Source organism: Hypomesus transpacificus, unplaced genomic scaffold (assembly GCF_021917145.1).
Source record: "Hypomesus transpacificus isolate Combined female unplaced genomic scaffold, fHypTra1 scaffold_194, whole genome shotgun sequence".
Classification (NCBI taxonomy): Eukaryota; Metazoa; Chordata; class Actinopteri; order Osmeriformes; family Osmeridae; genus Hypomesus; species Hypomesus transpacificus.
The window spans coordinates 171,530-240,926 of NW_025813739.1; the positions used below are offsets into that span (position 1 = coordinate 171,530).

Sequence of the window (69,397 nt, forward strand, 5' to 3'; positions counted from 1 at the left end):
TGCCGTTGAAAAACAAAAATAAAAAATCCTCATTCTGGCCTCCTCCAAGCAATCAAGCAATTAGTCTCACTGCTCCATTGCATTTAAAGTAACCTGAATAATCACAGGCGCTAATATATAGTCAAGCCATTGTTTGGGAAAACAAACATGATTTTAATCACGCATCAATTGTACCATGAAATCAGACTCAATAATTGCTTCAGAGTGTATTCCATTGAGCTCATGAAGTACTTTGGGGCGATGTGCTTCCCGCCCCAGCTCTGTTCATCATCGCTCGCCCGCTCGTTGGGAGTCGAGATGCAGTAGGGTGAAAACAGACATCAAAGGTTGTGGGCCCCGTTAGGCCCTATCTGACTGTGTGTTCTGCTTTGTGTCAGGGCTGCACCATCCAGGCAACGTCTATATCTCCCAGCACTAAGAGCTAACCTGCAGAAAGAAGATAAAGAAATGGCTTCAATTTCTCCCATCTGAAAAAAAATAAAAAGTGTGGTTGTTAGAGCAATGAATCCAGACCCATTTCCCTGGGACCTTTGATCTGGGATTACACACGGTGTGAGGGAGAGGAGGGGCGGAGGAGGAGGGAGAGAGAGAAAGAGAGAGAGACAGAGAGAGAGAGAGAGAGAGAGAGAGAGAGAGAGAGAGAGAGAGAGAGAGAGAGAGAGAGAGAGAGAGAGAGAGAGAGAGAGAGAGAGAGAGAAAGAGAGACAGAGAGACAGAGAGACAGAGAGACAGAGAGACAGAGAGACAGAGGGAGAGAAAGAGAAAGAGAAAGAGAGAGAGAGAGAGACAGAGAGACAGAGAGGAAGAGGATGGAGACGAAGAGGGAGAGAGAGAAAGGGCATGAGGAGAAGAGGGGAGAGAGAGAAAGAGGGGGAGAAAGGCAGGAGGAAAAGAGTAAGGAAGATGAGAAGCGAAAGAGAGAGATGAGGAGAGAGAGAAAGAGAAAGAGGAGATGTTTGTCCTGGTGAAGCTTATGGAGTTCTCTGAGATAGTCACAGCAGTGAGAGGAACAACTGCTGTCTCCATTATAAAACCTCCAGGCCAACTCTCATCTCACTGGATTATTAGATGGTTGCCAGTTTCAATTGGCATGCAGTGTGTCCAAAATCCCCCTGATTGGGAACTACTGATGCAAATAATGATTTTGTATTACATTTTCACAAAACCCCCTAAATTATAGTCAGTTTGGCTGGTACTTTCGACAGCCTCTCCCTCCTCTCGTCAGAATGAAATAGCGCTGTTAGCAGCCATTTTTCCATCGTGTTTGTCTTCTTGTACTGCCTAAGCCACAACTGTGAAATGCAATTTCACTAAGTTTCAGTGATGAATCCCACATAGCATCTGCCATCCATTGTCCCCCCCCCCCCCTCTCTGTCAGGAGGAACAGTGATGAGACAGCGACAGAGAGCTGCCTTCTGCCTGCGACTTTACCTCAGGATGAGACAGCGACAGAGAGCTGCCTTCTGCCTGCGACTTTACCTCAGGATGAGACAGCGACAGAGAGCTGCCTTCTGCCTGCGACTTTACCTCAGGATGAGACAGCGACAGAGAGCTGCCTTCTGCCTGCGACTTTACCTCAGGAGACGATGCCTCAGCAGAGAGAGAGAGAGAGACACAGAGAGAGAGACACAGAGAGAAAGAGAGAGAGACACAGAGAGAGAGAGACACAGAGAGAGAGAGACACTGAGAGAGAGAGACAGAGAGAGAGAGAGAGAGAGAGAGAGAGAGAGAGAGAGAGAGAGAGAGAGAGAGAGACAGAGTTTAAACAGCCTAGCAGCAGGACTCCAGCACACCTCTGGAGCTGAGTAGATGGACGCCTTCTCCCTGGCCCAGAGGCACTTGTGAATTACCGAAATTACAGTTTGGAGAAAGCTACCGTTCGCTTCTTCTGTTCAAATGCTTTTTCTCGTGCATTTTTCTCTCCTGTGCCGTGACAAACTAATGCTTCCTGAAAGTGAACACTCAAACTGCAAAGTTTGTGTATACATTCATCAGCAAACAGACATGCTCTCTGTCCTCCCTCATTTCTCCCCACCACCCTTGTGTGCTCTCTCCCTTCATCTCTCTCTCCCCCTCTCTCTTCAAGTCTTGCTCCCTCTGTCTCTCTTTCCATCTTTCACTCCCTCTCTATCCATCTCTCTCTTCATCTCTCTCCCTCTCTCTCCCTCTCTCTCCCTCCACGCCCCCATTTCCCGCTCTCCTTCCTGTCCGTGGATGCATGTTGTGCTCTCAACGTTATAAATGGCTTCTCTGGCAGAGCTTACATTAGATTAGTTTCTTTGAGATTCATTCCAGCCCTAACTCTGGTCTCAGCACTCTCGCAGCTTGTTTCCTTGATGAATACCCGTAGCCCTGTCAACAGCCATTTGCTAGAACCCTTTTCATAAACTGTTCCTCAGAGGGCTTAAAAAACACCCTCCTCTCTCTCTCCCCCCCCTTTCTCCCCCTCTCTCTCTCTCTCCCTCCTCTCTCTCCCCCCTCTCTACCCCTCACTCTCTCCCTTCCCTTTTTCTCTCTCTCTCTCTCCCTTCCACTTTCTCTCTCTCTCTCTCTCTCTCTCTCTCTCTCTCAGTATCCCAGTGTAAGCCCCTCTACCCTGACAAGGTCACACAAGCACCCCTGGCTGAAACAGAATAGGAACACACTCACTCATCAAGAACACAAAAGCCCGACCGTTCACCAGTCAATTTCCATATCACACACACCTCCGCATTTGATGTGTGATTCCATGTTTGATCTTAGGGGATGTGAGAGCAGCGACGTGGCAGGGGAAAGGGGCTGTGGAGTGACTTTAATGCCTGTTGCTTCATGCAGAGAGCAGTATCGATCGCCGGCCATCACATACCCTCAGGCTCCCAAAAGCTACCCTAGCTCCACTGAGATGGCACAATCTACCTCCCACACAGAGCCATATCCAAGTCTGACTAAATGTAAATGTGAGTCGTTGTGTAATAGTGTGAATAGTCGTCTTTCTCCCAGGATGTGATGAACACACAGATCTGTCCCCCCTTCTTGTTCAAACGACCTGGTTCATAGCTCCTTCCTGGCCGTGAAAAAAAATGATATCTGGTCTGTTAAAATTGAAAATATCTCACATATAACGTCTTACATTGTGCTCACACTGTGCAACGATGAAAGTAGATTGTATTGTGGTTTTGGAAATACTAAATAGCTGTCTTCTGTGAGGACGGAAAAGGTTGAATCAATCAAAATCACTCAGTTTCACGTGTCTGAGGAATAAAAGAGACCATGATGCAGTTTAATATCATGTCGAACAGCATGTCATATTTGATAGGATGCAATGAGCCATCGCACAATGAGGCTTCTCTTCATGTTGAAATGACGGTTGCTAACACAAAGAGAAGGATGGTGCTTGTAGTTCTTCGACTGTTCGTGAATGACACCTTTTATCTCCTGAATGATATGCACAGTGGTTCAGACTGTCAGTGATGTACAGAAATGAATCATCTGTCAAAACCGTGATCAATGCGTGCAGCAGTAGAGATCAACTTGCGATGTGCAGCGGTGGCAGAAATAGCGTGATCACACGAGTCAGAATGCCAAAGATAGTTGTGTTTCTTGTCTTTTTAATTTGTCCTTTTTTGTCCCTCGGAGCGCCTGTGTACAGTAGCTCTGCTTCTCCGTGCGATGCCCCCCACGATGAGCTAACAAGGTGAGGGAGACTTGGAAATGGAGACGTTCATCAGGAGATGTGGAAAATAAAGATTGCGCCAACATTGGCAGGTTGCTCAGTGTGTCATTTCTTATCCCTCAGTGAGTAGCCATGCTTAACACATCACCATTCAGTATCAGTGTGTAGCGTGTGCTCGTGTGTGTGTGTGTCCAGATGAGTGTTTGACCTGGCGGTTGGGGTGCTCTCCTTCTCAGTGATAAGCCAGCTATCGCCTCACTCCCAGTCGTTGAAATGCCACCTTCTTTTATATCAAGAACCTGACCTTTTCTCCTCCTACACCTCTCTTCTCTTTCCGGTTTTTTCTTTTCTCACTGTGACCTTAAATTCTGAGAACTTTTGTGAGGATGTGTATGACTACAGTTCGTTTTTCAGCTACTTTGTAAAAATCTCTCTTCCTCCCTCTAGGAATGCACATCCGTTAGGGTTTATGCTAGTTAACTCACAGGTTCATCGATTTTCCCTTGAAATGTTTTTGACAGTTCTTCAGCCCATGATAGATTTGTCAAAGGTTTCAGACATTGGCAATTAAGTGATTTCACATAAAAAAAAAAAAAAAAAACACTTCGATGTTTTCCAATCAGAGAACATGTTCTATCGCAGCCACAATTGGTTTCTTTTTGGTGTCACAATCATTCTTTGATTTAAACGGCTCAGATTAGAGGTCTCGTGTTTTTTGTGAGTTTAGAAGTGACGTGGGTGTTCTGGTCAGTGTAGCGTTGCTAGGAGATATTAACTGGTCTGTAGAAACATTTATCAACGATAAACTCCTAGTAACAAAACATTGCTCTTAACATCATTGAAGGCTGATAATTATTACTAAATGTATCTTCATCATTTAATATAATGTACTGTATAATGTGAGACCTAATTCAAGACTTTTATAAATGAATCAGTATTCGAAAAGTTATTCTCAAATGGTTCTTCTTCATCTGTTGCAACCTACAATGTTAAAAAAACATTTTGATCTTAGATTGGGGATATTCAGCCAATTATACCATGAAACACAAGCTCACACATAAAGCAAACAAACAATCAAGGCATCCTTATATTAGTGTAGGCAAAATACCTCAGATGAACCCTGGATAATCAGTCTGGTTCATGCTTGTTGTGACTGTGCTACAAATTAGCGGCTTAAAAACAACTACACCGTTTTACAATGGCTTCATCTTTCCTGCAAAATAAGAACACATTAAACCACAACGAAACCACAGATCCACAGAGTTTAAACATACACAATTATATTAAGTGAGAAGTTTTGCTCTAGGCTTCTCTCCACCGTACATAATCCTTCATTATCAACACAAATGATCCCAAACCCTATTAGTGGGTTGCGTGTAAGAATCCCTGATCGATACCACAGGAGATTGATGACAGACTCAGCAATTCATTTCTCCATCAGCCTATCCGTCTTTACACTGAGTCAAATGGCTGAGGACATATCACTATTATCTATGTGAGGTTCTTGTGACTTAATGGTTGGTACTTGTGTGTGTATATTATCTTTATATGATCTTTATGTTGAATCTTCCCATATCTATGTATCTATGTACTTGTGAATTTAGTTATAACTGTTTGATTTTATAATATGTACTCTAGTGATCCGTTTAAAATCAACACAATTTAGTGGTACATGCTCGACACATTGTGCACTGCGAGTTGATTCCCAATCAAATTGAATTGAAATGGATAGAGTATAGAACAGAGCACTGGTCAGCCAGCTCCAGGGGAAGTCTGAATTTTTTTTATAATCACCCAGCTCCATGAAGCGAATGTTTAATGACGCCATGCAATCAGCCAAGACAGAGTAACTAAGACAGGATAACCAGGGTAACCAGGGTAACCAGGGATCTCAGGTCGTTCTTTCTCCCACCTTCTGAAAGAGGTCTGATCCTGGCTGCGAAACTCAGAGCGGGTTATTAAAGAGCAGACAACATTGCTTTCAGAGAGTTGATTGTGATCAACTCTCAAGGTGATTGTCTTAAGGCCAAACTGTCTCGACAGAGACACACAGAGAGAAAGAGAGAGAGAGAGAGAGAGAGAGAGAGAGAGAGAGAGAGAGAGAGAGAGAGAGAGAGAGAGAGAGAAAGAGAAAGACAGAGAGAGAGATCTCTGACACAATCATATATCACTCTTCACCTGCTCTCGACCAATTGGCTCTGCTCTATGGCCAGCTGCTCTCCAGGACGTTGTTTGTGACACGTTGACATTGACATATGAAAGAACACAGCAGGAGTGCCCTTCGAACTGACACAGAGGCACGGCTTTGATTCTGCAGAAAGACACAATTGATCATTTTTAACTCCAACAACTCTTACTCTTCGAAAGGTGACACATCGATTGCATACTGCACATACCAAACAAGCTGCAAATCCCACTGCATTTTCTCTTGCCCCCCAGTAATAATGTTGTAATCACTCCATATTGACAGTGTTGGCTGTTTACGTAACATTATATTCTAGGTTGCTGTTAATAATTTCCAAAACGTTCATTTGAGAGAAGACAGAACGTGTTTCCCCCCATATAAAAAAGTTTTCAGGTCACTGATTGAAAAGTGAACTCGGTCAATGTATTCGTCGGTTTGTTAGGAATTCCGTATGTCGTGTTGTTGTGGCAACACGTCAGCCGTGGAATGCTGATGGTGGCTTCTGCTGGGAGTCTTGTGTTGCTACACCTAAGGTGGGCTGTTTTCGTCAACCCTGTCCAGTACCATAAACGGGTCACCACTCTGGAGGGGTGATCATGCTCCAGCTTGGTTAATGGTCCTTACTGACAGCACTTAATGAAAATTAATGGCCAGCTTTAAGACTCCACATACACGTGCACAGAAACCACTCTCTATTACTGGGTTTAGTGGTGTTCACCTTATTTACATGTACTGTTATCCCCAGTCGACACGCCACAGAAACGTATCGTTCGGAAACTAACAACAGGCATCAGGACACGGTGTTCCTCAAGGTTCCATCCCCCCTGTATGGGTTCTTCATATAAACCAACAGTACCCCAGCGAATAAACAGTTGGAATTAAAACATTGCATGCAAAATAATTATTTTATGTGACTGCAGAGACCATAAGGATATCCAGTACACTTCATTAGTTTGCCATTATCACATTTTGCGACGGGCGATCTGGCAGAGTGAGCACTATGATCAAATTTGCTTATTGCCGACAGACATAAACACACTGAGAAATGATACAATTAAGAGGTCTGTCGGGGTCATTTGGTTAATTCTGACTTAACTTGGCAAGAGTACTGCCAATAACCCTCATGCTTGGACAGAAATTGGTGCTTGGGGCGTGGCAATGTATCTAAGTCACATCAACAGTAAGAAAGAACAAGTTGCTACCCAGCTGAAAATAAGAAGAAAAAAAAAAGCATTTGTATTTCCATTTTTAGGCTTCTGACTTTTTTTTTTGGACTCTGTTGCAGCTTCTATTTATGTCTGAGTGTCTCTATACTCACACAGTCATGCTGGTTGGAACAGATATTATGTTTACAAAAGAACACGTTATCCCAGTCAACAGCCAAGCGTGGGAGTTGCCTTCTTACATCATCCCATTGTCTCACCATTGGCTAGATTAGTTTACAGGCCACCGATCCTCATTGTGTAAATAAAAGGCATTCCCCTCAAGTTCGTCGACAGGGAAGCTGTCCAAGAGGTCATCAAAGTGCCAGGGATACGCCCAGGAAGCAGCTCTCCTCCTCTGTTCCACCCAGTTTGCTCTTCTTGGTTTTTTTTCCTTTCCTCTCTTCCGCTTCTTGCTCTTCCCACACCCTACATCTATGTTGTTCACACACTTTGTCCCACATATTCAATCTGACACACCTCCGAACCTAACTCCCCCCTCACTTCTTCCCACTGCCACCACAACATTTTCTTTGCTTCCCATCATTTTCTCCCTCTCCCTCTCCCTCTCCCTCTCCCTCTCCCTCTCCCTCTCCCTCTCCCTCTCCCTCTCCCTCTCCCTCTCCCTCTCCGTCTCCGTCTCCGTCTCCGTCTCCGTCTCCGTCTCCGTCTCCGTCTCCCTCTCCCTCTCCCTCTCTCTCTCTGGTATAGTGTGGCAAGACTGCCACCCCTTGTCATGATAACATTACTTTCCTTCTTTCTCTTCTCCCGTCGCCTCCCTCCCTCCCTCCCTCCCTCGCTGTCTCTGGGGTGTGTATTAGGACGCACGCAGAGCACCATGGAGGAACACTGCCATCTACAGTCATCTGTTGTTCTGACGTTTGCATCTGCTCAAGAACAACAACATCGCCATCTGCTGACCTAAACAAGACTTATATTTGGTGACTACCTGTCAGAAAAACTGTTATGTCATCATATAATAGCCTACTGAATCGCGCGTGTTGCTGAAATTGTCAAATTAAAAGCAAAATACGTTGAATATTGCTTTCATTTGTTTGTTAGACACATTTAATAAGACGTTTAGGCCTACATCTGGCGATTCACTTGTGAGAAATATTATGGGAATTGATGTTGCTATGCTGTGCACTGTCTTATGTCATCAATATCACTAAAGCAGCCTCTGCCGCTACACATGTAGAGAAGAGAGGATATTGTCTGCACCCACACACCCACATATCGGCTCGGTGAATTATTTGCATTCGTGCCTCTCTTTTACTCACCTCCAGTGCCTGCGAAATGAAGTCAGACTATATAATCAAAATATATATCCCCCAATATTCAAATATGGTCAAAATGTCCCCCCTATATATTGATATAAAAATATGAATAAAATATAAATGTGCTACGCTACGACAGGCAACCACGCACGCTGTCCAAAATTATCATTACAAATGTAATCATATTCATAACTAAACGTATAAAGTTTTCGGGGTGACCGTCAGTATCCCCAGCAGATTTCGTCCCCCCCAATGTTGACTCCATGACTACGGCCTTGGTACAGATATACTGATATACATTAATACTGATGTCAAGTGCACATAATGTTAACAAAACAAAAATTCTAGACTCTCTGTTTTCTCTATGAAATATCAATGAAAAAAGTGCTTGGAAAAATATTAGATTTGTTTCTGTATGCCATCATGCTGCAGAAGATGTTCCATGTTTCACGGAGCAGTAAAACGATATAGTCTACACCACTAGAGGCCAGCACACTCCACAAAATGTAGGCTACCTGACTGCCTGAAGACAAGCATCTTTCATGCAATAAATAAAATGTCAAAATTGCTGTGGATTGGAAAGTGCTCTTGACTTGACAGATCTATGTTGCCACCAGCAAACAAAATAAGTAAAAGTGAGGTAAATCAATACATTTAATTATTTACTCCTGCATATATATACACCATGTGTAAATCACGTCATATCTCCTTCATCTATCATGTTGTAATTTCAAAATATATTGAAGGCAGAAATTGTAATAATTTATGGATGAAGAAGGCGATGAGAGTAGAATTAGGAAAGGCGCTGAGAGATGCATGCACCCTTTTAGAGGCTGGTCCTGATGATGTCATTGTGGTATAAGGGTAGCGCCATTTTGAACTAAATAAGTGCGGTAGCTGTATAGCTGTGCCTGCCTGGTTTGAAAGAAGAGTGGGTGGACTTCACGAGGGAGGGTGAATGAACCAGGGAAATAAGGGAGTGAGTGCAAAACAGCAGTGGTCCGCAACGATTCGGCCTCATAATCCATCGCAAACTAACCCGCCTCCATCATCATTCGAAACAGACCGCCGGTACAAGACCATCCCAGACCATAGAGTGAGGGATTGGGAACTGAGATTGTAATTGAGAATCCCTTTTTCGTCATGGCAGGTAATTCTGAAAACTCACGCCTTAAGAGAAACTCGGCTAGTGCTAACAAGCTATGCTAGCTATGTTATACAAAAGTTTCATAAATATTGTGTATCTGTATACCTAGAGATATATGGGTATGGGTGAAATCATCTTATACAGCAGACTTTCTGGTTATAACTCCCCAGTCAAACGAGCTAACTTTAAGTCAAATTGACTCACTACTAGCTCTAGAACTACTAGCGCTACTATTAGCAGCTAACGATTAATGCTATAGCTAGCAAGCTAACCGTTCACTTTTTAAATGTTTAGCTTTAAGAATCGTGGCTAAACGCACGACTTGACCTTCTGTTTTACAGACTTTGTGTAAGCAAAACTGCACAGTACTCAACCATCTCCGCTACTAACTTGGCAAGCTATTTATCGTAAATGTTAGACTACCAGACTAGCCGAGATACCCGGCCTGCTGTGTGCTTTGGTATGCATTTCAAGTCCAACTTATTTCAGCCAGCAGTGAATTTGATGTGTCGTTAGCATTTCGGCTGTAGGAGTAGCAAACGTGTTCACCAGTTGCCGGGTAGCTGTAGAGCTAGCTAGTTGGCCAACATGCCTGTGTTCTACCTGGCTATTTATGCCAGCTATCGTGTTAGCTAGCCACGCAAGGGGTAAACTGCAAGTTGCCAGCTAACAAACAAGCTAGCAAGCAATGTTAGCTTAGGGGTGGTGGTGCTCGGTCATGTAGCTTTAGCTAGCAAAAATGCTGTGTCAGACGCCGAGGCTAGCCACCAAACAGCATATGCTCGATATTGAATAGACGAGTTGTGTTCGAGGATCTGAAGTTCAGAAGCGTGGAAGTTAGGTGATGTGAGCGGGAGTCGGGTGATGAAAAAGATGGCCGTTGCACTTGCTGGTGCCACAGTCTGATGGCACAGACTGGCCTGTTCTACAGGGCTGCACCTTATTTTCCACCTGGAGCATCTTTCCTCAGGCCTCATGCATAGGTTGTGCTTGAACGTAATGGCTATCCATAATGCGTCACAAGCAGGATACGCAAATGGTCTAAGATGGCCAGCCGGCAAGTACAATCTTTCCCTTGAAACTAACCTGCATCCTCAGGTCTGTTAACCTATCAGTGCATCGAAATCGCGAGATGAGTCATTTTACAAGGGCGGACAGAATGCAGTCACATGAATATTACCTAGAAAGCTAGTTACACCCAGAGCGTGACGAGCTAAAACATAACAAATTTGGCCCTCCATTCATCTTTACGAACCAGGCCCTATTAGTTTTTTTTGTCAAATATTTTGATCAGCACATCTAACCAGTTTGATTGTGTAATATTAGAACTGTACATGGGTAGGTGTGACTATAGAGCAGCCTAGTTGTGCAATCAGCATTAGCTGTCAGCTGAAAACTCTGGTCTCTCCACAAACTAGTGTTCTCTTTACCTGTTGTTGGCAAATGCTTATTCATACACGTTGGTGAACCAATCCGTTACGTAGCGTGGGGCTTAAACAAGCTGGGATGGATTACTACAATTTGTGTCGCACGTTGATTCAAGGTAGCGTAACAATGCAAAGTCAAATCGTCGAGGTGTTGTCTTCCAACGGTTTTCTAGGTGCGGTTATTGGTGGGACGTGTCTTTGCGTGACTTTGAGCCCTCGTCTCGATTTGTGTTGCAGGAGTCGGAGGTGGGAGCAGCGATGGGCAGTGGTGCTTCTCTCAAGTGAAAGGGGCCATCGACGATGACGTTGCAGAAGGTAGGAACTCCATCTCTCTCTCTCTCTCTCTCTCTCTCTCTCGTTCTGTCTCTCCCCAGACCTCTGTCTCTCCCCAGACCTCCATGTAGGCACACAACGCTGTGTTCATCTCCTAAACAAGCGCCACATTGCATACACAGACATCCAACTGGCCTCCGGGTACTCGTGTGAGTGAGAGAAGCCTCTGCAGGTTGCATTCCTGAAAGCGTATGCCTGGCTCGCTGCTGTCAGTTGCTCCTTTCCTCCTGTCACGTGACCCCCCCCCCCCCCCCCCCCCCCCCAAGATTGCTGCGAAACTCATGCTGGAGCACGTCTGAGTTGCCGGGGACGGGGGGAGGGAACGAGGGGAGGAGGGCTTTCTGGGGCCAGTTGTAGTGTTTAGAGGGGCCAGTTACATTCAATATTATCATTGTCGTATCGTTTTATTCACCACGTCGCAGGCAGGCTAAAAGATGATTGACACTTTCGCGGGGCTACTAGGGGGGTCCAAGCTTGTCATCAGGGGGGCACCGCCCCTGCCAACAAGGTGTGCAGCACTTCATCCTTCAGTCTTCATCCTGGTTCCATATCACTCACCAGGGATTTCCAGTGTAGCCCTACTGAAGGGACAGACACCTGTCAAAGGTCTACCTTGTGACAGAATATTTACATCGTTTCCTTTCCGCACGCTCATGTGACTGCAAACGACGTCATGTGTTGGCACATGCGTGTGGTTAGCGTGGGTTAACGAGGAGGAAGGACGCGTGTTTGGAATCTGGGGACATCCTGTACTGTAAGCCTGCGGCCAAGCTCAGTGTGACAATCAAGCCTGTAACACATTCCTAGAGCAGGAAAGGTGAGAGCGCGTGTGTAGGGTTAGTGTGTGTGTGTGTGTACTGGTATGTGTTTGCCGTGTGTGGCTCCATGGGCTGTGACTGCGGTCTGGAGAGTACATTAGGCTCCATTCAGGAACTCTGCTGCAGCATGCAGGCTCTTGGTCATCCAGTGGTGCGTTGAGGGGATATTGACCAAATGAAGTGGCTCCCCCCCCCCCCACACACACACACACACACACACACACACACAGGCCCCCGGGAGGTCGTCCACACAAAAGCCTCCTGCTGCGACCTTTCGGAGTATTGTGTTTCTGCTTCAATGGTCAACAAAGGGTTAAGTGTGTGTCTCCCCCTCTCTCTCCCCCTCTCTCTCCATCTCTCTCTCACTCTCTTTCTCTCCCTCCCTCTCTCTAAAAAGCATCTGTCGTGCTGTCGGGGGAATGTGTGCTAGTTTGTGGAATCTAGGTTAGCGTGCATAGTCTGTGCCCTGGATCCAGTCCTATCCAAGGCTCACCTGCATAGTCGACACACCCACCCTGACGGTAGCCACCACCCCAGAGCTGGTGCAGGCCTAACTGTAGGAATGTCCCCACCTTAAATGTCTCATCTATTAAGACTTCAGCGTGACAGTGCATTAATGGCTGCTTTGATTCTCCCTGCCAGCTGACATCATTTCTACTGTGGAGTTCAACCACTCTGGGGAGTTGCTAGCCACGGGAGATAAAGGCGGTCGGGTTGTCATCTTTCAGCAGGAAATAGAGGTACCGATCGATGTTTACGGGTTTGAATTCTAATGTTTGATCTTACGTGTGGGAGAAGATCAGGACTGGAGACCTTGAATGTCCTCCGAAGTCATTGGTTGTAAAGGACATGCAGACACATTCAAACGCATCAAAGTAACAAAACGACAATGCAACAATATCCTGAAGACCGTCTACAGCAGCCATCATAAATCATCATCATCACAGTTCAGGCAGACATTTAAGGTGCATGTCAATAACCGTATGCCAATGATTGTAACATCCAAGATACTTATCTTCTCTCTCTCCACCACCCTCTCTCTCCCCCTCCACCACCCTCTCTCTCTCCCCCTCCACCACCCTCTCTCTCTCCCCCTCCACCACCCTCTCTCTCTCCCCCTCCACCACCCTCTCCCCCTCCACCACCCTCTCTCCCCCTCTAACCAGAACAAGAGCCAGCCGCAGTGTCGTAGTGAGTACAATGTTTACAGCACGTTCCAGAGCCACGAGCCCGAGTTCGACTACCTGAAGAGTTTAGAGATCGAGGAGAAGATCAACAAGATCAGGTGGCTCCCGCAGAAGAACGCTGCCCAGTTCCTGCTCTCCACCAACGGTCTGTCGCATACACACTCCCATCCCACCAAGTCCTCAAACATCCACTCTCTCTGTGTTGCCACTATTCCAGGGTTCCATACCTCACATAACTTGGGAGTTTTCTTTCTTTCTTTGACAGACAAAACTATAAAGTTGTGGAAGATTAGTGAGCGAGACAAGCGACCGGAAGGCTACAACCTGAAGGAGGAGGATGGGCGCTACAGGGACCCCAACACCGTGACCTCCCTGCGGGTCAGTACTGTCGCACGGAGGACCAGGCACTCTGTCGAGCCTCCTCCATCTGCTCTGCTCGCTGGAGAGAAACCTCTTCATTCACACACATTCATTACATCTGGATTACAATATCTTCTCTACTCTGGAGAAACCTTTATTTCGCACACATTCGTAACATCTGGATGGTCATATTTCCACCATGGAAGGTGTGGTTTGACCCGCGCGTCCTCCAGGCTGGCTGCTCCGCTCCCTGACCGTGTCTCCTCCCCCTGGCTGCTCCCTGACCGTGTCCCCTCCCCCTGGCTGCTCCCTGACTGTGTCTCCTCCCCCTGGCTGCTCCCTGACTGTGTCTCCTCCCCCTGGCTGCTCCCTGAATGTGTCCCCTCCCCCTGGCTGCTCCCTGACCGTGTCTCCTCCCCCTGGCTGCTCCCTGACTGTCTCCTCCCCCTGGCTGCTCCCTGACTGTGTCTCCTCCCCCTGGCTGCTCCCTGACTGTGTCCCCTCCCCCTGGCTGCTCCCTGACTGTCCCCTCCCCCTGGCTGCTCCCTGACTGTCTCCTCCCCCTGGCTGCTCCCTGACCGTGTCTCCTCCCCCTGGCTGCTCCCTGACTGTGTCTCCTCCCCCTGGCTGCTCCCTGACTGTGTCCCCTCCCCCTGGCTGCTCCCTGACCGTGTCTCCTCCCCCTGGCTGCTCCCTGACCGTGTCTCCTCCCCCTGGCTGCTCCCTGACCGTGTCCCCTCCCCCTGGCTGCTCCCTGACCGTGTCCCCTCCCCCTGGCTGCTCCCTGACCGTGTCCCCTCCCCCTGGCTGCTCCCTGACCGTGTCCCCTCCCCCTGGCTGCTCCCTGACCGTGTCTCCTCCCCCTGCAGGTGCCCGTGTTCAGACCCATGGATCTGATGGTGGAAGCCAGCCCTCGGAGGGTGTTTGCCAACGCCCACACCTATCACATCAACTCCATCTCCGTCAACAGCGACCACGAGACGTACCTGTCTGCCGACGACCTGCGCATCAACCTCTGGCACCAGGAGATCACCGACCGCAGTTTCAGTATCCTCTAACCGCCCGCCGCCGCCCATGCTGCCCTGCTTTCCTGTCTCGTTTGTCTGCTCCCTGTCGGTACGGTCGATGTTTCTCCTAGCGTTGACCTCAGGAAGTGGGGACAGTCATCGACATGAATCACAAAAGCCTCGTTTCTGTCCTGTTTTGTTTGTCTGCTCCCTGTCGATGTCTGGTCCTTCGTAGATTCTGTTTGTGTCCGGTTCCACGATGACGGTTCTTTCCCTTGACCCACCTCCCCCCCCCCCCCAGACATTGTGGACATCAAGCCAGCCAACATGGAGGAGCTGACAGAGGTGATTACCTCAGCAGAGTTCCACCCCCACCAGTGCAACACCTTCGTCTACAGCAGCAGCAAGGGCACCATCCGCCTGTGCGACATGAGGGCATCCGCCCTCTGCGACAAGCACTCCAAACGTGAGGGCCTCCGTCCAATCAGCACTCACCTGGCCTCCACTGTCTGTCCTTTAACTGGACCCCTGTTACTCAGACTCATATAAATGGTGTCTTCATACTAATACGAAGACACCATCGCTTATCACGAAGGAAAATACGACTTGAGGCTTTCACACCTGGAACCTCTGGTTCTTTACGGCCTAATTTATATTAAATACACTGTAGAGCAGGGCTGTCTTATCCTGGTCCTTAGAGGCCGCTGTCCTGGATGTTTGACATGTTTCCCTGCTCCCACACACCTGATTCAAATGAACGGGTCGTTATCAAGCTCTGTGGAAGCCTGGTGACGACCAGTCATTAACATCAGGTGTGTTGGAGCAGAGAAACATCTGAAACCTTCAGGACAGGGGCCCCTGAGGACCAGGGTAGGACAGCCTTGCTGTAGAGGGTAGCTGTTAGTAAGAGAGCCATCCATCTGATACGCGTGATTAACCTCTGTGTTTTTATGGTCTGGCGTTTCAGTGTTTGAGGAGCCAGAAGACCCCAGCAACAGGTCCTTCTTCTCAGAGATCATCTCCTCCATCTCCGACGTCAAGTTCAGCCACAACGGCCGCTACATGATGACCAGGGACTACCTGTCTGTGAAGATCTGGGACCTGAACATGGAGAGCCGGCCAGTGGAGACTTACCAGGTGAGATCAGCTCGGCCCGGATGTGGACAGATACTACGGTATCGCAGGGGTTCCCAACCCTGTCCTCAGGGACCCCCTGCCCTGCATGTTTTAGATCAGTGGTTCCCAACCCTGTCCTCAGGGACCCCCTGCCCTGCATGTTTTAGATCAGTGGTTCCCAACCCTGTCCTCAGGGACCCCCTGCCCTGCATGTTTTAGATCAGTGGTTCCCAACCCTGGTCCTCAGGGACCCCCTGCCCTGCATGTTTTAGATCAGTGGTTCCCAACCCTGGTCCTCAGGGACCCCCTGCCCTGCATGTTTTAGATCAGTGGTTCCCAACCCTGTCCTCAGGGACCCCCTGCCCTGCATGTTTTAGATCAGTGGTTCCCAACCCTGGTCCTCAGGGACCCCCTGCCCTGCATGTTTTAGATCAGTGGTTCCCAACCCTGGTCCTCAGGGACCCCCTGCCCTGCATGTTTTAGATCAGTGGTTCCCAACCCTGGTCCTCAGGGACCCCCTGCCCTGCATGTTTTAGATCAGTGGTTCCCAACCCTGTCCTCAGGGACCCCCTGCCCTGCATGTTTTAGATCAGTGGTTCCCAACCCTGTCCTCAGGGACCCCCTGCCCTGCATGTTTTAGATCAGTGGTTCCCAACCCTGTCCTCAGGGACCCCCTGCCCTGCATGTTTTAGATCAGTGGTTCCCAACCCTGTCCTCAGGGACCCCCTGCCCTGCATGTTTTAGATCAGTGGTTCCCAACCCTGGTCCTCAGGGACCCCCTGCCCTGCATGTTTTAGATCAGTGGTTCCCAACCCTGGTCCTCAGGGACCCCCTGCCCTGCATGTTTTAGATCAGTGGTTCCCAACCCTGTCCTCAGGGACCCCCTGCCCTGCATGTTTTAGATCAGTGGTTCCCAACCCTGGTCCTCAGGGACCCCCTGCCCTGCATGTTTTAGATCAGTGGTTCCCAACCCTGTCCTCAGGGACCCCCTGCCCTGCATGTTTTAGATCAGTGGTTCCCAACCCTGTCCTCAGGGACCCCCTGCCCTGCATGTTTTAGATCAGTGGTTCCCAACCCTGTCCTCAGGGACCCCCTGCCCTGCATGTTTTAGATCAGTGGTTCCCAACCCTGTCCTCAGGGACCCCCTGCCCTGCATGTTTTAGATCAGTGGTTCCCAACCCTGGTCCTCAGGGACCCCCTGCCCTGCATGTTTTAGATCAGTGGTTCCCAACCCTGTCCTCAGGGACCCCCTGCCCTGCATGTTTTAGATCAGTGGTTCCCAACCCTGTCCTCAGGGACCCCCTGCCCTGCATGTTTTAGATCAGTGGTTCCCAACCCTGTCCTCAGGGACCCCCTGCCCTGCATGTTTTAGATCAGTGGTTCCCAACCCTGTCCTCAGGGACCCCCTGCCCTGCATGTTTTAGATCAGTGGTTCCCAACCCTGGTCCTCAGGGACCCCCTGCCCTGCATGTTTTAGATCAGTGGTTCCCAACCCTGTCCTCAGGGACCCCCTGCCCTGCATGTTTTAGATCAGTGGTTCCCAACCCTGGTCCTCAGGGACCCCCTGCCCTGCATGTTTTAGATCAGTGGTTCCCAACCCTGTCCTCAGGGACCCCCTGCCCTGCATGTTTTAGATCAGTGGTTCCCAACCCTGGTCCTCAGGGACCCCCTGCCCTGCATGTTTTAGATCAGTGGTTCCCAACCCTGTCCTCAGGGACCCCCTGCCCTGCATGTTTTAGATCAGTGGTTCCCAACCCTGGTCCTCAGGGACCCCCTGCCCTGCATGTTTTAGATCAGTGGTTCCCAACCCTGGTCCTCAGGGACCCCCTGCCCTGCATGTTTTAGATCAGTGGTTCCCAACCCTGTCCTCAGGGACCCCCTGCCCTGCATGTTTTAGATCAGTGGTTCCCAACCCTGGTCCTCAGGGACCCCCTGCCCTGCATGTTTTAGATCAGTGGTTCCCAACCCTGTCCTCAGGGACCCCCTGCCCTGCATGTTTTAGATCAGTGGTTCCCAACCCTGTCCTCAGGGACCCCCTGCCCTGCATGTTTTAGATCAGTGGTTCCCAACCCTGGTCCTCAGGGACCCCCTGCCCTGCATGTTTTAGACGTGTCCATCCTCCAACACACCTGATTCAAATAAATGGGGGGACCAAGATTGAGAACCACTGCGGTATCGAACCAAACCTCAAGACCACACCTTTTTGCCGGTTTCCTGCATGCAGTGTCTAACGGTGTCCACCAGGGGGTGCTGTAAGACCCCAGACCTGACTTCTATCCTTCTCTTTGCCAGGTTCACGAGTACCTCAGGAGCAAGCTGTGCTCGCTGTACGAGAACGACTGCATCTTCGACAAGTTTGAATGCTGCTGGAACGGTAACGACAGGTGAGGACTGACTGCCACGGGGTAGACTGAGGACTGGGCCAAGAAAGGGTACTCGCTACAGAAAGCCATCGTCCTTTTGGTTTTGTTTACATTCTGCAGTCGATGATGTGTTTGTTGCTTTGCAACAGGTCTGAACCTGACCTTGTGGTTTCAAAGATTCAGTATCTCTCTCTCCCCTCCCTCTCTCCTTCCTCCCTACCTTTCCCCACTCCCTCTCTCTCCCTCCTTCCTCCCTACCTCTCACCACCCTCTCTCCCTCCTTCCTCCCTACTTCTCCCCACCCTCTCTCTCTCCTACCTCTCCCCTACCTCTCCCCAACCTCTCTCTCTCTCTCCTTCCTCCCTACCTCTCCCCATCCTCTCTCTCCTTCCTCCCTACCTCTCCCCACCCTCTCTTCCTCCCTACCTCTCCCCATCCTCTCTCTCTCTCTCCTTCCTCCCTACCTCTCCCCACCCTCTCTTCCTCCCTACCTCTCCCCATCCTCTCTCTCTCTCTCCTTCCTCCCTACCTCTCCCCACCCTCTCTTCCTCCCTACCTCTCCCCATCCTCTCTCTCTCTCTCCTTCCTCCTTACCTCTCTCTCCCTCCAGCGTGGTGATGACCGGCTCCTACAACAACTTCTTCCGGATGTTTGACCGCGCCCAGCGGCGGGACGTGACGCTGGAGGCGTCGCGGGAGAGCAGTAAGCCCCGGCAGGTGCTCAAGCCCCGCAAGGTGTGCGCCGGCGGCAAGCGCAAGAAGGACGAGATCAGCGTGGACAGCCTGGACTTCAACAAGAAGATCCTGCACACCGCCTGGCATCCCCAGGACAACATCATCGCCGTGGCCACCACCAACAACCTCTACATATTCCAGGACAAAGTGAACTAGTGGCGGGTGACGTGTGTCCCTGTCCCTGTCTTCCCCCCCCCCCCCCCCAAGCCAGACATTCACCACCACCACCACTGCCCCCCCCCCCCCCCTCCACCTCTTAACGTTAGTCCAGGACGGAGATTGTCGTTGGACAGATGGACTTTGCCATGTCCCCCCCATGCGTGTTGGGGGGGGGGGAACTGCAACCTCATTCTTGCTCGCCGTTCTCCTCTGTGTGGCACAGTGACTCTCGCCCCTTGTTATTGTTATGGTGATGATGTTGTGCCAATCTGTGTCGGCCAAACCAGCCCAGCCCAGCGACAGCACGGGTAGTTAAACAAGTTCCATTTCTTTCTCTTGTCAGAACACAACCACACCTTGTTTTTCCTTCGTTTTCTTTTTCGGGGCTGGTGATTGGCCACGTAGAAGAAAGGGGGGGGGGGGGGGGGGGGGGGGAAGGAAGAAGGAAAGAAAAAGCCCACCCAGAGTTCTGTTTGTCTCTTGCCATGGTTATGTTTATTGTTTAGATGACTGGACAGCCAAGCTGTTTCCTGTCTGTCGAGAACCAGTGTTCACTTCCTCCCCTTGACCCTCTAACACGCCATGTGTCTCTTCCAGCTCCACACTCCTGCTGAAAGCACCACACGCACACACACTTTCTCAAACACACAGTCCCCCAGGGGCCCCTCCCTGTCACCAAGCTGTAGCTGCTACTGGTGGTCTGCTGCACCTAGGAGCTCTGACACATGAACAGAGACCTGTGCTCTCTGGTCCCCCCCCCTACACACACACACACACACGCCCGACCCAGACAGCTGACCCGGACCCGCCCCAGTGAAGACCACTGCCCACAGCTGAGCTTCATACTCTGGGTAGGCAGGCAGTCCTGCCTGGGTCTTGGGGGAGAGTAAAGTGCCCTGTGTCACCTCTGAATTATTTACCTCCTTATTTTTTTTCTTGTTGTCAAACTAATATCCAGGTGTCAAGAGATGATGATTTGATTGTCATATTTATAAATGTAACAAATGTCACCACAGAATTGTTGGTTGTAATTATTTTTTTGAGCTGACTAGACCGTAAGGTGTTTGGAGCGATCTGAAGTGCCGTCTCCTGGTCTCGAGACGGGCCGCGCTTCCGTCACAGGAGCGAGCTGACGGCCGCTGTCGCTCATCCAAAGTGCCACGAGGTCTCATGCACTGGACTCCATGTTGTGTTGTCAACTGAAATGCTACAGGGTGTGCTTGTGGCTGGAAAGACTGCATATTTTACAGACGCCAAAGTGGCTGGGTTCTCGTAGTTTGTTTAAATGTGAGCTGAACCCCATTCCGGTTATTACTCTAATGTAATGATTCAATATAGTCTAGTTCTCTGGTTGATGTCCACACCCTCGAGAGAAACTGACGGTTTACTAATCATAATGCCTCCAATAATGTTTGACGATGACAAATACGATCGGTGTTGTTGTAATCTTGAATGATGGGGACAAGAATAAAGTAAATACTTTTTTTACTCGTGTGGTGAATTATTGAGGTAGTGCTAGTTGTTTCTCTCTCAGGTGTTCAAATTCATTTCGGAAATTTGGATGGGACGAGAGATAATTAGATATGACGTTTCGTTGTAGGTTGAATGGCACACAAATGAAGTCTTGGAGATATTTAGGCGGGGTATTTATTTTCATATATACGGTTGGTGCCCTGATATCGGCATCCCAGAGTCTATTTTGAGGATGTGTTTAACGTGATCATATGCACGTAAACAACTTCATCCACTCCATGTATGCAAATTAATGTCGTCTCGTTTTTTTTTCATGTCTTTTTGCATGTTGGTCCTCATCCATTCCAAGCAGGTTACGTAATTTGGTCAGCTTTTTTGCCTCTCTTTGTTTTCATAGAACTGGCTCATCTGACGTCAGTAGACGGCTTTAGGAAGATCGAGCTCACCACTGGTTCTGGATCAGCCAAGGAAAAACTATCCTCAGAACCGGAACGTCTCCGCGAAGCACCATAAAGGCGACTCAGGTCAGTTAAAGGCACGCGGTTGTGCGCACGTACGAATGTGTGGAGGGAGTCCGCGTGTTGCATTGACAGTCTAGTCTTATGCAAGCCACCTTGCTCAGAGGCACGATGTCCGACTCTGCTACTTCAGCAGAAAGCAACGGATACTCTGGACTACATGGTAAATATCACTCAAATGCGTTTAAATACTTTCCTGTCATTCTGTGATTTCTGTAGGGAACTTTACGGGTTACGTGGAAGCGTAATTAAGATACTTTAAAATAGGATTCATGTAGTTTTAACTCAGAAATATATTGTGCTGTAGGGTTTTTTTGTGCTATAGACATGGAGAAGGTTTGGGGGCGGGCAGACTTTGGGAACTGAGTGTACTCTTGGTGATTTGACAGGCCAATGGGCCAATGGGCTTGGACCAGGCGGCCAAATTGTTTGAGTGACGGATAGTCAACCAATCGCAAAACCACGTGGTGGTGAATAGGCGGGACTATAATTATGTCAACACTCAACAAGATGAGGTAGAATAAGTTAGAAAGCTAAAATTCAGGGCCGATTTGTAATATTAACGGTTTGCGGTTGATAAATATACCTTTTATACCCAATAAAAAAATAGAATTAAAATCTGTTGACGCTAGTTTGTTTCAAATATCCTGCCGAGAGACAACCAGGACAAACAAAGACAAGTGAATTGCTAAAGTGTTTATATCGTCAGGTTGTATATCTGCATAACCTGTTACTTTAATAGTGGTCCGATATCCTAAATTAGCTAAACTGAGAGACACCCAATACGATAATATAGATAGATGCACTACTTAAGGGTAATGTCAGTATATTTACTGCATATTTGCATAACTGTATAATGATGCATACCCGTTAGCTCAACGATACTGGCAACCTGGTTCCTTACTAAATATTCACCGCATTGAAAGTCACAAAAGATCAATTGTGATTTTATTTTGTTCTTGGTCAAAAATTTAGTCTAAAATGTACTCTGGTGTTGAAATGTGTCCACTCTTTCAGTAACTAGTAATTTCTATGGTTCTGGAAACTCAGAGCTGGTAGGACGTGGTTTGCATATTTTAAGACCTGTGCTTGTATGGGTAACTAGAGAAGCAGAACAAAGCCACGTTAATCACAGCCAGTGCCAGGCATGCTACACTTCCACAGTGGCCTGTATGGGGGCTTCTCAGAAGGGGAGGCTGTAAGAGAGGCCAAGCATTGCCAAGCCATGACCTGGAAGGGGAGGGGGAGGAGGAGGGTTAGGGTGGATGACTTGGCATGTTGATCTATTTATGGTCATGGTGACGAGCTGGTATACGTTTCGTATGTGGGCAATGTGGGGAAAGTTTTCAGGTGGTGAGCGTGGGTGAGGGGGCTGGAGGGGGTTCAGAGTTTTCATTCTGAAGTTTGGGAATGTGTGTGTGTGTGATGTCGTGTGCGCAGCAGTTAGGCTCAGGGATTTGGCAAACAAGTATTGCTGTTGTCAGACAGTTTGCTCGCTGTTCCTGTTAATAAGTAGGCAATATGTCACTGTTGCTCCTCTCAGAGGGAAGTCAAACAACGGAAAAAATATTTTTTTATATGAAAGGTTGAGAAATGTTTCACTGCCTTGCGAAATCTTCTACAAATCAATTTTTTTCTCACCAACTGATCCCAAATTTGAGTACTTCCTCGCACTACTTGAACTAAAACTGGTAGTCCACCCGAGTCTGTTTCTCTTCAGTCTGTGGGTTGTTTGTGACGGTTCTGCCCCCACGTTGTCATCTGGGCCAGGGCATAGGCGGGGGAGAGACAGAGGGCTGTGGTGGTCTGGTCCGTTAAATCCTAAGGTGTGCGTGTGTGTGTGTGTGTGTGTGTGTGTGTGTGTGTGTGTGTGTGTGTGAAGGGGTCATATCTTGCCTATCTATCATGCCTTTCCTTTGAAACCCGCCTGTCAGCCGATGACAACCTCTCCACGACAGTGGCCCTTTCCAGAACGTTCTGCCCTGCCGCCGCCATGGCAACATTGTTTAGAGCGTGGAGCACAGACAATGGGCTGTGGATAGTGGCTTAGCTGGCAGTCCACTGGGTACACCAAGGGGTGAGAGTGGGTGAGGGGTGGAGGCTGTGGGGGAGGGGGTAGGGACGGAGGATGGGTGGGGGAAGGGGCATTGACCCAGAGCTGGGGTTGAAAGGGTAGAGGAAGGGGGATCTGTCTCGGCCTTCATAATCCTAGTGGCAAGCCTTAACTGGATGACCATTGGCTGCTTTATGAGTTACTACTGCTATGCCATCACATGACTTGTGTGTTTACGTTCTCCGACGAAGTCTGGCTCGTGAGCTCTTCCTGGCCTCTGGGTTGCCGACATGCAATAGTCCGATATCAAATGTGTCTGGGCGAAGTGTGAAGGGGAAAACTCTCCCATCACGAGTACATGCTGACCCACACGTAGGTCACGGGGGGAAGGGGGACACATGTTTTAGAAGGAACGTTCTAGAATGATCGTTCTTGACCGCCCCCCAGACCGACAGGCGTTTTATGATCCTCTTAACATGCAGTAAAAGCCAGCTGAGCACACTGGACTCAGATGAGCTTTTCTGGCTGGCTTTGTGTACGTGTGTGTTGACCCTCCCTGTGTCTCTGCCTGGCTTGGTGTACGCTTGTGTTGACCCTCCCTGTGTCTCTGCCTGACTTGGTGTACGTGTGTGTTGACCCTCCCTGTGTCTCTGCCTGGCTTGGTGTACGCTTGTGTTGAACCTCCCTGTGTCTCTGCCTGGCTTGGTGTACGTTTGTGTTGACCCTCCCTGTGTCTCTGCCTGGCTTGGTGTACGCTTGTGTTGACCCTCCCTGTGTCTCTGCCTGGCTTGGTGTACGCTTGTGTTGACCCTCCCTGTGTCTCTGCCTGGCTTGGTGTACGCTTGTGTTGACCCTCCCTGTGTCTCTGCCTGGCTTGGTGTACGTTTGTGTTGACCCTCCCTGTGTCTCTGCCTGGCTTGGTGTACGCTTGTGTTGACCCTCCCTGTGTCTCTGCCTGGCTTGGTGTACGCTTGTGTTGACCCTCCCTGTGTCTCTGCCTGGCTTGGTGTACGCTTGTGTTGACCCTCCCTGTGTCTCTGCCTGGCTTGGTGTACGTGTGTGTTGACCCTCTCTGTGTCTCTGCCTGGCTTGGTGTACGTTTGTGTTGACCCTCTCTGTGTCTCTGCCTGGCTTGGTCTTCGTCCCCCGCTCTCCAGTTTGAGCCCAGACATCTCTCCCTGTGTTCAGTAAGCTCAGGGGTTACTGTGGCAACAGTAATGTGCTGCCCAGACACAGGGGGGCGTTCTCTCAAGCACAGTGGGGCAAGAGTCCAGACCGCTGTCTGATACGATATCCGTCTGATGTCTGTGTTTATTCCCCTTCGCTTATGTGCCCGTGTCTGTGGGTGTGCGTGTGGTCTTTTGTGGTGTGTGTGATGTGGCCTTTTGCAATGTGGTCTTTTTTGGTGTGTTTGATCTGTATGTGTGTGTGGCGTGTGATCTGTATGACTGTGTGTGTGTGTGGTGGTGTGGTGTGTGGTCTTTATGACTGTGTGTGTGTGGTGTGGTGTGTGGTCTGTATGACTGTGTATGTGGTGTGTATAACTGTCTCCATCCCTCCCTTAGGGTCCTGGGTGGAGCTGGAGATGAAGGCCCAGGCTACATCCGCAGGCACCCCTGCCCCGGGCCTCCTGCCCCTGCTGCCCCCCTTGCCTCCCCTGCCCCAGCCGGAGGAGGAGGAGGCCATGGTGGGGGGTCTGGAACACGTGCCCTCCTCGTCCTCCATCCATAACGGAGACATGGAGAAGATCCTGCTGGACGCTCAGCACGAGTCCAGCCGCAGTAACTCGTCCTGCGACAGGTAGATATGAACACCGGGAGGTGGGGGTGGGGTGGGGTGGGGTGGGGTGTGGTGGGGTGGGGTGGTGGGTGGGTGAGTGGTTAGGTAAGTGGGTAGATGAGTCGGTGGGTAGATAGGAAGGTGGGTAGGTAGGTATGTGAGAACGTGGGTAAGTTAGTAGGTCGGTCGGTCGGTAGACTGGCAGGTACTTTATTCTTGGGAAGACTTTGCTTGTAGACTCTTTGGAAAGGATGAATATGATGTATAGTTACTGACCTTATCAAGATGGAAGACCTTTGGCCCTAGCCAGCAGAGACGGAGGAACAGCCTCTCCAGGCCTGGGATTGTCACAGTACCATCCTGTCAGCCTCTCTCTAAAGCCAGGCTTATCTGATTGCTAAGGGTCAGCTGTCAGCAAGTCTCCTGACCATGTTAACTGGAAGTTGTTTTGACAACAGAACACTACTGTAGCAGCACCCAGACATGAAAGATCAGTCTGTCAGGATTTAGGACATTTCGAGGTCGGTCTTCAAGTTTCATAACACGTTAATACATCATAAACCACGAAGCACATCAAAATAGCCTTTGACCGTTTTTTCTTCTTCTTTGTTTTGGACTGTATGGTGTTGTGTTTTAGTGTGATGGTTGTTGACATGTCCCCACAGCCCCCCACGTCCCCACAGCCCTCAGGACGAAGGACAGATCATCTTCGATGTGGACGTGACCAACAGGAGAGACAGCCAGGTAGGAACCTGCGTCATCCGCCTGTTTCCATGGAGACAGAAACGGTTGCCCGAGTCAACGCGTGCCTGACGGCTGTAGTTTCCATGGCGATGGCATCCCCCCTCCCCCCCGCACACACACACACTCCTTTCTCTTGTGGGGTTCTAGCTTTGGGCATGACAGACACTTGGTTTTGTCTGCCTCACACACACACACACACACCACTCTCTGTCTCCACACATGGCAGAGTCAGACCCAGGATTTCTGCTTATTTCTGTCAATGAATAGAGCTTCCTCTGACTGCCTCTGACTGCCTCTGACTGCCTCTGACTGCCTCTGACTGCCTCTGTTTGTGTACCCGTGGTAACCTCTCACACTGAGCTCTTCTGTCTGCTAGGAAAGCATGCCCAGTCATCGTACCAGTGTTCCTCATGAGACGCTAACCAGGCGTGTGTGTGTGTTTTCTGGGCCCCCACAGTCAGAAGAGGGAAGTCTGGATAAAGAGCAGGACATGGACATCCTGATGAAGGACTCAGATATCCTGATGAAGGACTCTGACTGGGTAGCAGACTGGTCCAGTCGACCTGAGAACCACCCTCCCAAGTAGGTCTCAGTGTGTGTGCGTGTAAGGAGTGTGTGTGTGTGTGTAAGGAGTGTGTGTGTGTGTTAACCCTCCTTGTCCCCCTTCCTCAGGGAGTTCCACTTCCGTCACCCACGGCGCTCCGACACCCTGAGCATGAGGAAGTCCGGGGTCATGAAGAAGGGAGGAATCTTCTCAGCCGAGTTCCTCAAAGTCTTCATCCCCTCGCTGCTCCTGTCTCACATCCTGGCCATCGGACTTGGGTAGGACAGCCACGCCTCATTGGCCGATCCCAGGGCCAATCCTAGGGACCAATCCCAGGGGCCAATCCCAGGGGCCAATCCCAGGGCTGGCAGCTCCCACCCCTGCAAAAACAAGCTCACCACCCCTATCTCCCCATAATGAAATATGTAATTCTGTTACATTGTAGTACGTTTAATTTAATGATATTTATATTATCGGGACAATTTAACTGCGATTTTATGATCATTTATGACGGCATTGGGTCATACTGTTTCTACACATCTCTTTGCCGCCCTACAATTACCTTTCAAATGTGCAACAGTGTTCTGTGGTTGCATCATAATTCATTCTCACATTGTATTTTCGATGCACAGACAAAACAGCATCTGCCACACTCCCCCGCAGTTCCATGCTTTCTCCAGGAGAGGGTGCTTGGTAGCGCTGGACAGTCAGGCAGCTGGAGCATGTTTGTGTCTGTGTCTGGCTGGCTGAACAGCTGCAGTGCTGACCAGTCCTGTCCCAGACAGGGAGACCACCTGACAGAGTCTACCCAACTCCCTTGAATTTACGGCACGCAACGGACATTCCTATTGGACGCAGGACATTCCTATTGGACGCAGGACATTCCTATTGGACGCAGGACATTCCGAACCCCCACCCTGACTATTCCAGGGACTCCGAAGGCCATGACAGACTACAGTTGCATCTTCCTGGAAGAGCTTACCGGATGTCTAACTGGTTTTTTTTTTGTTCTTCTTTCTCTCTTTCTCCTCAGGGTCTATATTGGGAAGAGGTTGATCACAGCTCCTACGAGGTCTTTCTGAAGCTATACCCCCAGAAGAGAAGCCTAAGCTGTGGCCGCCAATTCGTCGGGAAGAAGAAAAAATATATTTTGCGGTGGTCAGAAGAATGCTTTTTTTTCCCTCCTCTTAACTTCCCTTCTCTCACTTTTTCTCTCGCTTCTTTTTCTTCTTCGTCCGAGACGGGTCGTGTTCTTCAAAAAAACACGTTGCTTTTCTTTTTCTTTGTTTTTCCCCGACCACTCCCCCCCCCCCCCTCCCCTTACCTCTCAACCCTCCCCAGGTACCAGGCTTTCTCCCTCTCCTATAGAAGGAAAGATTAAGGTCGGGACCCCTCGATCTTCCAGATTGAGTCCACTGGTTCAAAACAGGCAGGCTTTTTGGGGGGAGGAGGACACCAAGAATCCAAACTCACCACACCACCCCTGTTATATAAGAATGGTCTGTCCCACTTGTATAAGAGACCCTTGACCCCGGATTGTACCACCTTCTGTCCAGGTGGTTGGGTGTTTCTCCCTTTAGCTCAAACTCCTGAAAGGGATTGACCCAAAAAATCTGAGGGTAACTGACCTAAAAATGTGAGTATACCTTTGAAAGTTCTTTTGTTTACTACGAATACAATTATTCTAGAAAACGATTCTGAGATTATTTTTACCACCGGTTGTTGCTCGGTGGAAAGATTTAGAGTATGGAAAGATGATGAAGTATGTGAACTCACACCCACCCAACCGTGATGTGAGTCTTGAAGACAGATATGCATGCCAATGTGTGTGCCATCGTGTATTACAAATGGATCCCGGACCATTATCACACCCTGCATTTTATTTACGTCATTTTATTTGTGGTCACAACGGGGTTTGAAAAAGGTTTTAATGATAATGATAGGCATGTAAAACATGCTAATAGTAATATTTCTGAATCGACAGATTATTTCTTTTCATTGAGAGTTAGGTAGCAACACTGAGATGTTGGCAGACACAGAGACGGATGTCCGTCCTCACCCGTGACGTTCCTTTCAGCCACCTGAGGTGTTGGCAACATAACGTAGCCGGTCCGGTCCTGGTTTCACCTGGTTACATTTACATTTAGTCATTTAGCAGACGCTCTTATCCAGAGCGACTTACAGTAAGTACAGGGACATTCCCCCCGAGGCAAGTAGGGTGAAGTGCCTTGCCCAAGGACACAATGTCATTTGGCACGGCGGGGAATCGATCCGGCAACCTTCTGATTACTAGCCCAACTCCCTCACCTCTCAGCCATCTGACTCCCGCACTACCTGGTTAACCTCTTCAAGGCGGTTAGCTTTCATCTGACACACGCTTTCACAGTTAGCGGAAGGGACAAACATACTAAGTGTTCAGTTCTGTTTCCTTGACTGTCAAGATGCTTTTGAACAAGCGGGTGGTTTGTAGGCACAGAGTAGGTTTAAGGGCGGTTAACAGGGGACTTGTTCCCTTCCAATGGTGGCAGAGTTTTGGGAGGAGTGTTAGCACATTGTCTTTTCCCTGCTCCAACAAAACTGATTCAAATGAACGGGTCGTTAGCAAGCTGGTGACGACCATTCATTTGAATCAGATATGACGGAACAGGGAAACATCTCAAACACGCAGGACAGTCTGGTCCTGCATGGGTACGGCTGACAGTCTACGGCTGACATCCCATAATACACACAAACTGCCAACAGGGAACGGGGTCCGTACGAGACCTCGACTCTTCTCAGTAACCATGTGCCTCAGCGTGCGCTCTCCGACATCACCGTAGGGCCTGCATTCTCTAGAGCAGGATGCGTCGGGTCACAGGAAGCGCTGTCCTCCTCTTCCTCACAGAGAGGAAGGCATCAAGAGATCGAGGTTAAAACGTCAGCGATGGAAAGACACGATCTGTGATCACACTATTGCCCGAGCAGAGAAGCCGATCTCCCAAGGGAATTCATCCCAATACGTTTCAAAAGATACATAGCAATAGTTTTACTTCTGAAGTACAGTGTTATAGGCGTTTTATCCTGGAGGGTCAATTTTGCTGCAGTCAATCCCGGCTCACGGTGTCCTTCTCTCTGTCATCGGTAATACGGAGATACATTTGTGTTTTAGTGCCACAGAGTCGATCGATGCTCCCATTTGTATTTGCAACCTTTGACTGCGAGGTTTTGATAGTTTGAGTCGGTTTGTTTTGCGTGTGTTTTTGTGCCGTTAGAGACAGATCTGAACACACCGTAGGGACGTGCTGCATGGATACTGAGATACGCCTACTTAGGGACATTGATGCAGATCACGATTTCAAACCGGCTGAAATGAAAGTGTAGGAAAAACACTGCCTGCATGGGGCAGGGCCCGACACAGAGACAAAGAAAGTGTTCTGAACATAATTTATCTAATTGCTATGGTTGTTGTAATGATGCACATATGTATTTGCTTTGATTTCCCCCCTCCTCCTTCCTCTTTCATTCACAAAAGAAAATGAATAAATAAATATTTGTCATATTAAAATGTCCTGATCCAAGCTGAACCGTTGTGAAAGCATTTTTATTGGTTTCTGCTAACTGGGTTTTCTCCTCTCATACATCATGAGGCTCCGACACCAGCTGAGGCTGGCCACCAAAGACTTCAAGTCCCAGAAGTCTCGGCATTCCCAGCCCCTGACAGGACCACTCCCTGTAACAACATCTTTCAGCCGTCAGACAGTCGTACGTGCGATGACTGTTCTTCCAGAACGTTCTCATTCCCCAACTCTCCCTGATCAGCTGTGGCTGCCACGTTCCAGAGTGTTCCGGAAACACACACACACAGCCTTCGTCACACACACACACAGCCTTTGTCACACACACACACAGCCTTCGTCACACACACACACACACAGCCTTCGTCACAAACACACACACACACAGCCTTCGTCACACACACACACACAGCCTTTGTCACACACACACACTCACACTGCAGTGTCACATTTCTAGTCCCCTGAGAGGCCAGTACTAAGCCCTGTTTTGTTGATTGTGATTTCCAGCTTCTTTGTGAGCATGCCTTCCATCCTCGACATCACGGCCAGTTTAACACAGGAAAACACAGGAACTATTTTGGTACTTGTGTCCTGGAGTGACTCCTGTGAAGCCTAAAAGAGTCTGCAGCTCCAGGAACTTCTGTCAGTGGCCTCAACATCATTCCAACCTTTGACCTCCCACACACACACATCACCACAATCAGGATTCTAGGCAGTGTGTAACTAGAACGGTTTGGTAGGCCTGTGACCAGGACTGAAATTTGAAACAGCTCACTGGAAAATGTTTGTCGGACTGACCCCTGACACGCACACACGTATACGTAAAGAGAGAGGAGAGGAGAGGGGAGAGGAGAACTTTTTCAAAACTTTTTGTTGAAAACTTTATTTTTATTCTTTCAACCTTTAGAAACTCTTTTTTTCACACTTGAAGTGAAAGGAGAGGGGAGAGGAGATCTATAATAATTTCGTAAACAGCCCCTAATACACACACACAAACACACACATGCACACACTTACACACCCACATGCAGACACAAACACACATGCACACGCACACACACTTTCTGTCTCTCAATGCAGTTTCTCTGAGGTGACAGAAGTCTGATTTATAGTGCTGACCACGCTGGTTCATGGTTGAAATCTCCTTCTGAGGCCCTGAATTATACTCCCCCCTGGTGGCAGCAATGATGATGTGTGCATTGTATAGGGTGTGGTTGTATGTATGTGTGTGCGTGCGTGCGTGTGTTTCTAGCATGTGCATGACAGTCAAATGACTCACCTCACTTTTGGTTTTAGAAAATGTTAATGTTGCAGTGAAGCATGAAGGTGTTACATGAAGCAACCTGTGGAGTTAGAAGATCTGTCTTTTTTGGGGATGATGCAGACAATACTGGCCAAAACCCTGTAACCCATGGTAACGCCACAGGCTGCAGTGGGAGGAGCCAGGAGAATTTGCTGCTGCGGGATTGGCTGCAAGCTGCTGTTCAGAGATTCCACATGCGTTAAGATGTGGACAAGCTGGGTTAGGAAGCTGTGAATATGTTGCTAGTAGCTCTTACTCGCTTTTTCTCTTTGTTTATAACTCATTCTCTCTAACACACAGTGTCTATGACGCACAATATCTATAATGGGGTGCTTAGGAATGATATGTTGATGGCAAACACATTAACTTCAGTTATTGACTCTGTTGGAATGTTAAATTATTGATAGCGTTATTGATAGTGCACTAAATGTCTATTTAGTTATCTACCATCTGTTTCTATCGCAACCAGCACCTTGGCCTCTATGACAGGCAGTATAATCCTGGAGCGTAGAGAGGGAAATGCTTTTGGGCATACTGCCCATGTATAGATATATTATCATATATTTTAACGTGTGAGCCTAGAACGGAGTTCTGTAAGTAAGTTTAAAAGTGTATTGCGATTGGCGGGAACGGTAATTTGCATCTGGGTTTGTTTGTATAAGAGCTTTTTACGATTGTCGGGTCCACCAGTTGTCTCCTGTCAGCCCGTCCTCCTGCCAGACCACCCTGCCACCTTCCCCGGCACTGGCCCTGACTGGACCCCGGGTGGGCTACGGATTCACGACCAGGCGATTTGCTGCCATGTTGTTATGGAAACTGGCTCGGTTTGAATCGTTAATCCAAAGGCTTTGTGTCCAAGAGTAAGCATTACGATTGGAACATTTTGAATTACAGCTTCTTTGTTTGATAAAAACATTCTTGAAGATTAAATGAAGGAATAATATTAGTGCAATGTAAGCTTTTTAGAATGAAACACTTAATTTATAGGTAATGAAAATGAAATGTAAATTCAGTTCGAACGTAATGCGTTTGATTGAAGTGGAATTCTTTCAAATATAGTCCCATTATCCCATAGGTAGCCATTAGTATCCAGATAGTACACGGATTTTAATGTGTAAGCGATCACCGGAGTATCATTAGTAGTCACCTATTCAGTCGGCAGAGTTTGTCAATCCAGACGGTCACCGCACGCTGGTTGGTGGTGCTGAATGGACAGCGCCCTTTATTGCAAAGCAGGGCGTGACTTGGAGAACTCTCAAAGGTGCTCGAATGCCTTTTTGACCCCATACCACAGAATATGGAATTTTGAGTATAGCTGTCACACTGACATATGACAAATAGTTGACCAACTGTGTTTTTTGCAAGATGTTGTTTCGCTCCTCTGTCAGTATCATATGCCCAATGTGTCTATTGCGCTATCAATTAGACTAAGATTAATTTTGATATTAATTTTGGTCCAAGGCAACGCATCATTTCCGGATAAAGCTTGTGTCTCCCGCATTCTCTAGTACCTCTAAACAGGTCTGCAGATTTCTCCTCAGTTTAGTTGACAGAATAGGGAAGGCTTCACGTTGGTGTTGAATGTGTCATGTGCAACTGGACCCGACCTGAAACCTGTAGGGTATTGTCGTATTTAAAGTAAACCTACCCAGCATTCAGCATCAATGAGTAAGCAAATTTAAGCAGCAACCGGAACAGATCTGGTTAGATCTCCACTTTAATACCTGAAGCCTGGTGTACAGTTCGTTTCCCAGTAGATAATTCGTTTTTAGTTTTTCTTTAAACAGGCAAACAGGATATCTAGATTTTTTTTCTTCTTCCTGTTGTTGTGTTTCCTCACCTTGATTGATTTGTGGTGCCTCAAACTCGAACTCAACACCGAACAGAGATTTTCATGCAGCGCGAGCACGGTAGATAGTGCGACCACCTGCGCTTGAAACCGGTAAGGCGGTGTCTGTCCAAGAGCGCGCGGGTCCCTAATCAAAGGAGCAGCTGCGCTTCAAAGGATCTCCCGACAGAACCCCCCCCCCCCCAGATTGGAACCATGTCGACAAACGGGGAAGTACCGGCGTTTTTCAAGTCAATGGGCTCAGGTAGCCCCAAGCCACGCCAGAAATTCTGTGGCATGTTCTGTCCGGTGGAAGGCTCCGCTGATAACAAGACGCTGAATTTCGAGTCACTGCCTGCGGGCAAAGGGAAAACCGAGGGTTGGGTCATTGACAAGCAGACTGACATTTCCCAGCCGAGGAGGGTCGAAATACGGCAAAGCACGGGGAAGGAAGCCCTGCAAAACCTGGATGACAAGGTAAGTTTTTGTGCTTTGTCACTCGGGGGAAAAAAAAAAACATCACTCTGTTCTCTCACTCAGTCTCTTTATCCATCACATATATCTTTCTAACTCAAGCATCAAGTACGCAGCATTGGAAAAATATAGCAATATTTTACGTGAATCTTTTGACTGTGTCTCAGTTTATGTCGAAACATTGCTGTTTCTCTTTTTGACAACACGTCAATTTGGCTTTATTGAGTTTTGCCTCAATTTTCCATTAGACGCTAATTTAATTTCTCATCACGTCGTACAGGACGGAGCCCCCTGCTCCATTAGAGGGGCTATACTTCCTGTTTTGAGGTTGCCTTGGTGAGGTTGCCTTGGTGAGGTTGCCTGTGCACTCACATGCTGTCATGTCTGCGAGACCCCATCGTTGTTCAGGGTTCGTGTGTGAGGAGGCGGTTCCAACCACACACACACACACACACACACGCACACACACACACATGCTGAGCCAGTTGTACGTGCTCCATCAATTCCCGGTCCCCTCCCTCTGCCGCCCTAACAAGGAGTGGTGGCCAGTTGATCGATCCAAGATTGGTGCAGTGTAACTAAAGCACGACCTGTCTTAAACCTTTACTCTATTACTTTTATATAGGCCTACGGACCCCGTCATATAAAACTCTGATCACGACTTTGAATAGTTGTATGGTTACTTGGAAAGGTCGTTTGCCCATTCGCAGTGAATGGATACATTGTTTACCCTGTTGTCTGTGTCGGTTCATGTGTGCTAACATAACAGGCCTATATGCGTTTGCGTGTATTCACTTAAGGGACGCTTTTATGCAAATTAATGTACAGGGATTTGAACCGGCGACCTCTTGATCCGCAGTCAGATGTTCTACTTTACCACTGAGCTGCACCAATCGCTTTGATGGCCTGTTGCATCATGTTTTATCCACCCCGCTGACCTCCATGTACTGCTGCAACAATCACAACCTCATATGTACACAGACATGTCGGCCTCGTGTGACTGGCTCACACCCTTGTTATCACACCTTCTCCAGGGTAAGAGAAGCTTTTTTAGGTCACGTTGGGTATTTTATTTATTTTTTTGGGTGGGGGGTGCAGGTCAGAAAAGGACACTCACAGTTGAACTATTGTGTTATTGTAACATATTATGGTAACTTTACAGTCCCACCCTGTACACTTTTAAACGGTTAGGAACTGCTTGGGATGTCCTGTACTTTCTGTAACCAGGGGCAGAGCAACGGACAGCACACAACGACTTGTCAATGGATCGGAGCAGGGCGGGGCATTGCGCATGCACCCTAGGCCTCGTGGAGAGCCGGCCCCTCCCTTCCTCCTTGTCTGAATCCGTCTGGCTCGGTTTGGTGCATCGGCGGAGATCAGGAGGAGAGGACACGGTTTGGAGTTCAGATTCTTTACCCCGATTCTGCGAGCTTTGCCCGCCCCCTCCACCACTCACGGACATTACCGGAATCGTACCCTCTCATCGCTGCTATTTATCTTCTGCCTTTTTTTAAGTATTGTTTCTGAACCGGCCTTATCTACCGGGCATATTCCGCAATACCGTGAACATCCCATTCTGTTGATACCCGGCAGTGCAGAGCAGCGAAAACTGAACGGTGAAGATGTCTGGCTATCAGGGCAAGAAGAATATCCCTCGCATCACAGTGAGTAGGGAACACGTTATTCCTTTGAGTGAAATGATGAGTGGTCATAGTCTCAATAACACTGAGTCAGACTGGGTCGCTGGTCTTGAAATGTGGTCCAGATTAGGGGCGTCATAAACTAGTTACAAGCACGAGACGGGAGACCTGTTTGCATCAGCTGTGATAGGTTATGCATACTGCTCACATCTCTAAAGGGGCAAATAGGCTGCTGCCACAGCTAATGCATATTTGTAAGAGCATTTTGCAATCTGAACGGTCAGAAGATGCATAGCTGTGCATTCAGATTACATAGCTACAGGGAAGACATGGAGGATTTTCAAAGCATGTATTTCGAGACAAGTGCAGATTTTCGTCGTCAAGACGACTAACTCAGCTGTTATTCGTCTTTGACCGTGTAGCCTACCATACAGGGCCTGGCTGACGTAAGATTTGCCATAGGACATAAATCATGCATTTATCGTTTGTGGTTTTGCATAAAAGTCATTGCCACTGTATGACGTTTTGCCTTGCAAACAGCTTCATCCTTTTTCACGCCGATGTTCTTTGTTTAGGCAGTGTGTCTGGTCGGCACCTACTGTTACCGCTCGCCAACGGGTGGCGGAGAAAATGCAATAGATTCTCCTGCATCCGCCCATCCGCTATAACCCATGTCGGTTTAGGATTTTTTTTCCGGGAGCGAATGCCACTTTGGAAAACCCGGTTGGATTAATAGGGCACAAAGAGTCCCGTTGGTGTGTTTTGTGCTTCGTTGGACTGCGGGACAAGTCCTGTCTCTCCCCTGGATAATTGCCCAGACACGGCAGAAATCACTGAAAAGTAGGCTAGGCTAGGAGAGAATAGCGTTAGCAATGGAAACAGGAGAATAGAAAAGAGAAGGGGGGCGGTGGGTCCTATTTCCATATTTCCTTCCTCCTCTCAGCCTAATGAAAGGAGCACGGCTGAAACGAGACAACCACGGACCCTCGTTGTCTGCCCGTAGGCAATATTGTTGTGAACCGAAACGTTCATTGTTTTTTTTAATCTCAGTTTTGTTTTAGTTTTTTTTGTAGCCCTTAGGGACGGTTAATGTCTGTGTTTTAGGAGAGCGTCCCCATTCATTTGACCTACTCGTTCTATTGCATGTCCTCGAGAGAAAAAAAGGAATTGAATTGAGCCTTTGGCTGGGTTACCCCTGCCGGTTGTCTTGACTGCCCGCCACAACTGGCGCTGGTCCGGTTTAAGCCGCCAACTCATTCAGTGCCGTGTAGACTCTGAAACCGAGGAGAAACTGAAGACTTATGGAGAAAGGAGGACTGATCTTGTCATACACACACGCACACACACGCACGTTCAGTCCAACATGCAAACGATCTGTCATGTTGCGGTTCTTATGATCCAGCTGTTATTCATCCGTCTCTGGTCTGGTGTTGCTACTGTGTTGTGTTCCATCCCGTGAGGTAGATAAACGAGGAGAATTATAATGTATAGAGAAAAGAGAGGGAAAATAGAAGACAGTCCAACCATTTGATGCGGGAAATACAGTAGTGTGTCTGTGTGTGTGTGTGTGTCTGTGTGTCTACACATGGGTGGGTCCGTGTTCATGTGTGTGTGTGCCGCGGGTGGGTCCGTGGTCATGTGTGTGTTCGTGCCACACCCCTGTGGCGGCAAGCATCGATCTTTGCCATCTCTCCCACATCAACAGAATCCATGCAGTGTGTGTGTGTGTGCACTCAGGGGGCTTGTAACACAGGATGTGCTGCAGTGTTGTGTGTGTTCTACACTGTGTTACACAGGCTGCGTAAGTTTGATCACAAACACACTGAATCCTTAGTGATTCGTTCGTTCGTTTCAATTCTCGCACTTAGGTTCCTGCCATGTACTGGAGGAAACTGGAGTCGCTTGAAGTACGGTTCAAATCTGAACCCGGTTCAAATCTGAACCGTACGGTTCAGGTCAAGCAGTGATTACTTAATCACTAAATTGGCTGCAATTTCTATTTTAGTTACGTAAAGTGGCCAATTATAGTACAGAATGATCTATAGACGAGATCATTTATTGTATGACCGTGCACATCCACTGTGAGCTAGAGACTCAAAGCAGTGTTCTGCAAGTTAATCCAATTTCTGTCATCCTTTTTGGATGACGACATAATTAGATCAGAATGTTCAGTTTCCTCGACGTTGCTCCAGCAACCCCAGCACACATATACAAGCACTCACACACACGCATACCCATGCACACACATCTACACACATGCACACACCATGGGGCTGGGGGCAGGGGCTGGGGGCTGGGGGCTTGGGGCAGGGGCTGGGGGCAGGGGCTGGGGGCTTGGGGCAGGGGCTGGGAGCAGGGGCTGGGGGCAGGGGCTGGGGGCAGGGGCTGGGGGCAGGGGCTGGGGGCAGGGGCTGGGGGCAGGGGCTGAGGCGGTCAGCTGCACAGACAGGCAGGGGATCGTGACACCTCAGGAAGCTCTCATCAAAATGAATGTCACCCCAAATCTCACCACCTGGGGCTTTTATCAGAACATTCAGGTCTTCCAGATTCCTCATGAATAAGATCTGACACCATATATTAACTCAGAGTTCAAATGGAGGGTGTTTAAAGAGCACCCCCCCCCCCCCCCCCCCAGCACTGTCACCTATCCCACAATGCACTGGGGCCTCGCACATTCCACCTTCACTCACAACACAAAGCACCTCTCTCAGATCCTCCATCCAAACGCAAGGCCTGCCAAGAACGTTATTCCTTCCAGTTTTCTCTTTCCTCAGAAAAAATCTAGGATTTCCCCCGGTTCAGGAAGCCCGCCGTGTGAACAGGTGTGTGTGAACACACTCTCAGTTCCCGCCCACAGGGCGACACTAAAGTTAAAAAAGCAGTTGGTATTCTCAGCCCTGCCTCTGCTCCAGGCAGCTCTCGGACCAACAAGCGAATCTTTAAGAGGATCAGGAGTCACATCTAAGCCAGCTCGTTGTCTCACTTTTAAATCTGCACGCCTACCCGGTTAGATTAAGGGAGGTCGTGGTGGATGGGTCTTCAGTCACACATCCACTTCCAGTGTCTGACCCAGGGGTGAGAGGAGGGTCATCCCAGGGGAGGTGACCACGATAGGGGTTGGGGAGGACAGTTGAACCCCTCTCCTGGAAGTCACTGTCATAATCTTCGGGGAGTTTTTCCTTGTCTTCCTTGAGGGTTAAGGTTGGTTTAGGTGCAGTTCTATGGTCGTATGTGAAGCCCTCTTTGGCATTCCTTGTAAAAAGGAGTGCCAAAGCTATACTTCAAATTAGATTTTGATTTTGATTTGACTCTGGTCTGGGTGGACCCTTTCCCATCAGAACTTCACGTCCCAGATAGTTTGTCTCTACGCCCAAATGGGGAAAAGAAGAGAGACAAATCGAATTTAAATTTATCAAATGAAAGCTTAATACATTTTCATGACGTTGATCTTTTTTCCACACAATTGGAAGCGTACTTATTGTAATTGCACTGTTTTGGTATGTTCATATACTCACTGAAAGCTTTAATGAGCAGTATGCTTTGAACACGAGTATACTTTGAGTATAAAATATGTTTTGGCATCCTCCTGGTCATCCTCCCTGGTGACCTTGTGTGGAGGTTCAAGTCCTCAGATGGGGGATGTTCCGCTCTCTCAGACCACACCCCCAGCCAGCGTACCTGCCTTCTGATTGGACATCGGCAACATGCTGGGTCATCATCGGTAGCTTTTGTCCCTGTTCACTAATGGGTTCGATTTCTCCCTGAGTGACTGAAGCTCCGACAGAACACCGAGCATGCTGTCACATGATCCTCTGGATCGATCTGTGAGAGAGAGAGAGAGAGAGAGAGAGAGAGAGAGAGAGAGAGAGAGAGAGAGAGAGAGAGAGAGAGAGAGAGAGAGAGAGAGAGAGAGAGAGAGAGAGAGAGAGAGAGAGAGAGAGAGAGAGAGGGAGAGAAGGGGAGATGAGAGAGAGAGGGAGAGGGAGAGGGAGAGGGAGAGGGGAGAGGGGGAGAGGGAGAGGGAGAGGGAGGGAGAGAGAAAGTTCAAGGGAGAGAGAGGGAGAGCCTCAATGCCTTCCTCACTCTCTCAGTCTATCATTTTCATATCATGCAATAGTCGTCGGCCTATGGAGAGGCACTTGACAAGGACAGCTTTCAATTTCACTAGATGCATCGTTGATGTTATCGTGCTCAAATCGATGACGAGTTGAAAAGCTAGTTGTATGGAGCATGAGGGTGTTAAGGCCGGTGTACTTCCTGTTTGTGTGAGGTTGTCATGGTTCCCGTGCAGGGAAGGTCACTGTCATTACTGGATGCCAGCCCAGGCCACTGACCATTCATAACTCCTAAATCCAGTAGACTGCATGTTTGGAGTTAGAGATGCGGTTTCATCTTCAAAGACTGCTGCTATTATTGGCAGCAGTGGATAAGATGCATGTGACAGCGCTTTCATCCAAAAGAGAAACAGTTTCTGAGGCGTTGTGTATGAACGTTTGACTGCGCATACATCTGAGCAAAGCTAGGCCACCTAGCTACGTAGCTAGGCTATGACCATGCCATGAGGTCATAGTTTCTGCAGATGACGTGGTTGCTAGGGGATGAACCCAAGCCAGGCTCTTGATGTGAAGGCCAAGTCCCCATAGATGTGCGATTACATCATGTTCCATTTGTAGCAGTTTCATCGCCGCTGTTAAAATCAGGCCTCGAACAGGACAGCTGCATGGATGCGATGTGCCAGACTCCTCCCTAACACTATGCGTGTGTGTGTGTGTGTCTCTGTGTGTCTGTGTGTGTGTCCGATGGGTTGTGTCTCTGCACATATGCCATCACCGGCCGAGATTCCAGGCCAGCCGGGCGTTTGGGGAAAAAGAAACACATGGAAGTATGACAGGGACAGGGGGGAGACAGGGTGTCTGTAGTGCGTGCTGCTGGGTGGGGTGCTGGGTGGGGTGCTGGGTGGGGTGCTGGGTGGGGTGCTGGGTGGGGTGTCAAGCCCCTTTTGGGAGGGTTGCCTGTGGCCAGGGCTGGCTGGCTAGGAGGCACGCTACAGGCAGGGCCTCGAACAGAGAGCTCTTTGTTTGTGGAGGATGCCCGGGGCCCCGTGACCAGGATCGTGCCCGTCCCCTTTCAGAGGGCCGACCAGGGCCACGGTGGGAGGGAGGGGTAGGGTGGAGGGGAGGTGGGTGGGTGGGTAGTCAGGAGAACAAGGACCCGCCCATCCCCGTCCCATACGGAGACGTGTATGGATGATTGAATGCAAGCTCTCTCTGCATGCTGATTGCTTCTTCATTATGACCTGTATCCCGTCAGCCAGTCAGGATCGGGGATACGGTAGGGGGCGTGTCCGTGGGCGGACTCTCCCGCGAGTCATTGTCTCTCCAGTTTTCTCTCTCCCCCCTCATCATTTGTGCAAGGCTAGAATTAGCTAGCGGGTTGATTATCCTTTGTAAAATGCCCTTCATTCTGCTGCTGAGGTATAATCCTGTTCTGTTCGCCAGTCTGAAACGAGGCATGGTGCTTAGCAGCGAAACATTCTTTTGTGTGTTACTGTTAAGAAAAGGCCAAACTCCTTCCCTCCTGCTTCATCAGTGTCCTTTGTTCCTGTTTACTCCTCTCTTCCTTCCTCCTCTCCTCCTTCCTCCTCTCCTGTCTCTCTGCTGCTCCTCTCCACTCCTCCCTCCTCCACTCCTCCTCTTCTCTTCCCCTCCTCCCTCCTCTCTTCTGTCTCTCTGCTGCTCCTCTCGACTCCCCCACTCCTCCCTCCTCCACTCCTCCTCTTCTCTTCCCCTCCTCCCTCCTCCCTCTCTGCTGCTCCTCTCGACTCCCCCACTCCTCCCTCCTCCACTCCTCCTCTTCTCTTCCCCTCCTCCCTCCTCCCTCTCTGCTGCTCCTCTCGACTCCTCCACTCCTCCTCTTCTCTTCCCCTCCTCCCTCCTCCCTCCTCCCTCCTCTCTTCTGTCTCTCTGCTGCTCCTCTCGACTCCCCCACTCCTCCCTCCTCCACTCCTCCTCTTCTCTTCCCCTCCTCCCTCCTCCCTCTCTGCTGCTCCTCTCGACTCCTCCACTCCTCCTCTTCTCTTCCCCTCCTCCCTCCTCCCTCCTCTCTCCTGTCTCTCTGCTCCTCCTCTCCACTCCTCCACACATGCGTTCCTCCCTGTTGATCCTGGCCTCAGAAACCTGGTGTCGGGCCAGCAGCTCTGTTCTTTGTCTGTATTGTGTGTGTGTGTGTTTGTGTGTGTGTTTGTGAGAGTGTGTGTGTTTGTGAGTCTGTGTGTGTTTGTGAGTGTCTCTGCGTGTGTGAAAGAGAGAAGGAGAATGGCAAATGAAATGCACACAAATCATGCCCACCCCCCAACCCCCCTCCCCACACTCCACCCCCCCCCCCCCCCCCCCACCCTCCCATTCATCACCAGCCAGCAGAACAGAGTCCAGTTTGGTGCAGCCATAAAACACAGAGGGAGGTCTTACTGTTCAGTGTGCTGCTCACTGGGAGGGCCCCGGGGAGCGAGGCTGCATGACACAGCAGATCCTAGAGCAGCCGACCCGAACACCACAGGAGGCCCTCGCACCAGCCTGGGCCTCTACTGACCAGGGGTTGTGGGAGGGAGGGAGAGGAGGGGGAGGAGGAGGGGGAGGAGGAGGGGGGGAGGAGGGGGGGGAGGAGGGGGGGGAGAGGGAGGAGGAGGGGGGGAGGAGGGGGGGGGGGAGAGGGAGGAGGAGGGAGGAGGGGGGGAGGAGGGGGGGGGGAGGAGAGGGGAGGAGGAGGGGGGGGAGGAGGGGGGGAGGAGAGGGGAGGAGGGGGAGGGAGGAGAAGGAGGAGGGGAGGGGGGGGGAGGAGAGGGAGGAGGAGGGGGGGAGAGGGGGGAGGAGGGTCCCAAAGGGACTGAGAGTCCTAGGATATTCACAGGAATATTTGAGGGTTTTATAATATAAGCAGCGAGTGGCAAATCCGCTGACGTTTCTGCTCCACACAGAAACCTAACACTCTCCTGTCTGCGCTCACTCACAAGGGTCCATAAAGAGCAGTCCTTAGCTGGTGTCATCTCTCTGTGTCTGGGTCCATAAAGAGCAGTCCTTAGCTGGTGTCATCTCTCTGTGTCTGGGTCCATAAAGAGCAGTCCTTAGCTGGTGTCATCTCTCTGTGTCTGGGTCCATAAAGAGCAGTCCTTAGCTGGTGTCATCTCTCTGTGTCTGGGTCCATAAAGAGCAGTCCTTAGCTGGTGTCATCTCTCTGTGTCTGGGTCCCCCTGGGGTTCATCAAGGGCTTCATTAGGAGGAGCTTGTTCGTGTTGTTGACCAAGTCGACACTATTACGAGAGGATGTGTGTGTGTGTTCGAAGCCTGATCCTGGTCTTCCTTGTCGTCCCTCAGAGCGAGCGGCTGCTGATTAAGGGGGCGAAGATCGTGAACGATGACCAGTCCTTCTGTGCCGACGTGTATATGGAGGACGGCCTCATCAAGTGGAGTTTACTCTCTGAGTCGGAGCGCACTCCAGACGCACTTAAAGTCCAGAATGTAAACACTGCTCCTCAATCTGTCACTCAGAGGACGGGTCTGTCTCGCTCCCTCACCCTCTTTTATCCTCCTCCATCTCTCCCCTCTCTCTCCCTCTCTCTCCCTCTCTCTCCCTCTCTCTCCCCTCCCTCTCCCTCTCCCTCTCTCACTCTCTCTCTCTCTCTCTCTCTCTCTCTCTCTCTCTCTCCTCTCTCTCTCTCTCTCTCTCTCTCTCCCTATCCTCCTGTCAGACAAATCGGTGAGAACCTGATCGTGCCAGGCGGGGTGAAGACCATCGATGCCCACGGCAGGATGCTGATACCCGGGGGCATCGACGTGCACACCCGCTTCCAGATGCCCGACCGGGGCATGGTTGCTGCCGACGACTTCTACCAGGGGACCCGGGCCGCCCTGGCAGGGGGCACCACCATGATCCGTGAGTCACACGTCTCACACGGCGCTGGGGCGACGCTGGCTGTGTCTGGGGGACGGACGCAGCTCGGTGGTTAGAGCATCAGACTCTAGGTCAATAGGACACAGGTTCAGACCCCTCAGTACCCCCATTTACGTAAAATATATATGTTTTTTGTTTTTTTAAGCGTCTTCTAAATGATGACATTGTCATTATTAGATGCACACACACAGACTTAGATGACAGTAAAGTACGTTTCCCACAAATACTTTTTGAAGTACATTCACAGGCCCTGCGGTCCGTTAAAGATCTGCAGCCGTCAGACATAGCAGCGTGCCACAATGTGCTGAGCGAGGACAAGCGAGTTGGAGGGAGGCATTCTGCACAGCCTCCTCTCTCTCTCCCTCTAATCACCATACCACAGCCATGTCACTCCTAGATGAGTCAGCAGAGTGTCTCCAAGAAGCCCCTGTTCCCCCTGTGTGTGTGTCTGTGTGTGTGTGTGTGTGTGGATGGACGGGGGGGGGGGGGGGGGGTGACAGTGTTGCCTCCCAGCTCTGACAACCGCTGCTGACGGTCCTGCAGAGTCCACAGCACCAGGACAGGAAGTGGGTCTCAGCTAGCGGGATGACAGACAGGAAGTGGGTTTCAGCTAGGGGGATGACAGACAGGAAGTGGGTTTCAGCTAGGGGGCTAACAAGAAATAGTATTACTGAGGGTTGATGTTCTACTAATACACTCTGTGTGTGTGTGTGTGTGTGTGTCTAGTGGACCACGTGGTCCCCAGAGCCAGGGACCAGCCTGATCTCTGCCTTCGAGCAGTGGCTGGGACTGGGCCAGCAGCAAGTCCTGCTGTGACTTCTCCCTCCACGTGGACGTGACCGAGTGGCACAAGGGCGTCCAGGAGGAGATGGAGACGCTGGTGAAGGACCACGGTAGGACGACCTCGCCGACCTCCCCTCCCCCGGATGAGACCTCAGACATTTACATTTAGTCATTTAGCAGACGCTCTTATCCAGAGCGACTTACAGTAAGTACAGGGACATTCCCCCCGAGGCAAGTAGGGTGAAGTGCCTTGCCCAGGGACACAACGTCATTTGGCATGGCCGGGAATCAAACTGGCAACCTTCAGATAACCAGCCCGATTCCCTAACCACTTAGCCATCTGAACACCCGATCAGACTAGGGCCTGGGTCAGTGACAGCCTCTGGGTTGGACCCTGACCAGGATTAGTGATTTCCTCCTCATCTCTGTCTATATTTAGATTTGTTTGGCCTGTTTTTTTTGTTTTTTCTCTTTCTCTCTCTCTGTCTCTCTCCAGACCTCTATCCCTCTCTTTGACTCATCCCTTATTTTCTCAGGTGTCAACTCTTTCCTTGTCTATCTGGCTTATAAGGATGTTTTCCAGCTTACTGACTCTCAGGTAGGACTTCCTGTGTCGCTTTTTGTTGTCCTGGACTTCCTGTCCACCGTAAAACCTCACCGTAGAACTTCACCGTAGAACCTCACTGTAGAACCTCACCATAGAACTTCACCGTTGAACTTCACACCGTAGAACCTCACTGTAGAACCTCACTGTAGAACCTCACCGTAGAACCTCACTGTAGAACCTCACTGTAGAACCTCACTGTAGAACCTCACCGTAGAACCTCACTGTAGAAGGTCTCCTGAGTGCTGCAGCTGAAGCCCCTCCTGGTGTTCCTCAGGTGTACGAGGTGTTCAGCGTGATCAGAGACCTGGGAGCCATCGCTCAGGTCCATGCTGAGAACGGAGACATCGTGGCTGAGGTGAGATGTTCTGCTCCTCACCGGGCACTGACATACTCAGATGTGCTGGATGTATGGATGTATGGACATAGGGGGAGAGGGGAATATACACAGAGTTATTGGTGAACAGATGCTGATGAATATTCATCAAGGGTTAGGGTTTGTGGTGTGATTTGGCATGACTCAACACATTTCATCAGTGTTTCTTCGCCCCCCTACTCCCTCTCCTCTCCCCTACTCCCCTCCCCTCTCCCCTACTCCCTCTCCCCTCCCCCTACTCCCTCTCCTCTCCCCTACTCCCTCTCCTCTCCCCTACTCCCTCTCCTCTCCCCTCCTCCCCTCCCTCTCCTCCCCTCCCCCTCCTCTCCCTCTCCTCTCCCCTACTCCCTCTCCTCTCCCCTCCTCCCCTCCCTCTCCTCCCCTCCCCCTACTCCCTCTCCTCTCCTCCCCTCCCTCTCCTCTCCCCTACTCCCTCTCCCTCTCCCCTACTCCTCTCCTCTCCCCTACTCCCCTCCCTCTCCCCTACTCCCCTCCCTCTCCTCCCCTCCCTCTCCTCTCCCCTACTCCCTCTCCTCTCCCCTACTCCCCTCCCTCTCCTCCCCTCCCTCTCCTCTCCCCTCCTCCCCTCCCTCTCCTCTCCCCTCCTCCCCTCCCTCTCCTCCCCTCCCCCTCCTCTCTCCCTTTCCCCTCCCCTCCCCTCTCCCCGTCCTCTCCCTCTTCTCCCCTCCCCTCCTCCCCTCCCCTCTCCCCCTCTCCCCTTCCACCCCTCCTCCCCCCCTCTCCCCCTCCTCCCCTCCCCCTCTCCCTCCCCTCCCCTCCTCCCCCCCCTCCTCCCCTCCCTCTCCCCCTCCACCCCTACAGGAGCAGCATCGTATCCTGGAGCAGGGCATCACAGGGCCCGAGGGTCACGTCCTGAGCCGTCCTGAGGAGGTAAGACAAGACCACCGACACCGTCTCTCCTCAGCTCTACCCCAGAATCCTCTCTGGTCCTGACCCCCGCACCCCGTCGCGCCCGGCCGCTGACACGCCCTCTCTCTCTCCAGGTGGAGGCGGAGGCTGTGAACCGCTCCGTCACCGTGGCCAATCAGACCAACTGTCCCCTCTACATCACCAAGGTGATGAGCAAGGAGTGCCGCCGATGTCATCGCTCAGGCCCGGAAGAAGGGGTGAGACACCGTGGAACATTCTAGAACAGCGTTCCTCAACCATAGTCCTGGGGAACCCACTGTCCTGTTATTGTACTAGATGTTTCCCTACTCCAGCACACCTGGTTCAAATGAACTGGTCTTTGACAGGCTTCTACTGAGGTTGATGATGACTCTGTGATCAATGATGACTTGAGCAGGGAAACATCTAGAACATGCAGGGCAGGGCGGTCCCTGAGGACCAGGGTTGAGAAAGGCTGGTATAGGCATTGACTGTACTGTCTTGTGTCATGTGTGCTGATTGGCTCTCTGTAGGCACCGTGGTGTACGGGGAGCCAATCTCGGCCAGCCTGGGCACAGACGGCTCACACTATTGGAGCAAGAACTGGGCGAAGGCCGCCGCTTACGTCACCTCCCCGCCCCTCAGCCCCGACCCCACCACGCCCGACTACCTGAACTCCCTGCTCTCCTGGTAAGACTGGGACTCCTTCAGCTTCCTCTGGGATGCAAGGGGCGAGTAGGGGGACGTGGATGACTACGGGCGGACGAGCTCAGATGGATGAGCACAGGAAAGAGCTGTGATAACCTCACTCTCCTCGTCTTACCTGATACACAGATAGAGAGGAGAGAGAGAGAGAGAGAGAGAGAGAGAGAGAGAGAGAGAGAGAGAGAGCAAAGATTTAGCGTGACACAACCCTAACCCCTGACCCTGTCCTAACCCTGTCCTGACCCTGTCCTGACCCTGACCCTGTGCTCTGGCCTACAGTGGGGACCTGCAGGTGACAGGAAGTGCCCACTGCCCTTCACACACCGCCCAGCGCGCCGTGGGCAAGGACGACTTCACCCTGATCCCAGAGGGCACCAACGGCACCGAGGAGAGGATGTCCCTGATCTGGGACAAGTGTGTGGTGGGTACCTGCACCAGCCTGTTGGCCTGCCATACAGTGATATGATACCTGGTGTGTGGCTTACGGGAGGACCGCGTTGTGACGTCCTTCGTGTTTCGGGTCTCTCCAGGTGACCGGTAAGATGGACGAGAACCAGTTTGTGGCGGTGACGAGCACCAACGCGGCCAAGATCTTCAACCTGTACCCCCGCAAAGGCCGCATCGCCGTGGGCTCGGACGCCGACCTGGTGCTCTGGGGACCCCGACGTCACCAAGATCATCTCAGCCAAGAGCCACAACTCTGTAGGTCCACCTCTGTAGCCGGCACAACCTGACAGAACACACATCTATATAAAAACAAAAACATGTTTGTAGTTCACCAGAAAAGTGTTACGACTCACACTCTAAGATGTAACAACACTACCCAGTTATGTCATTGATAGTTCCAGTTAAAACAAAAAGGGTCCAAAGTCAACACTGGGGAGTATAGTGAGAGGTAAATATGTTTTTTAATGACCTGCCATATGGGGCAATTTATGGTCATATGACTGGTGAGCACATCTGATTGGTTGAGAACACCAGTGGGAGGGTGTGGTCTTCTCAGGGGAATGATGTCATCCTGGAGTTCTGCCAGAGTTCTGGAACATGTAATTGTGGTTTGCTAGCAGGGAAATTACTATAGGTGTGATAGACAGAGAGAGAGGGAGAGAGAGAGAGGGGAGAGAGGAAAAATGAGAGAGAGACAGTGAGAGTGTGTGTCTGAGCAATTAGAATCACACTGCTGTCCTCATTCTATGGTTCCTTTCTTTCCGCTTGGTCAGGAAATGGACTAATACACGTTGGGAAAACTGGTCATTTACTGTGTGTGTGTGTGTGTGTGTGTGTGTGTGTGTGGGAGCGGCTCGTGACCTCATGCTGTTCTGAGGACTGGAGAAGCCCACCAGCTTACCATGACCTCACACTCAGTAGCTTTTAGGAGGGCAGTCACTCTGATTCCCACACACACACACTGACACACACACACACACTCACTGGCTCCCATCAAAAAGTCACGAGGTGATTAGATTAGATATCGTGTCTTTTATTCACATAAATGTTTCTTTCGTACAAAACAAGGACATCTTTGATAAGGAGGGAAAGACATCATTTAGACACAGCTGTATATATGACGTATCACGCACATATCTGACCCCTCCTTATCTGAACCTTCCCCCCCCTCACCCAGGCTGTGGAGTATAACATCTTTGAGGGCATGGAGGTGCGGGGCGCTCCCCTGGTGGTGATCAGCCAAGGCAGGATCGTCCTGGAGGAGGGGAACCTCCACACCACCGAGGGCTCCGGACGCTTCGTGGCCCGCAAGCCCTTCCCCGACTACGTGTACAAGAGGATAAAGGCTCGCAGCAGGGTAAGAGCTCAGTGTCACAAAATATCAGCATGTTCTGTATGATGTCAAGTCGCTGATGTCATTTCCTGTCCTTCCATCTCTCGCCTCGCTCCTGTGTGTCCCCTCCCCAGCTGGCTGAGTTGAGGGGGGTCCCTAGGGGTCTCTACGACGGGCCGGTCTGCGAGGTGTCCGTCACTCCCAAGACCATGACGCCTGCCTCCTCAGCCAAGACCTCACCTGCCAAGCAGGCAGCTGGCCAGCCGCTCCGCAACCTGCACCAGTCTGGCTTCAGTCTGTCTGGTCAGTAACACTCTCATCTAGTGCTGACAACCTTGGCGTACCAATCGGAATTGTACCGTTAGAATATGGAATTGTTCCAAGGAAGATTGATATTTCACTGCTGAGAGATGAGGTTGGCATGGAAACACGGTAGTCAGATTGTGTCTGAATGATGTTGGCATGGAAACACCGTAGCCAGATTGTGACTGTCCTGTGTCTCCAGGTGCCCAAGTCGATGACAACATCCCCCGTCGGAACACCCAGCGCATCGTGGCTCCGCCCGGGGGCAGAGCTAACATCACCAGCCTGGGTTAAAGCTCTCCCATTGGCCGGGAGGGGGGGTAAAGAGGAGGGGCTTCAGGAACTGGGGGAGGGGCAGGAAAACCAGAAACCACCTCTTCATCCAGAGCCACGCCCTCCACAGTGCCTGAAGAACCGCCCCCTCCTCGACCTCCACTTCTGCTCTCACCCCCTCCTTTACCCCCCCCCCCCCCCTTCTCCATCTCTTCCCCCTTTTCATCCCAACCGCCACTGTCCTGACGGAGACCCCTAGAGAAGAGTTGCCTCATACGAAGAACAACAACAAGCCGAAAACTACAACAACACACCTTTATTTGAGCACTTTTGACTGTATTATTTAGTGTTTTATACTGTACTTTCTACCTGCCATGATTCTTTTGATTGTTTGTCTTTATTTTTATGTCGTAAACAGATGGGGTTCAGTCAGGCTGGACTGGGCAGATTTAACACAGGGAGGAATCGACGTCACATGACTGGCATGCTTTCCGTTTCCGTCCTCCATCTTTGTAGTTTTTAGACGCACGGTAAACAAACTGAGATGGTTTAATGGGTATGTTGTCATGATGTTTCAAACAGTAGGTATGGTTCACAACACTGTGCTGTGGATTTGGAAAGGGATAAGGTTTTGATCCTTCACCAGTAGCTGGCGTCCTGTTTTGAATCCTCCAGTGTCATCAGTTAGCGCAGATTTAATCAGTTCAACACTGGCTATGATGGAGTGTGTTTATCCGAGGCAGGTTTTGAGGCTGTACAACAGCCTTGTGTTCTAGGTCGAAGAGCTAGGTACAGCCTTGTATGGTGCTGTACAGCGCGGTGTTTGGGGGAGATAGAGGGACTTTCTAGGGACATTCCCACCTTCCTGCCAAACCACTTGAAGTCTTTGGAAGCTGCAGTGGGGCTTCCGTAGTGGTGGAACATTCTGGAACGCCAGCGGAATCAGAACCCTCAACCGGTTCCGAGTAGAACGCCGTGTTCCATCGTGTTCCACAGCGGGGCTTTCTCAGCACCTAAATGTGACCTGAACAACGAATAGAACTTGGGAGAGTCGCTAGGACGGAATAGGAGTGGATTAGAACACCACCGCCACAATATCACCTGCCTTAAATTGGTGCTGCCCCCACCCCCAACTACTAGAGGAAGGAATATTCAAAGATCCATGCGGTGTTTTAAAGATGGCGTTACGTCATCCGGTGGGTTAGAAGATGTTTGTTCATCGCCTCCATTTTCTCGCATCACGTCTCCCCTTCCCTCTCTCCTCTTAAGGTGCCTGAACCCACCGATGTTGTACCGGTAGTTTGATTATTTGTATTATTCTTATTGTGGTAAGAGAAGGATGTAACATATATGTGTAAGGTAGCCAGGTTTAACCGATGCAAAGGTGCCAGATTTTGCTCTTGCGTGATCCACGAGTGGTGTTCCTGTAGAGAGAAAAACCGTGTGATATATTTTAGAGATGTAGAGTTTGTTCGCCGTTGTCGATATCGGTATTTTTAGTGTCACGATTCTGTCGTTAGTTGCCAAAGGCCTGAACACTACTCATGTTTAGAGGGAGATGTGGGGTTGTGTGTTAGCTGGTGTGCTGTGTTAGTGCATGAGGCCCGGGCTACACCTGTTTGCCTGGCTGGTCCCTGACAGGGCCTGGATCGATGCCAACGTCTGTTCGCTCCGACCGCGCGTCTGGTTTTCATTAAGCGAGGCGGTTCCTCCGAATGTGTTCATTTTTCCCCGTCGGTGAGACGTTGCTCCGCAGAGCCCGTCTCTCCCTCTCCGGATTACTTCACACGGAGCAAAACTCCATCGCCGGCTCTCTTTCTTTCACACTGACACCAACACACGCACCAACACACAAACACATGCACTAACACACACACACTCACGCATACAAGTTTGCACACACACGTCACACGACACACACTGCGACTCCACACTGACACCAACACACGCACCAACACACAAACACATGCACTAACACACACACACTCACGCATACAAGTTTGCACACACACGTCACACGACACACACTGCGACTCCTGGGTCATCTCACCCTGCCCCACCTTCACCCTCCCTAGTGAGGGAGCCTTCTCACAGGTCTCAGAACCACTCGCGTTGGTGATTGTGATTTATGATTCACGTTTTTGACGGTCGATAACGTTATTTTCAGTGCTTGGATCACGTCCGGTGGTTTCCCGCTCTCTTCTTCCTCCCTGTCCTGGGACGGCGTTGTGGCATCTCTTCAGCATGAGTCCGTTTCGCTTGCTTGGTGTTCGAATGCATATTTCTCAAACGGAGGGGACGCGAGAGTTTAACCTCCCGTCCTGATTTTGTGGCTTTTCCCCCACTCTGGACTCTTGGTGGTTGAGGAGGCAGTCTGCTCAAGCACAAATACGATTTGGCAGCGAGGAGAATTCTCCTGAGACTGAAAGTATGTCTCTGCTAGCCCCCCACCCTCCCTCCCTCCTCCCCTCCCTCCCTCCCTCCTCCCCACCCTCCTCCCCTCCCTCCTCCCCTCCCTCCCTCCCTCCTCCCCACCCTCCTCCCCTCCCTCCCTCCCTCCTCCCCACCCTCCTCCCCTCCCTCCCTCCTCCCCTCCCTCCCTCCCTCCCTCCTCCCCACCCTCCTCCCCTCCCTCCCTCCTCCCCTCCCTCCCTCCCTCCTCCCCACCCTCCTCCCCTCCCTCCTCCCCTCCCTCCCTCCCTCCTCCCCTCCCTCCCTCCCTCCCTCCCTCCCTCCTCCCCTCCCTCCCTCCCTCCCTCCCTCCCTCCCTCCCTCCTCCCCACCCTCCTCCCCTCCCTCCCTCCTCCCCTCCCTCCCTCCTCCCCTCCCTCCCTCCCCTCCCTCCCCTCCCCTCCCCTCCCCTCCCCTCCCCTCCCCTCCCCTCCTCCCCACCCTCCTCCCCTCCCTCCTCCCCTCCCTCCCTCCTCCCCACCCTCCTCCCCACCCTCCCCCTCCCTCCCCTCCCTCCCACCCTCCTCCCCACCCTCCCCTCCCTCCTCCCCTCCCTCCCTCCCTCCTCCCCACCCTCCTCCCCTCCTCCTCCCCTCCTCCCCACCCTCCTCCCCTCCCTCCCTCCCCCCCCCCCCTCCTCCTCACTCCTTCTCTGGCTTTTCCACTGTTGCCGTCTGTTGTCACGACTACGGGGCCCTTGTGTCACACTGGGCTCACTTATTTTGTTTGTCATGGCAACCCTGTGTCAGATCGGAAGTTGCCCGTGGCAACCACTCCAGACCCGGTGCTATTAGAACAACAGTCTTACGTCTGGAATGGCTGCAGTGAGTCTATCCAACACACCCTTACCCTGCTCTGCTTCTCTGGAACAAGGGGATATCACCCTGTAACAGCCTCGGTAGATATATATAGATTGATATTGGTATATACCAATTGGTATTGATATCAGTATTTCATATAGTACCAGTCAAATGTTTGGAAATATTTTCCCATGTGTCTAAACTTTTGACTGGTACTGTATATGTAGGAAAAGACTGTTGGGCTAGATGTCACAGTCAGACCCAGAGCCCATTGGCTCTAAGTGACATCATCCAGAAGGTTCCGCGGGCTTCAGGTGTTTATAGAATCCTCCAAGGGCTCCAGAGCGCCATTCCATCCCCACCCCCCCCACCCCTGTCTGGGGAAGCTAGCCGTGCCTGAAGTATTCACCCACTCCTCCACGTTAACCACCGGCCGTCGTGGCTGTCGCCACGGCAGCGTCCCCTCCGCGTCCACACACACACACACGCGAGCACACACACACACATTCCTTTTGCGCTCTGTCACCCTAGGTGTTTTTTACTATGCCGCGCTAATACTGTATGTGATGTAAGCAAACCGCCGAGGGAGGAGAGAGGAGCTTGTAGATCTGAGGTTGCTTACGCTGTTTAACCCCACCCCCCCTCCCCACCCCCGCGCCCCACCCCCGTGCTCTCCTTAACACCCCGCACCCTGCACCCTGCCCGCCCTATCGTGAAAGTGAAAACTGTGTGATTGTGTTTGTCTTGATGGCTGTGGGGCTCTCGGGCTGCTTCCTGTCTGTGAAGTGTCCGGCCCCATGGACGGTGATGTAAAAACAAATGATTTCAAAGGATTAAACATGAAAAATAATCGAGGCTCCGAGTCTTGTTTGATTGTTTGTTTTTTTGTTGTCGTTCTTTTCAAATTTCACACCCAGAAAAGAGCATCGACACAGAAAGTAACATAATGAACACGATTTCTGAAGCCTGCAGACTTGCAGCAAGAAACATTGCAACGATATAAGTATATCTTACTTTTTTATGTTCTATTGACTGAGAACTTGAGCTAATAATCTTCCTCGGGTCGGGGACGGCTGGAACACGATGGACACAAGAAAGTTTGTGTGTAATTCTCTTTTCTGACACAAGGAGGTGGCATAGCCAAAGGCCTGCTAGGTAAAATCTTCCATCTGCTGGACACTGTTCTCTACAAGCAACTACTAAGAAAGTAACTGACTGAACATGTTCATGACTGCACTGGTTTAGTAATGAAAAGACTCACGATTTCTTAACTAGACCAATCAGTAATTAGCTAATATCAACTCGTAAAGGAGATTAGTTCACTTTCACCAATGGAGGATGAGCCAAAAGTGGATGATGAGGGCTACATATTGTAACGACAGATGAGACATTTAAAAGTTTCATAGCGATCTTTGATTCCAGAATCCCCCCCACAACATCCTATACAGCTTACATTTACATTTAGCAGACACTCTTATCCAGAACGACTTACAGTAAGTACAGGGACATTCCCCCCGAGGCAAGTAGGGTGAAGTGACTTGCCCAAGGACACAACTTCATTTTGGCACGGCCAGGAATCGAACCGGCAACCTTCTGATTACTAGCCAGATTCCCTAACCGCTCAGCCACCTGACTCCCAGAGCTTGCAAAATTACAGTAAGCAAATGTGACGTCCACCAGTTGTAAATGTTAAAACCTGTCACCTTGCAAAGCACACTTTCACACAATCCACCATCGAGCACCGTAGCACGGTTTGATGAAGCAGGGAGTTTGGTGTGTCTCTGGATGTTCACCAGGTGAAACCTGTTCCCACAGAGCACAGAAAGACCTCTGTCACGTACACAACACGTTTGCCAGTCTGACAGCGAGCACATACATTGATTAACAAACACACTGCACAACTCCTAGTCCCTTAAAGACGGCTTGTCATAAATATCGTTGCCTCACAAGCTGAGGGCTGGTTTGTGTAGCGATCTCAGAAAACAAACATTCAGGATTTTACTTTGTCGTTTACGTGACCGGGGTTAGAAAACCATGAGTCACTGTTGTTGAGTTTCCCATTGAGACAGAATACAACCTCACGTAATGCAATGTTCCCCCCGAAACTCGAGCCCCTCATTCCTCCTGTCCAGCCGCAATGTAATCACCCAGTCTGAGACGCTCCCTCTAGGTTAGGGACGTCAATTTCACTCTCGTTTCCCCGCTCGTAAAACGTCGGGGACCTTTATTGTGAAATGTCAGAGCCATACGTCCGTGTTGGACCCCGCCTCCGCCTCGCCTCCCAGTGACAGCAGGTGAACCTTGGTTTGAGCCCCGGACACAGATGGGTCTGGGCGTGGGTTCTCCGGGGAAGAACCGGAACGTTCCCCCGCCGCGAAGCACCACGCCTTCAGTAGGCTCTTGCTGTGGACGCGGGCGCTTTGGGAACGAGGCTGGGCAGAGGAACCGGAGGAACCAGAGGAGCCGGAGGGGGCCCTCCAACAGCAGGGCAGGCAGGCTGGGGAGGGAGCACCGGGCTGGGGGGTGGAGGAGGCAGAGGGGCTGGGGGAGGGTGGAGGAGGGGACCGGTGGAGGGTCAGGGGGCTGGGGCTGGAGGTGTGGGAGGGGCCCCCGCCCGCTCTGCGGAGGCAGCGACCGCGGAGAACGTTTTGGAAGGCCTTCTTGAACTCCTGGCTGAAGCAGGGGTATATTATGGGGTTGATACAGCTGTTGAGGTAACCCAGCCAGAAGGTGATCTTAAAGATGGTGTCAGACGGTCTGTAGTCTGGGAAGATAGAGCCTGGATACACACATACACACACATACACACACACACACACGCAGTTACACCACTTCTAGGGCATCCTAAATCTTTCAAAGCAAAATACATTGATTTGTGTGTGCCTGGCTGTGCGTAGTTTAAATGCCAGTCCTGAAAACTGCATTAAACTATTTCAAGGTTTCATAAACAAAAAACAATGTGAAAGAACTGAGCACAAACATCTGAATTTCAAGGCACTCAGTATGTTTTACAGCGTGTTCTGAATGTCTGTATGACTGGATGCTGTTTAATATTGTTCTCCTGTTGCTTTGATGCCAGTCATGAGGAGTGGTGGACCGTCAAGGCTAAAGTAACCGCCCATCAAGCCCTGTATGTTTGCTGTCTGTAATGGGTTTTTAGAATCAAAGAATGAGTCGTGGTTTGGCTCATTCCATTTTCTCCTGGAGCATTATCCTGTTATTCCTACCAATGCTTTGTTTTGTTTCCAGTAATTGAATTGCTGGTGTACCATAGAAGAAGAAAAAACACACTACATAGTTAATAGCATTGGGTGTACGTGTTTGTGTGTGTGTGTGTGTGTGAATATACATTTCCTGGTGTATAGACTAGCTAAAGTATATTACAGACATATTTGAAATCACCTAGAACGTGCCAAAGAAAGGAATCCAGTCCTTCCCTGGAGCCTAATTTCATGAATGGCCGCATTTACACCCCCTGGAACAAAGTACAGAACCACACACGATGCGGAGACTAATCAACGCTAATCTGCAGACGATGAGTTTGACCTTCATCTCCATAACTTGCATTTCAGATTAGTCTCATCCTTCATCAAGGAAATTACAGTCTCCGCAACCATTCTGCCTCTGTAACCATTGTCCCTCTCGACCATTAATCACTTCCTCAGACGTGGGGACTGGGGAGGGACCCTCACGGCCCAGAGCTCGCGACCTCGGTGACCCAGAATCCGTTACATCAATCGTCCCATTCCAAAATACGACATGATCGCTTACGATTCTAAGACCCGGTACTTCTCGTACAGAAGCGTGATCAGTGTGATGCCCTATTGTTTTCTTCGTTCCTGAGGTCGTTTTGAAACCGAAACCAGTCGATGGTATTTCATGAAGAATTCTTTCCTAAATCTGTGGCCTCTAACATTGTTCACTGTGGCAGAATAACTTAAGCAAATAGGTTGCAAATGGAACCCGGAGACTTCCCTCCTCTCTGCCTTTCCATCAATACTCTCATTTCTATTCGATTTTGCCTCAGCTCAGAAGATGTGATTTACATTTAAGGCTTCAGTGGAGTTGAGGGGCAGGGGTATATTTTTAGACACTCGGATAGAGAATCTTCTATTAAGAAAAGAAACTGACCCAAAAACAACACATCGCCAATCAATCCTGTAGAGCCATGAAAGATAGACACGCTGTAACTAAGCAGAAAGTTTGAACTTGTTTAAACTTTGAGCTACACGTTAGAAGGTCTACTCTCAGTCTAGTTGCTCGCACTCCCTTCCCTTCAAGCCTTGCCTAACCACAAGCCACACTTCCGTAGGTATGATGAATGATGCATTGTGGGATACCCACCGATGGGTAGAACCAGGAAGAAGGGCAACCAGCAGAGGACAAAGCACCCCACCACGATACCCAGCGTCTTGGCCGCCTTCTTCTCCCGCGAGAATCTCAGCAGCTTCACCAGGGAGGACGCCCACCGACGCCCCCCGGCCCCCCCCCTCCTCCTCCTGCCCCTCCTCCTCCCGCGACGCCTTCCCCCGGTGGACCCTGAGCGCCACCCCCTCCGCCTGCATCCCCTCCTTCTTCCCGCCCTCCCTCAGCGCCCGGGTCTGCCGCCGGGCCACCACGTACACCCGGCAGTACATGACCAGGATGACGGCCAGCGGGATGTAGAAGGAGCCCAGGGCGGAGAACAGGGCGTAGCCGGGTTCCTCCGTGATCCGACACACCGTCTCATCCTCGGGATCCGGTTCCTTCCATCCGAAGAGCGGCCCCACGGATATGGCGGCGGACAGCCCCCACAGGGCCGCCACGGCGGCCAGGCCTCGCCCCCTGGTGGACATGGAGCGGTAGTGCAGCGGGTAGCTGACGGCCAGGCAGCGGTCCACGGAGATGACGCACAGGCTGAGGATGGAGGCGGTGCAGCAGAGCACGTCCAGGGCAGCCCAGACGCCGCAGAAGGGCCGGCCGAACACCCAGCGGCCCAGCGCCTCCGACGCGGCGGAGAAGGGCAGCACCGCGGAGCTGAGGAGGAGGTCGGCGGCCGCCAGGTTAGCGATGAAGTAGTGCGTGACTGAGCGCAGGTGGCTGTGACACACCACCGACAGGATGACTAGGATGTTACCCAGGACGCCGAACACCACAAACACCCCCAGCACCAGCCCCAGGGTGATCGCCTTGGCAACATGGATCTCGGAGAAGACGGAGGCGGAGCTGCAGTTGGGGCAGCTGTCGGAGGCGGAGCTTGCGTTCTCTCCCCGAGGAACCATTGTCGGAGGGTTCTGGAAAGGCTCGGTCGGTGCGTTAAGCTGTCTTCTGGTTCAGCATGGATGCTGTGTGGCCACTTTGTGTCTTGGAAACTCAGAACACGGCAAGGTTACCCTCCATGCTCATCAACCCCAGACCTCCCACAGCAGGAGCGTGCACCCGAGAGCTGATGTCATGATGTCACCGACGGAGGAATGTTGTCGAAGGTACGACCGGAGAGAAGGATCCACGGGCCTGAGGAGAAGAATTCAGATGGAGGTTGAAGAGACGGGCTCAAACAGACAGTCACGTTCCAAGGCTCAGATCTCTCAGATGAAAAACACTGCGCATGCACTTCGTGATTACAAAAGACACTTGAATAGAAAACCGAGGTCTTTCTACAAAATCCTCCCGTCTGCCAAAAAACATCTGTGGGAAAACATAAAACAATCTAACTACAATCACGCGCACATCTTCATATCCTGTCTTCTACCAGATAACAGCTGTGCCGGAATGTTCTTCACATCAACAGGAGGGATTGCTAACCCGGGCTTGGTTCAGTGAACACCCTTCTCTCTGTTCCCTTGTCATCAGAGCCACCTCCACGGTCCCTCTCTCTCTGTCTCCCTCTCTCTCTCTCTCTCTCTCTCTCTCTCTCTCTCTCTCTCTCTCTCTCTCTCTCTCTCTCTCTCTCTCTCTCTCTCTCCCTCCCTCTCTCTCTCTCTCTCTCTCTCTCTCTGTCTCTCTCTCCCTCTCTCTCTCTCTGCCAGTTTGTTTTCCTTCCAGATCTATAACTTATTATATCAGGCCCCACGAGCACTGGCACAGAACCACCCGTCGCCAGGAAGTAAATCATGAGCGGCTAAGTAAAGCGCACCCCTAAAGAAATAAATAAAATATACGAAAACAAAAAAGCTGATTTTCACACGGGCGTCATGGCATAAATCCAGGAAAGAGCACGTGCTGGGATTCTTTAACGGGCTACGTCTGCAAGCCGGGCTACAACTCTACCGGTTAGATGACAGGCCAGGAATTGAAGAGAGGGAAGTGTATAAGAGTTGTGAAGGGCAGAGGACAGATAATTCCACTCAGTAGCACTCCCGGCTCCTACGTGTTGGAGATTTGGGTTGTCACAGGACGAGATAAATGTAGAGTAGTATGGAAATGATTGGTGATAGGGCCGTAGCAGAGCAGAATTCCTGTCCTGGTCACATGAATGAAGACACTGTTAGTCTGTGGTGAGATGATGGAATAATGGAATCTCTACTTTGTATAAATGCTCAGTGTTGGGATTTGGTTATGATGTCCAGAGGGGGTGTAGATAAGGGGTACTTGCTAGGAATCTAAAACTGTTTAAGCTTCACATGGTACTGTACTATGCTATACTATAGTCTTTGGACGCAGAAAATTCAGACATCAGCCTGAATGAGGATTGATAAGACGACAGCTCTGAAACACTGGAGATATTTCAGTCTGTAGTTGTTATACTATATTAGTTTGCCAAGCATTTAGTCACTGTTGTGAGACATATTTAAATCCCAGCTTGTGCAAAGGAAACTTATCTACTGGCTGCAGTGGAAGCCTGACTCCAGAAAAATATGGAATGCAATTCCTCACTGTTATGATGGCATGTGCCTTGCAATCGAATAACAATGTGCAGTCGATAACGTCACACACCACGGCTGACACAGACGACCTTCTTCACGACATCCTAATTTGAAGTCTTTTATCCATTTTCTGTCAGACTTGGTTCCCCTCTCCCTTCATCTGTCACTTTTCCTCCCTCCTCTTCTTTCTATTACCTCAATCTCTTTCTCGCTCTGTTATCCCTTCTACCTCTCTTTACTTCGAAACAGCCCTCTTTTCTTTCATCTCTAACAGTCACCCAACAACCTTTCATATAAGTCCTGCAGGCAAGCAGGGGGAAAGCCTAAATCAACAGAGAAAAGCAGAATTTGGGAGTTTGACGGTTTGATCCAATCTGGACAATTACCCATTAAGATGGGATACTTTCATGAGAATAATGCTAATAATCATGCATAATAATAATAATAATTCACGTTTAAGCTGCCAGATGTTTAGCACTTAGTATACTGTTCTTCACGTCTAATGCTAGTACTCAACAGGTGGTCGGCATTGACAAGGCAGGATCGTTCCCCTTGGTTCTTCAATCATATGAACACAAATCTAATTAGAAAGTAGTTCCACACATGTCACAACACTCACATAGTCTGGCAATGACATTATTGCATTAGAAGAATGTGTGATTCATAACAGTCAGCGTGTAGAATGTCAGCAAGCCATATCTGTGAGATTAGAATCCTAATTATCGCTGGTCTTTGTTAAGAGGGATTTCAAGCCCTCTGCCTCAGATGAGCATAACAACCGACCACACGCCTTAATCAGTCTCAACATAGATTATGTAGTTATGGTTCACCAAAGCTACCCAGACTGGAACAGCACAAGGAGAATCAGTTCTCAGTTGTGTATCAGAACAAAGAAAGCTTAGTCTGAAAGCTCAGTTTGAAAGTATATCTACAATGTTCAAAGGAACTAATCTCCCAGATGTCCTCTTTCTGCAGCAATAGAAATCAACCTCATATACTATTGGGACATACTTTTGTCCGTTGTTTTTTTTCGTAGCCAAGGACAGACATGATAAATGAACGTTACTCATGTGAAGAAGAAAAAAACTGCAAATCGGCAGTGTGGATTTCCACTTTAAGCTTCAGATGCTGCGTCGCTCTTTGAAAAGACTTGGTGGTTTTTCAATCTGCTGTATCATTCCTTTGCTGACTGTCCATTGTTCTGCCTCACTTAGTTTCTGGGGATGAAAGGTGGAACGATTAAACTGGAGCTAAACTGACCATTTTGATAACAACGTTCACGTTATCAAGACCAGCAATATGAACATGCAAACATTTAATAGAAACGGGTGTTCATCAATAAGGGACTTATTAACCAAGATAAAACCTCTGGGACGCCATCAAATGAGACAATGTTTAATTTATGAAACATTACGCAATGAAAACGTGGTTTAAAACAAATCTGTGATCGAGTGTTCATTTGGGATAAACCGCCTTGAATACAATAACATTGTGGAAACTCAAGGCGTAAGTGATTTCTTAAAGTAAGTAACTGTTCGACACATTCCATACATTCAGTCAACCAAACTCGACTAAAATAAACCTCCCGACAGACCAATAAAGGGAGTAGGTGTTGTTAGTCTAAATAATCGTTTGTCTACAACAAAATAAATACAATTCTTACCTTTTTTCTCTCCTCAACGGGTCGATGACGACATTTATCAATAGGCTATTAACGAAAAAGATGTATTAGCATGTAAATAAATATGAATTATTGTTATTACATACGTGCCAGTTGAGCTCCTGGTGAAACTATAGTTCAGTGATGTCAGTGATGTCCTCTTGAATAAGGCTTGAACTGGGACACACTCACCTGATATTCGAGAAAACGCCCCCCCTTTCTGTTTTACCCCTGCAGTGTAGTTAAGAGGTTCGGTAGAGGTTAATCTACACATAACGTATTGTCATCTTCATCATCATCATCGCCATTCCCATGATGTCCCCAATCAATAGAATGACGCATTGGCCAACACACTAAATGGTTGTATGACTAGATGACAGGATTATCTGCATTTGCAGTGACAGTTTTTTTGTTTGGACTAGAGTACCCTTTTTTTTGGCATCTGGTAACAAACACTTTGAGAAACAGATTGTCGGAAAATAGAGTTTGCCTACACTCAGCAATTTCCCTTTTCCTTGCCACGACCATTCAGGATAATTGACTGAAAGTTATTACTGTAGTGATTGATTTGCGGAACAAACACACAAATGGTGTTCAGACAGCTATCTATTTTTTGCACGTTTCCCAGATGAGCAGTAACGGAACACACACGGCACTGTCACCCATCGCGTGGCAGTTTAACTTGTTGCTGGTCAGTAAGATTCAAGTTTATGGTTTAGTCATAACGTTGAGGTTGCTTGATTTTTGCACTCAACCTCAGTGAAAATATCGTGACGTGGCATGAATATATTATCACAAGTGATCGCACTTATCTCCAATTAGAGAAGGCATTTTTAAGCTAATGCCACTAGAAAGCGAAAGTATATAGGACGCGCTGAGGATAAAAGCCGTGTCAAAAGGTTCATTCCTCATTGAATCTGCTAATGCCTTAAAGAGAAATACACCCTGTGACATATCTATAAAAAAGCACAATTGTACACATTGTATTTCGCGGACAGCTGTGAGAACACCGTTGGCGTCGGGGCATGTGTGAAAGCAGTTAGGGTGTAGGATATTTAATGTATTTATTCGATTTTAAAATCAAGGTCTGCAGGAAAAATAATAAACACGTTGTGCTACAGTTTGGATATTAATAGTTTTCTTTAGTTGTGGAAAACTACGCTTAGTTCAGTCATGGTGTTCGACACTAACGATTTTATTGACACAAGCACATCCTCTTCTACACTTCAGATTGGCATTTAGACAGGATCAAGACTCGACTCATAGCCAGGACGTCACTTGTAAACACAATATGAGTCACAAGAAATGAACACACAGCCAGGTCTTACTTTCTTTAGCTCTCCTGGGTTTGAAAGGTCTTGCCAAAGATGAGCATAGATGAGAATAGTTACGTTTTAATGGTTATTATTAGTTAATTTATGGTTAACTATGGTTAGTTAATAGTTACTTTAATGTAAAAGATTCATGACAGGATCTAACCTTTAACCTGGTTAGACCCAGATTATATATTCATGAAAAGAAAGTGACCAAAGTCTCTCCAGTTTGTGAGTACAGTACAGTGTGTGTAAGAAAGAAATGAGTTGCAATTCAGATGTAGATACACCGTCTATTAATAGTAAATGTGGAATTTGATTAAAGCAACCCTAGTGGATCATACTAGGCCACACTGAAGAACTCAAGTGAATTGAAATTTCTACTCCTAATCAGCAATCATATGAATAATTTACACTGCTTAGATGCCAGGCTAAGGTTACACACACATTTTCAGTCTTGGTCTGTGGACCCCCTGAAGTAGCCCTGGCCACCCCTTGGCCACCCCATATATAAAAGTCTGGTTCCTCCACTGCTTTGGTCCGAACTTCTGCAAAAGTCAACTGTCTTACAGACGCTCGCTGCTTGTTGACTGGTTGTAGGCCCAAACACAGGATCATTAAGTTAAAGTAGGCTACTTAATAATTCAGAGATTGAGTCGGATTAGGAACCCTTCTTTCAACAACTACTGATGGTCTTGTTTGCTTATTATTTTGCATCGTGGTTTTACTAGTCAGAGAAAAAAAGCCAAATTATTCAGTTTGGGTGGGTAGAAAAGCAAGGAAGCTAGGTCTCTCTGCTATACTGACTTTGGTGCTACTGATCATATAAAAATTCGTACTTTTCACTGTGAAAAAAAGACCCTTAGCCTTGTGTCCAGACAGTCATTGTGAGAAGCATAGCAACAAGCAATAGAATCGCAGTGTGTGGTAGTCAAACAGAATAATAGGGGTCTAACATGACTGCCCTATGTGTTATTTGTTCAGTGCAAGGCCAGGGGCTGTGAAGGGAATATTAAATCAATTCTTTCTCTACCAAAAGCCACTGTATAGTTTGTTTACTTCATCTTGGCTGACCTCAACAGAGATCCCACGGCAGTGCTTGCATTAACACTTCTGCAAAAAGTGGGAAGGTCAACTGGCCAAGCTACTGTTTAATATGGGTCAAGTTACACAATATCAAACTGCCTGTCCAAATATTGTGACTGCTACTAACTGTTGCCTGATAAAGTATTCAGTGTCTAAACAGACATCCTCACACTTCCTGCCTACCATTTTTATGAAACAATACCTAATGATTTAATGTCCATGCCACTTTTCTAATGCCAGAGAGATGAAATGGAGACAGCCTCATTGAAGGAAAGGTCAGGTTTTAAACCCCCAGGCAAACCCATCCCAGGAAGAAATGATTACTTTGAGCTTGGCACCCTCTTACAACCGAATTCCCCCAACATTTCCCGACTTCTAAGCTGATTACATTTTGGTCAAACTAAATCTCCTTTGCTTGGGGAATGCAAACATCGTTGTTCCCACTTTGCAGAAAAATAACAAATAAATCTTATCTGCTTCAGGTGGATAAATGTTAAGTTATTCATAGAACGGAGAAGACAGGCCCTGTAAGATTAGTGTGTCTAATTGTTCATGCAGTTCCAAGCAGTTCCAAGCCCAAATGCAGAGACAAGCCTCACTGAGCACATACCTTGGATACATCCCATAAAAAGCAGAGCTATAATCAGAAACCAAAGACAAAAGTCATAAAACTTTAAAAAAATAAATGCAATAGTGACTTCTCATGACCTGGGGTGAAGTTGAGAAACTGCGACCGAGAAATATATTGGATGGGAGGAAAAAGTCATTTTGATTTTGCTGTCTTGAGCATCTTAGAAATGTTGGACTTGTTTTGTATTCGCGTCATGATCCCAGTCATCCTACCACATCTCGCGCCATGGTCCGACGGCCGTTATTAGAAAGTCTGTAAACTCCATGGTGCTAAAGGCCTACTTCAAAACTCTCCTGTCAGTTATGGCCACACACTCACTCACACACACACACACGCACACACACACACACACACACAGCCACACACATCGACGGTTTGACACGATACTTACGCACACGCAATCTCCCCAGCTTGTTAAAGCACTTACAACCACAGCACGTCAATATTGAACCTCTTAGAGTGGTCCACCATTAATATGCAGCACACATTGCATTTATCTCAGTCTGCTTGATAGCCTGTAACCCCCCCCCCCCCCCCCTCTCTGAAGCAAAGTGATGGACTCTGATAGTTCACCCGAGAAATTGATCACTCCCTTCAGCCACTGTGCAACAGATTGGATCTGGAACAGAGGATAGACCGGGGGGGTTCATGATACGACACAGTCAAGACAACTAGATACATCACCTGAAAGATGCTTCTTCATCTTGTAGCCAGACACAGAGAGGTAAGCCCTCCAAGGATTCCATCACTGCTAATTGAATTTCCCCAAGTTGGATTTAATACTTGAGAGGCCTCTTCGTTGGGTTAAAAGACTCGGTCATCGTAGACTGTAGCCTACTGGACGTGTTCAGAATGAAATGGTGGATTCAATTCATTAAAACCTGTGTGTGGAAATGAATCTTTAAATGTGCATGTGCACACTGAGTTTAATTAAATTGTACTGCTGGGGGGCAGAGACACAAGGATAGACCGAAACAGAAAGAGCGAAGTTGGAGAACGTTTATTAAAGGGCCACCCTAACACGACATGCTCTAACCGTCACTTTCAGCATATTGGAATATCGCCCTAACATTATGAAAACACAAACTGTTTCTTCAGATGGATGAAAGTAACAACCTATTTTTGTCTAATGGTCCGGGTAGAATTTGATAGGTGTTATTTAAATAATGTAGCCAAAGTTGCTGATATACTTGCAGGAATCATGTCTTGCCACGACCAAAAAGCCCTATTTGAGGTCTATGGAAGTGAATGGTTTTGGGATAAATAAATACAAATATGTGCAGGCTCGATCTACCAAAGCCAATCACCGTCCAGTGAAAGTATTATGGAATAGAAATTAGGTTTATGACTAAATGACCAAATGTTTACGCAGAGCCATTTTTCTATGTCTCTGGGTTTAGGTAAACTGTTAAGACCACGCGCCTGCGCAGTGGGTGTATTCACAAAAGAGGAACGTAGTCGACACAAACATGTTAGCTAGCCTACCTAGCTAGCTGGATCTAGCCTCTTATCGTCGACTAACGCTCACTTTGTATTTGTTTGTCACTGCAATGGTCAAACAATCAGTTTGAGGGATTTGAGCACTTGGGTCAATGCTATTTGCAACAAAATAGTATTCAGGTGAGGTCTTGTTTATTTCGCTTACGTAGCCACGGCAGAGAACTTGTGAATCATGTGATTTGGCGAAGCTGTCTACAGTAGCCAGTATGCTAGCGAAACCTGTTGAAACGAATGACATATTGATAGCTTAGCAAACCTAAGGTACTTGGGAGCATGCTACGGGTATGACGTAGTTTGCGTTGCAAGCTGGCGATAGTAAGTCTTGCTGTTACGTTGTCCTTTTGTAGGCTACAGCGTTTCTACAACTGTTAGCACTAGATGGCAACCTGAAACGTTATTTGTATGTCTATAATGTCATATTTATTACCAGCTGGTTACTTTTGCATCTCGAAAACACACTGGCTACATTATGCACAACGTGGCATATGTAAACACAGTGTAAACACTTACTAGTACGTGAAAACTTATGTGTAGAATCATTAACCTATGCTGAATATAGTAGTGCAAGGTACGTCTTGACTGTCTTTTCAGTCAATACTGTACACAAGGCCGTTTTCATCTGACACGCATGCCTGCTCTTCTCTTATTAGCTGATTTTTTGTTATGATGCCTGCACGCCTCAATGTGTCCGTCGGTGGGTTACCCAGCAACAAAGTCAAGTACTCCAGATTGGCCGACAGTGAGGATGGCTACATTGACTTGCAGGTAAAAAAAATCCCTCACAATCACCGCAATTCATGTCATTCGTCGCAGAGAAGACTTGACAGTGTCTTTGTGACATGCAGGGCACCAAAAGGACATATATTTAATAAAAAAGATGACGTTTAGCTAACTTCACTTTCAAGTTATGGTAACAGTACTGTTAACAATCACGCACATATGCTTGGGTCATTCTCTACAAGTGTCACTGTTGGACACCCACTTTGATAATTTTATAACGGTCAATTGTCAATTATTTTCCAACAGTTTAAGAAAAGCCCTCCGAAAGTACCATACAAGGCCATCGCCCTGGCAACGTTTCTCTTCCTGATTGGCTCCTTCCTGATCATAATTGGCTCTCTACTTTTGTCCGGGTCTATAAAAGTTGAGGTGAGTCCATATCTAGAGAGACTCTGCCCTCTAGTGGAAAGAGTGAATCATCGCCTTGTCAACTGAAATAAAACTGTATGCCAAATAAACAGCAAGCAGACAAACACACATGTATGTTCTAGCTCAGAGAATAATAATAACTCTACTAACTTTGTCTTGTGCAAACAATGTACTGAAATATTACTCACTACCTTGCCCATTGGAACTGTAGGCCAAGCAATCCAGATAAACGTCTTGTTTGCTGAATGACTTACTGCTGTTTAATCCCATACCATGCAGAAGCGACAATGTGTTGTATGTTGTGAAAAACCCTAAGTGTTCCCTTGCTAGCACAGTGTTGGCACTCTCTCTCTCCGGAAGAAATCGATACGCTTCAACTCCCAAACCCCGGACACTAATCCTCAGTAAGGCTCTTGGTTTGAGATAAATCCTAAGCAGGGCTTTCACCTTCGGCTCAGTCGTACATTACAGTTCATCTCAGACCGTGTCCTGATCAAATCTAGGGTTTATATCTACAGCCTTTTTTTTTTTTGTTGCAAGCGATGACCCAGAGGGCTTCGCGGATGCCCCTATATGTGTTGGTGCTGCCCTAATGTGTTTGATATCGGTTTGAGTAGATCCCCTTGTCGCTCTTATCTGAGAAGGTTGCTGAGGTCAGCAAGGAAAAAGATTTTGAAGGTCTGTGAATACATTTACATTTAGTCATTTTAGCAGACGCTTTTATCCAGAGCGACTTACAGTAAGTACAGGGACATTCCCCCCGAGGCAAGTAGGGTGAAGTGCCTTGCCCAAGGACACAACATTTTTCAAGGCTGGAAATCGAACCGGCAACCTTCTGATTAATATCCTGTCTCCCTAACCGCTCAGCCATCTGACACCCCATCTTATCTGAGAAGGTTGCAGAGGTAAGCAAGGAAGAAGATTTTGAAGGCTCAACTGTATTTTTCTTCCTCTACTTCTAGTACCCGGACCGCACGATCCCTGTTCTGATAATCGGAGTTCTCGTCTTCCTGCCTGGGTTCTATCACCTGCGAATCGCGTACTACGCCTCCAAGGGTTACCGAGGTTACTCCTATGATGACATCCCGGATTTTGACGACTGAGCCAATCATAAGTCGGTATGGGTCAGATCGCCGGCCAATCAAACGGTCGCCGGGCGGGTCGATTCGCTCCGTTGCATGAGACTGTCCTCTGCTGTTTACAGTCAATGTTTCCTGGTGTGGGAAACTGCATCACAAAGTGGCTTAACTTGACTAGCTCATGGTTTTAATGCCAAGTCAAAACATGGAACCCTATCTTTGGCTTTAATGGTGCATTATACAGCCCTATGCTGATATTTTCTTTATTTTCATGAAAGTAACTGAAAAATGCCTGCTGTATCTTGCTGCTACTTTACATTTTTACCTCATCATAATTATCCACAAGTGTCATGAATATGATTAACTCATATGGTGGTTACAAGCTTCAAGGAGCTATAGTATAGGCTAAGGAAGAGTTATACTAATTAAATGTTAGTATAATATGACATTGTGCAATCTATTTATGTTATGACATTGCAGTATGCAACGCCTTTCAAGTGTACACTAAAAACAGAAGATGGTTTGCACTCACTTTATCGGCTTCATGCAAACCAAGTGTTGGGTTTGGTTTTGCTTTAGAACAGGGGTGTCGAGCTCCGGTCCTCGAGGGCCGCTGTCCTGCATGTTTTAGATGTTGGAGCTCGACACCCCTGCTTTAGAATAACTATTTGGTTCAGTCGAGAGTACTACATCATACTCCAGATTTTGAACACAGCATTCATTAGAATGCACACTCAATCAATAGTATTTTGAGACGGACAAAATATATGGTAGGGTTACAGTATATATTTCCAAATATATTTATCAAATGTGCAATGCTTGTTATTGACTAGATTTATTTGAAGTGATTGTTTTAGGCCAAACATCCTCCGAAGAGTTATGTGGAGAGCTTAACTATTAGCAGGATCTTACAGTATACATTTATGTACAGAAATGAGATGATGTGCTTTCTTGTATTTTTTTATTTTACCTTGAACAATAATAAAAACGTAAAGGTACAATGTTGTAAGTAAATTCGCGCGTTTGTTCCATTATCTTCAGTCCAAGTACGTCCCCTTGTGGTTTCAACGGGGAACGAAAATCCTCAAAAACGGCCCTCATCAAAGATCAAGATATTTCTTGAGGACAGCCCAAAGTGATTGAGAGTAAGTCAAAATGTTGACCCTGGTCAATGATTTAGGAACCAACAACATTTCACACAGAAGTATGGAAATATGATGGTGGAGGACAGAGGAATAGAGAGAGATGATTGGTCACCCAGGAGTGGAATTGAGAGGGGTGAGGTGCGCGAGCAGGAAGCCTCGAGGCATCAAGTGCGTCGCGAGTGGTTTTGTTACAACCGTGAAGGAAATCAACGAATCCTAATGGAGTAACTTGTTGATTCAAAGAGAAACTACATAGACGTCAAACTACAAAAGGGCTTCAATTTACCATTCACACTCATTCGAAACTTTTTTTTAAAGCGAGTGGTCAGATAAAAAAAACACAAAACGACACGACAGCCTGATATTGGATATTGCAACGGGAGTCTCGCCGTTCAACTTGCAGAGTGGATGCTCTTTAAATGGACGGACCTCCAACTCTTGTTTTCTGAAGTGTAAACAACCGGTAAGAGCAAAATTGACTGCAACTTCAAATCGATTGTCTATTTCAAGTCTTTATTAACTTTACCAAATGATTTAAAGTGATTGAAATACAAATACATGCCTTCAATACTGTCTGCTTTTGGCCTGGTTATCTAAATAAAGGGTGGATGAACAGTGCTTGTTTTGAAGTAATCGTTTTATCATCAACTTCCACAAACTTTAAAGGTAAAGTAACAGTTGCAGGCTATACTGCCTATAATATGAACGAGCAGTCTCTGTCGGGGTTTTCATATGACAGACATGATGATCCAAGGTCCACAGTATATTTGTTTTTTTTTTTGTGGTTGTCGGGTTCAGTGCACTAAGGGTCGATGTATTTAACAGGACTTTGTGAAGTCATTTCTAAACTCAAATCCTTATCCATAGTCTCCCATATTGTAACCCTTTTCAGTGGATAGACTTTGCTCTCGCTTCCTTGAAATAGTTGTATATCCACTGGGTCAAAAGCGACTGTATGTAATGAAAATCCCCTACAAATTGTGTGTTGACCAAATGAAATTGACACATATGGTAGAGATACCGTATTTGAATGCAGGTTTTATCTCAGACTTTTGAATACCATTTTCTGATAAGGAGTTTATCCAACTGTCAACTTATGAGGTTTTATTTTTTCTTTAGTGCAATTTGTGTGGAGGCGTTAAAGTGACCAGCATGACAATATAACTGTTCTGCAGTGCCTTGTGATTCCAAACAGGTGTAAA

The 69,397-nt window shown here is 48.8% G+C and overlaps 5 protein-coding genes across 8 annotated transcripts; 4 read left to right on the forward strand and 1 right to left on the reverse strand.

The window, feature by feature from the left end:
- The first annotated feature begins 9,217 nt into the window (after positions 1-9,217).
- ppp2r2ab (protein phosphatase 2, regulatory subunit B, alpha b) lies at positions 9,218-20,455 on the forward strand. Of its 2 annotated transcripts, none has more exons than XM_047052020.1 (10): positions 9,218-9,466; positions 11,128-11,205; positions 12,684-12,781; positions 13,208-13,373; positions 13,494-13,606; positions 14,458-14,635; positions 14,897-15,061; positions 15,563-15,732; positions 18,004-18,095; positions 18,685-20,455. In XM_047052020.1, exons 1-10 carry the CDS (start codon positions 9,460-9,462, stop codon positions 18,962-18,964), a joined length of 1,347 nt encoding a protein of 448 aa, XP_046907976.1. In that variant the 5' UTR covers positions 9,218-9,459; the 3' UTR covers positions 18,965-20,455. The 2 variants fall into 2 exon arrangements, with proteins under 2 accessions (XP_046907976.1, XP_046907975.1); XM_047052019.1 differs by lacking the exon at positions 9,218-9,466 and adding an exon at positions 10,855-11,006.
- Positions 20,456-20,829: 374 nt separating this feature from the next.
- bnip3lb (BCL2 interacting protein 3 like b) lies at positions 20,830-29,641 on the forward strand. Of its 2 annotated transcripts, none has more exons than XM_047052022.1 (6): positions 20,830-20,964; positions 24,577-24,811; positions 25,456-25,534; positions 25,992-26,116; positions 26,207-26,356; positions 27,112-29,641. In XM_047052022.1, the coding sequence occupies exons 2-6, from the start codon at positions 24,597-24,599 to the stop codon at positions 27,158-27,160; spliced, it is 618 nt and encodes a 205-aa protein (XP_046907978.1). In that variant the 5' UTR covers positions 20,830-20,964; positions 24,577-24,596; the 3' UTR covers positions 27,161-29,641. The 2 variants fall into 2 exon arrangements, with proteins under 2 accessions (XP_046907978.1, XP_046907977.1); XM_047052021.1 differs by having other exon boundaries at positions 20,833-21,121.
- Positions 29,642-34,582: 4,941 nt separating this feature from the next.
- On the forward strand, positions 34,583-50,421 carry dpysl2b (dihydropyrimidinase like 2b). Its single transcript, XM_047052035.1, is given in 18 exon segments — positions 34,583-34,901; positions 42,248-42,336; positions 42,622-42,806; positions 43,551-43,564; positions 43,566-43,610; positions 43,612-43,717; positions 44,144-44,205; positions 44,489-44,569; positions 45,410-45,478; positions 45,592-45,675; positions 45,677-45,711; positions 46,007-46,165; positions 46,460-46,601; positions 46,711-46,836; positions 46,838-46,882; positions 47,805-47,984; positions 48,095-48,263; positions 48,466-50,421. Coding segments are annotated over 18 exon segments (1,725 nt in total). The 5' UTR covers positions 34,583-34,859; the 3' UTR covers positions 48,558-50,421.
- A 3,603-nt stretch (positions 50,422-54,024) lies between these two features.
- Positions 54,025-60,494, reverse strand: adra1ab (adrenoceptor alpha 1Ab). The gene is given in 6 exon segments (XM_047052033.1): positions 54,025-54,284; positions 54,372-54,566; positions 56,132-56,253; positions 56,255-57,280; positions 60,296-60,340; positions 60,485-60,494. Coding segments are annotated over 4 exon segments (1,371 nt in total). The 5' UTR covers positions 57,049-57,280; positions 60,296-60,340; positions 60,485-60,494.
- A 4,240-nt stretch (positions 60,495-64,734) lies between these two features.
- Positions 64,735-68,654, forward strand: tmem230a (transmembrane protein 230a). Of its 2 annotated transcripts, XR_006958784.1 has the most exons (5): positions 64,737-64,942; positions 65,473-65,587; positions 65,849-65,971; positions 66,934-67,820; positions 68,092-68,654. XR_006958784.1 is itself a non-coding variant. In XM_047052030.1 (4 exons), exons 2-4 carry the CDS (start codon positions 65,486-65,488, stop codon positions 67,072-67,074), a joined length of 366 nt encoding a protein of 121 aa, XP_046907986.1. In that variant the 5' UTR covers positions 64,735-64,942; positions 65,473-65,485; the 3' UTR covers positions 67,075-68,062. The 2 variants fall into 2 exon arrangements, 1 of the variants encoding a protein (XP_046907986.1); XM_047052030.1 differs by lacking the exon at positions 68,092-68,654 and having other exon boundaries at positions 64,735-64,942; positions 66,934-68,062.
- The last annotated feature ends 743 nt before the right edge of the window (positions 68,655-69,397 follow it).

Coding starts and splice junctions, on each gene's coding strand:
- bnip3lb (XM_047052021.1), top strand. CDS start 21,043: ATGCAAGCCACCTTGCTCAGAGGCACGATGTCCGACTCTGCTACTTCA. Junction 25,535..25,991: donor CCAACAGGAGAGACAGCCAG/GTAGGAACCTGC, acceptor GGGCCCCCACAG/TCAGAAGAGGGAAGTCTGGA. Junction 26,357..27,111: donor ATCCTGGCCATCGGACTTGG/GTAGGACAGCCA, acceptor CTTTCTCCTCAG/GGTCTATATTGGGAAGAGGT.
- tmem230a (XM_047052030.1), top strand. CDS start 65,486: ATGATGCCTGCACGCCTCAATGTGTCCGTCGGTGGGTTACCCAGCAAC. Junction 65,588..65,848: donor ATGGCTACATTGACTTGCAG/GTAAAAAAAATC, acceptor ATTTTCCAACAG/TTTAAGAAAAGCCCTCCGAA. Junction 65,972..66,933: donor CCGGGTCTATAAAAGTTGAG/GTGAGTCCATAT, acceptor CTCTACTTCTAG/TACCCGGACCGCACGATCCC.
- ppp2r2ab (XM_047052019.1), top strand. CDS start 10,970: ATGGATTACTACAATTTGTGTCGCACGTTGATTCAAG. Junction 13,607..14,457: donor ACACCGTGACCTCCCTGCGG/GTCAGTACTGTC, acceptor CTCCCCCTGCAG/GTGCCCGTGTTCAGACCCAT. Junction 15,733..18,003: donor GGCCAGTGGAGACTTACCAG/GTGAGATCAGCT, acceptor TCTCTTTGCCAG/GTTCACGAGTACCTCAGGAG.